This window comes from Camellia sinensis, chromosome 2 (assembly GCF_055761805.1).
Source record: "Camellia sinensis isolate YWXY chromosome 2, ASM5576180v1, whole genome shotgun sequence".
NCBI classification, from domain to species: domain Eukaryota; kingdom Viridiplantae; phylum Streptophyta; class Magnoliopsida; order Ericales; family Theaceae; genus Camellia; species Camellia sinensis.
Window position 1 is genome coordinate 155,969,437 of NC_138962.1, and position 72,089 is coordinate 156,041,525.

Here is a 72,089-nt window from a genome sequence, read left to right on the forward strand (position 1 = left end):
ATGGATTCTTCTACAAATCATTGCAACAGTCGTTCTCCTAGATGCAGAGAGGCTTCAACTTCAGAAACCATTTGGCATGGACTTGTTACACTTTTACCCTTTAAGAGGCTCGCTGGGCCGAAAACCCGGAAGGGCGACCCAGGCAAAAGTTAGAGCAAGAGAAAAATACAAAAAGCAAAAATAATACAAAAAAAAATAAGAAAAGAAAAGAAAAAAAAAATGCGAAAAAGAAAAGAAAAAGAAAAGAAGAAAAGAAAATGAAAAGAAGCTCGCAAGGTCGAAAACTCACATCGGGCACCTTGGCAAAAGTTAGAGCCTAAAAAGTGAAGGTTAAAATACCCGAGTGTACCTTAACCGAAACTACGTAAGGCTTGATTCCCATGTTTAGGATACGTAGGCAACTTCATCCTGAAGTCCAGCCCCCAACGCTTTCATAGCGTCTCGGTCCATGCAATGGTTTCGATTTCATCCCAAAGTTTAGTCGCCAACACCTTCCAAGGTGATTGTGTCCATATATTTGTTATGACCGTCTTCGTCATCTTTGTGTCCAAGAGTTCGACCACCACCAATGAAGACTGTCTGCGGACTGCTGCGGCACCATCCAAACAAGGGGCAACTTTCTGTTGCCACGAGTCGTTGTGAGCCGCCATTCAAACCAGGGGCAACTTTCCGTTGCCATCCACTCCCTTTAAGCCAGGGGCAATTTTCCATTGCCTCCGATCCGAGGTCGCGCATCTCAAAGAATAAGTTCCATGCTCGTTGAGCATTGACCGTTTGTAAAATAATTTTTGAAAATTTTTACTGAAGTTGACTATTTTCTCGAAAACTAATCCATTTTCCAAAACTGGACTATTTTCTTGGACCAAAAAAGGAAAATTTTCAGTGCTTACAGCCTGACTTGCATGGTTTTCAAATCAAAAATCGAACGAGTACGTTAATCCGACTCTCATATTGATCAAAACTGTTTTTAGTGGAAAGCAAAAACAAAAAATGGTCAAAATGATGAACTAGGGGCACAGTTGAGTCAGGTGTTCTGTCTCCCCCCGTCGTCAACATACTTGCCAGAAGGGCACTCTACCCACCAGAAGAAATAGCTGTGAGCTAACGGCATTGGGCATGAACCCACACCTTCCTATTCATTCATTAATCACCCTGGGGAGGGACGAAAAATGAGAGAATAAAGAATAGAGAGGTGTAAGTTGAAAGAAAAGTAAGAAAAAGGATTTTGAGAGGAAAAACCGAGCTTGAGGGTCGAGTGATGGGAGAATCACAAATCAGAAAGGGTGGGAAACAATACCTAGAGAAACTGGCTCCTCGTGATCTGAGGTCCCTCGTCTTCGTTGACGCGTCTGCGTGTTGTGTCTTTTCGATTTGCCGGTCTCGTCTTTTGTTTTAGTCTTTCCCGAGCGTGTCTCGTTGTGTTTAGGTCGTGTACCCTTTTGTTTGAGTCCTCCCTACTGTGTTCAGTTGTAGGCTCGATACCCCGGTTTGAAAAACCCTTATTTAATTTCAAAAATCGTTTATACTCAGAATGCTGTGTCATTCTCTATATTTGAGCGTGCTTCAACTCCAACCGATTCCATCTTTGAGCTCCGTCTTGTCAGATTGGGCCGTTCGCTCAGGATTTGCTGTGTGCGGAATGAACCGAATGCTGTGTTTTGGGCTGTATGCAGATTAATCCCCAGCAGAGTAAGTGTTGTGTGTCCAGAATCAGGCAGTGGGCTGCTTGGTTTATTTTGCTGTTGGCTGTTTAATTATTCGATTATTACCATGCAAATGTTCAACATTCAGACCACAGATCAATTCCATTTACATTGAAGTGTAACATGATGGGATGCGATGCAATACATGAGATATGTAAATGTAACACTTTTTAAGCAAAAAGTTTGTTCATTTCATAATCTTTTTTTAGTACAAAGTTTTGAGGAAAACAAAAATCTGCCTGCGGCAGTACAAAGTATCCTGACTACCAACAAAAGGGAAAAGTACAAAAAAAAAAAGAGAAAAACAACAAAAATCTATATCCATGTCAAGCACTCCGAGGGCTATCGGTCTGTCCTAGTCCTTTTCCTGGACGAAGGTCTAGGAGCATCATCAGCATCGTCGTCAGAGCCCGAGCTAGTGCCGCCTCCGGTCTCCTCCCCCGATGACTCCGCCTCCGACTCTGTCTCCGCCTCCGACTCGTCATCATCATCATCGTCATCATCAGGAACGGGAGCCCGCGAACTACTCCCAACATGAGTGTGCCCCGCCTTGGTGCGAGGGAATACTCTGCCCTCATCTCTCCCTCGGGCGGGGACAGAAGGTCCAGCTGGAGCACCTCCTACCACGGGAATCTGGAAGGGAGGCTAAAAAAGTACATAAAAGGCAAATGCATCAGTATACTGTGGACAGTTTGACAGTGCAGAATGCAGTGTATGAGTACAGTGTGTGAATGCTGTGGACAATCTATCAATGCAGAATGCAGTGTATGAGTACAGTGTGTGAATGCCGTGAGCAGTTTATCAGTGCAGAATGCTGTGTATGAGTACAATGTATGAATGCCGTGAGCAGTTTATCAGTGCAGAGTACAGTGCAGAATGCAGTGTATGCAGTGTATCAGACGCTGTGAGATCAGTGTGTCAGGTGTTGTGTTGTGCAGCAGATTACGTGAATCGGTGTATGAGTGATTTGAGGCCGTGATCAGAAGAACATACCGGAATGCTGTAGAGGGCCAGGAGGTCGAAGGTCCGCTGTAGCATCCCCATCATGGAGGCATTCAGCTCCACGGACTGCCGGGTATACTCGGAGGACGCCTGCAAAAGTACAAGATATATCAGTATTCTATGGAATATCAAACAAACTGAAATGAAATGCCAATGCAAGATGCAAAATGAAGTAATACATACCGGAGGCAAGTCGGGGATGCCAGCTAACTCATGACCAGCAGGGGGAGGAGCAAAAGGGATCTGGTAGGTCGCCCCATCCTGCCCTCTGTATGTCAGTACGGTGGGCAGAGCAGGCCAACCGGTCCCCCGTCCTCCCTGAACTCCGCCCCTGCCACGGACTCGAGCCCTCCTCGAAGCTCCTGCTCCAGCTCCCGCTCCTGCCCTAGCTGCTGGCGCCACGAGTCTGGCTCCCTCAGCTCGACGGCCGCCGCTCAGAGACCGCATAATGTACATCTGCACGTACTCTCTGTAGTCGCCGATGCCTCTAAAACGGGTCGCCTCCCAGCCAATAGTATAATCGGCCATCTGCTCGGTAGTGAGCCTCTCGGTCTCCCTCATGTCCTCAGGAGGGTGAACCGGGATTATCTGCTCTGGTAACCCTAGGGTCTGGCGTAGGAAACGCTCACCCAGGTACCAAGCCCGACAGACCAGACCCTCCAATAAGATCCGGAAACGCGAGGTCTCCTCAGCACCGGCAAATCAGTCCCGAATCGTCGCCGGCAACGGAGCCCAAGGCTGCCACGTGATCTGAAAGTGACATACAGTTTGTTATCTATCGCTATTGAAGTATGCAGTGAAAAGCAAAGCTTAGATAAATTCTGAAATAAAAAAAAACATACCTCGGCAGGGGTGATGGTATCGAAGTAACGGCGAAAGAAGCTAAATGTCTCTCGTGGCCTCCGCGTGCATCTCCCGTCGAAGCGTCACGAGAATGGGACGACGAGGGGGGTCTCCGTGTCTGGCACGGGTGCAAGCCTGGGAAAGTAGGCGTAAACCCACAACTGCAGCGAAAACATCAATATGACTATCAGATAAAGCAAAACACAGAATAAAGCAGAAATGGCCGAGCCGTGTGTTGTGCAGTGTATTGTGTACAGTGTACAGTGTGAGCAGTGTACAGTCAGTGTAAAGCAGAGTGTATATGTGTGCCGCCTGTGCAGTATACAGTTAGTGAAAAACAGACTACAGTATGTGCAATACAGAATACAGTACAAAGTACAAAAGATAGAAAAGCAAAAATGAAAAGCGGGAAAGAAACGTACCTCCCAAGCACGCTAGTAGCCTCCGAGCATCTGTCCGCTGCCACGGGAAACCGAACTCATATACCCGTAGAGTGTGGCCAGGGCGACGTCACCCCAATCATAGTGCAAGATCTGCCTGACATCCACCAAAGCACTAAGCAGGCAGAGGGGCACGGTGTTCGCCCGGTCGGCGAAAATAGTCGTCCCCGGAAGGAACATGAGAAAGCCGCGCGCATACCTCTCCACGGCCTCCTGAGTCATCTGCGCCTCCTCCACCAACGCGGGCTGGACCCTGAACTGCACCTCGAACCAGGAGTAACGAACAAAGCCTGGACGAGCGAGAGGTGGCACCTCACCAAGCAGATAGATCTGAGCGGCAGTCCACTCGTCCATGTCAGTATCAAAGGGGATCGGATCACCCCCTACCCCGATGCCTGTGAGCATCGAGAAATCATACGAAGTCATCGTCATGTCTCCCGTCGCAGACAAATGGAACGAGTCGGTGGTGTCCCACCACCTCTCCACTAGAGCGGCGAGCAAGGGCCTGCAGGTCGTGAGTCTGGATAGTCCCTGTCACACCCCAAATCCGCCCCTAAAAGTTTGGGCATGACCACTTCAGAAACAGACACTTAACCTGTTATATATATAATATATGGGGCCTGAACGGAAGCATTAAATATCAGAATTTGACAATAGAAACAAACTCCATTAAGCTACTACTATCATGCCAGGATCACAAACTTTAAACAGACAAATAAAATCTAAAACATACATCTGAATATCGGATATATACGCACATATACACAAGCCCAGCTCTATAATTGGGCATACACCAAAACATTTCGGAAGAAAGTGTTGTACACATTTCAACCTTAGGCCCACAACTAGAGTGCAAAACCAAAGTTCGTCAAAACTTCATGAAAACAAGAGCAGCTTCTCTTAGGCTTGGACATGGAAAGGTTGACCAAAGAGGACAAGCGTCATGGTTTAGGACTGACCACTTGGTTGGTTACCTACAGAAACAGACATAACATAGGGTGAGCCAAGCTCAGTGAATAGTATGATACATAAATGCACAATTTAAACATAATACATAACAGTGCATAAATAAATGCGAAGATCATGTAGTTAATCTGTTCCTGTTTTCATGTTATATGGCCTTAGGCCCCAGTCGCGAGTCATAATGGTTTTAAGCCCATGAACACATTAACATTAAGCTTTTAAACATAATGGCATATAGCCCTTGAACATATGGCATGGAGCCCTTAAACATGGTGGCATATAGCCCTTGTACATATGGCATGAAGCCCTTGTCAGAATGGCATAAAGCCCTTATCAGAATGGCATTACAGCCCTTGAACATATAAATATATGAACTCAAGAGGTGTCTCACACGAATTCTAGAGGTGACTCACATTGTAGCACTTAGTTCCGTGTAGCACTTTGTTTCATATTAGAATGGCATAAGCCCTTATCAGATTGGCATTACAGCCTTTACCAGAATGGCATTAAGCCCTTAAAACTTATTGGCATTAAAGCCCTTGAACATACATATATGAACCCAAGAGGTGTCTCACACGGACTCTAGAGGTAACTCACATCGTAGCACTTAGTTCCGTGTAGCACTTTGTTTCATTTCATAACAACTTATACAGATGGCCATGAGCCTCATAACTTTCACAGAATGGCTTTCAGCCTCATAATTTTCACATGTATGGACTCAAGAGGTGTCTCACATGGACTCTAGCGGTGGCTCACAATGTAGCACTTAATTCCAAGTAGCACTTTGTTCCATACCAATAATTAGCAGGTCTTACAGACCAAACCATACATAAATGTCATACTATAAACGGAAATAAATTCATACATATGTATTATACTTGAATCATTAACAGAAATCAGAATTCATACTTACTTATACTTAGTCTTTTAATAGCGCTGGCAAATCAATAAAAAGCATTCTTGTTAGTTCTATAAAGAAATTCCTCAACATTGTGAACTTATAATACACTTGAACTTGTACATATGTAAGCATGTAACGTAGCTTGTAACATACTTACGCTTGTATCGTACTTAAACTTGTATCGTACTTAAACTTATAACATGCGTATACTTGTAACATACTTGAATTTATAACATACATGGACTTATAACATACTTGGACTTGTAACATACATGAACTTATCACATACTTAAACTTGAAAACTTGTAACACATTTAAACTTGTACATACTTGTACTTGTAACCTTACTTAAACTTGTGCATATTTGAACTTGTCACACATATATAAACTTGTAACATTCTTGACTTAGAGCGTACGTAAACTTATAACAGACTTAAACTTAGAACATACGTAAACTTGTAACTTAATTATTTGAACCACGGTATTATTATCCCTGGATAAGGGCCTTGTGCTAAGGATGATGTGAATACTTCTACATATATGAATAATCATTAAGTTAATAGAAAACAGAGCTTTTCTTGTTATATCACGTCATTCTCATGCACTTAACAAAATAGAATGATTCATATTCTTATGTGGGTTGCATACTAATGGTAAACCTTTACATTCCTATCATAGATTCGAAACGTTCTTGAGTCCCTTCATAACATAATCTTAATTCACACAACATCATTCTTCAAGGATGAACATAAGTTCCACTTATTCTTTAAGAAATAACATACTATGCTGATAAATAACAAAGACTAATATTCGTCATTAACGGAATATAAGGATTCCAAAATCATACCGACGTACGCAAATCTTTCAGCGTTCATATAAGCTCACATTGCTTTCCAATTGTCATAATGTTTAAATAATACTTACAAAGAACAGAGCATTAGTGACAATAATTGTCAATAGTATATAAAGTGTACATTCTTGTACTACTACTCACAGTGCTATAGCGGAGTCCTTGTCCCTCCTGGAACGTACCCTGTACACATACAGAACTTAGACATTAGTTCTTTTGCTTTCTTAATTCCTTTCCTGCTTTAGTTTACTTCGAATGAATTTACGGGCATCTTAGGGACATCAAACACAAATTCTAAAAATAACAGAAGGTTAAGCACGTAAAACCGAGCAAACAAATTTTTGCAGCATGGGCCGCACGTGCGGCTGTGAGCCCCGCACGTGCGGCAGGCCTTCCGCACGTGCGGCAGTGATCCCCGCACGTGCGGCGATTCCAGCAGAAAATAGTCCGAAAATGCAGAAAAACCCAATTTTTGATACATTTTTCAAGGCTCAAAATAGGTTCTTTTAATTGATGAAACATGGTTCAAAATCATGTAAATAGGAGCTATAACATAGATCAATCTTCATACAATTTGGACTTTTGATCTTAACTCACAAACACAACTTATCTTCATAACATTCCTATCTTTTCGCACATAGCTATATATACACACATGATCATTTAGCTACATAATCAAGCTTCAAAAACATGATTCTAATTAATCATTCACCACATATTTGTTCCATAACATAAACCCTAACTTGTATAACATAAAGAATTTTCTACTTAATTATCAAAGAGAGGAATCAAGAAGAATGAATTACACATACCCTACCTTAAAATCTTTGTAACCCCTTTAATTTCCCAATCTTCTTCCTTGGAAGCTCCTTCTTCTTTCTCCCTAATTCTCCTCTTCTAACCCTCTTAGAAAATAGTTTTGTGTTTTTGGGTCCAAGTCAATGACTAGAGTATACATATATATATTATGGTATAATAATTGAATAGAACAAAAATCAATCGTTTAAGCATCCCAAATTGAAATTTCACAGAAACATTTAATATTACTTAAAAATTATGTTGATCACATATATAACTTCAATTTCAGATAATTAAGTCCCTAAGGCTTCCAATTTCTGCTTTACTTACTTAAATAGGGGATTTACTTACTTAACCGTAATTCCACATGGAATTTCACAATAAGCATATAAATATACAGAATAAGGGAACTGAAAGTATACCAGAATCATAGACGAGGGTCGGGTTATTACAGTCCCCTGCAGAAAGCGCCGAAGCCCGCCTGGTCCACGATGCGACGGACCGCATCGGGAAGCTCGGCATACCAGTTCCGAGCGCCGGTGTTCCCATACCCACGAATGGTATGGGAATCCTCCTGTAAACAAAAAAAAAAAACAACACTTGCAAGGCAACAGTCAAAATGCAGTTCTAAGAAGCTTACAGTGAACTACAGCGTGTGATGCGTCAGCGTGTTCGGGTGGTTCAGAGCAGATGTAGCATGTGTGCAAGTTCGACAGATTTAAACAAATACCGGGTGCCGGTGTGCTTACAGTGAACTACAGCGTGTGATGCGTCAGCGTGTTCAGGTGATTCAGTACAGTACAGCATGTGTGCATATTTTCAGACTCAAGCAAATACCGGGTGCCTGTGTGCTTACAGTGAACTACAACGTGTGATGCGTTAGCGTGTTCGGGTGGTTCAGAGCAGATGTAGCATGTGTGCAAGTTTAACAGATTCAAGCAAATACCGGGTGCCGGTGTGCTTACAGTGAACTACAACGTGTGATACGTCAGCGTGTTCGGGTGGTTCAGTACAGTATAGCATGTGTGCATATTTTCAGACTCAAGCAAATGCTGGGTACCAGTGTGTATGCAGTGAAATACAGTGTGTTTGAGTGATTCAGGGCTAGTGCAGTGTGTGTGCATGTGTCAGTCTCAAGCAGATATCAGTGGCACGTATGTTTACAATCAACTGCAGTATACAGGGTATCTGAGCTAAAGCAGTTAAAAAGCACAACCAGCTACGACAGTTTTGTGTCCTACATTGCAAAAAGTAAAGCAGAGAAAAGAGAGTTACCTCGGAAGCGCCGAAGGACAAGTGGGAGGTAGGCTCATGCAGTAATAGCTCGGGTGGCACGTGCCTCTCGATGCTCCGAAACTGGCGAAGTCCGTCAGGAGGTAGCATATGAATCGCCGGCCGGTAGGTCGCCGGGTCGAACGGGCGGACGCTCAGCGGGAGAAGCTCAACCCCGAGATCCATCTCGTGATTCGGAGGAGTCCCGCCCTGTGGAATATCGTCGGCCATGTCAAAAATGGTGAGAAAATAGCCGAAAAAGGAAAATCGGGCGAAAATGTGGAAAGTCAACCGAAAAGTCAAACCCCGAGAGGGTCGAAAAAGGCCGGAAAAGCTGGAATACGGAAAAGGGACGGGTATCGAGAAAAACTCGAGGGAAACAAGCCCTGAGTGGCGAAAATCGAGAAAGAAACACCGAAACGAAGCTTCGTTCGGTTGAAAATGTCCGAAACGCGAAGGAGATCGCGAATCGAACGAAGAAGAGAGAGCTAGAACGCACGGAAATGAGAGAATCAAGGGGGGAAAACACTCTAGAGAGAGAGAGAGGCGTTTTTCGACCAAGGGGAAGTAAGAAAATAGGGTTAGAAACCCTATTTTAAAAGACCCGTGCCGAAATGACAGAACTGCCCCGATTCAGCAATTCTTTGCCGGTCGGCCACTCTTTGCCGGTCGGCAAACTATTGTGCCGATGGAATTGAATGATGGCCGGTGGACGGCCAGTGATGTATTATGATGGCCGGTGGGCATCCGGTGACCTCCTACAGTGATTTTGGAGCCTTCTACACCCTTGTTTGATTTATTTATGGGGTCCAGGGCCTTTAGTGCTCAAAACAGTGCAAAATAGTGCGCTTCCGACGCTCAGCCGGCCTCCGTTTTGACCTCGGGTTGTGTCTTCTGTGCGTAGCGCTCGAATTCGCGCAAGGTGTATCCTTTTCGTATCCTTTTGGCTTTTACGAAATTCAAAAGTTGCCCCATGCATATCGCATATCAATCGCACTGTCTTGTGCATTTCAAATTATCGCACTGTCTTGTGCATCACATATTATCGCACTGTCTTGCGCATTGCATACCATCGCACTGTTTTGTGCATTTCAAATCAATCGCACTGTTTTGTGCATTTCGAATCAATCGCACTGTTTTGTGCATTTCGAATCAATCGCACTGTTTTGTGCATTTCAAAAATCCATCGCACTGTTTTGTGCATTGCATATCGATCGCGCTGTTTAGCGTATCGCACTGTTTTGTGCATTGCATTCCATCGCGCTATTTTACGCATCTCATTGCATTTTGCGTGATTGTTCAATTTCATTACCTGCGTAGACCGCATGTTTTGCTTGCGTAGACCGCATGATCATTCAATTTCATTACTTGCGTAGACCGCACGTTTTGCTTGCGTAGACCGCATGATCATTCAATTTCATTACTTGCGTAGACCGCATGATCATTCAATTTCATTACTTGCGTAGACCGCATGTTTTGCTTGCGTAGACCGCATGATAATTCAATTTCATCACTTGCGCGGACCGCATGTTTTGCTTGCGTAGACCGCATGATTATTCAATTTCATTACTTGCGTAGACCGCATGTTTTGCCTGCGTAGACCGCATGATTATTCAATTTCATTACTTGCGTAGACCGCATGCTTGTTCAAATTTCATTACTTGCGTAGACCGCATGCTTGTTCAAATTTCATCACCTGCGTAGACCGCATGTTTTACTTGCGTAGACCGCATGTTAATTTCATTACCTGCGTAGACCGCATATTTTGCTTGCGTAGACCGCATAATCGTTCAATTTCATTACTTGCGTAGACCGCAAGATTATTCAATTTCATTACTTGCGTAGACCGCATGACTTGCCTGCGTAGACCACATGCTTGTTCAAATTTCATTACTTGCGTAGACCGCATATTTTGCTTACGTGGCCGCATATCATTACCTGCGTAGACCGCATGTTCTACTTGCGTAAACCACAATCTTATGTTCAATTTCATTACTTGAGTAGACCGTATGCTCATGATCAATTTCGTTGCCTGCGTAGACCGCGTGCTCCACTTACATGTCTGTGTCTTCACAGCATCGTTATGCTTCCCATTTGCCTTGCGTTGTCACGCATTTCGAATACACTATTATGCATGTTGCTAACGATATTGTACCTGTTGAGTCTGTTTTCTTTGCAGGCACGATATTGTATGTACGGTTCATTTGAGGCTGGTGCAACCAGACGAACCGCACAGGTATTGGAATGGTCTGGCGAGACCTTAAACACGCACGGTCTAGGAGACCCTAAATCCTCCGAAGGTGCAAGTCCTTCGGTGTTTGTCGCGCCCGAACGACTTTTGATAGGTTGCATTATACATGTGTTTTAAGCCGCGTGTTGTCACACGTTCCATGCAACATGCATCGTCATGCATTTGCATTTCAAAACAAAAAAAAAAAAAAAAAAAAACAAACAATCGCATTGTCATGCATCATCGTAAATAGTTGCATTGTCATCCATCATTGTAATATTTGTAGATATTGCATTGTAATTCGCACGCATTCATTGCATCACCTTCCATCTATGGCTTGCGCCTTTCCATGTTGAGCTTGGTCTAGTATGCGCCCATACTTTTCACATCAAAACATAGTTCAGTGGACCGTTCTATGTTAGACACGGCTTGTATGTGTACATGCCTTTCCTAGGCAAGATTTAGTTTGGCCCGCGTGCCATATCCATTGCCACCTCCCCAGCATACACATATATATATTACATTGTAGTGTAATTTTTGCATCCAGCATTAGGATCATTGTCCTTTCCTCAGCGGGTCGTTTCCCCACTTGTGTCAACCCCCCCAATACTTGTTCTTGTGTCCGTCTACATTACTCATAGTTCAGTAGACCGTTCTATGGTAGACGGACTTGTTACCTCCATCAATCTATTTGACATAGGTGTGGTTTCGAACCGCTCACGATTGGATCATGATTCAATTGCTTTGCATGTAGTTCGCATTGTTTCAATTGCATTGCATCTTCATTTGCATTGTTTATACATTGTTTTGTATGCATTGTATATCATTTTACATCCACTTTTGCATTGTCATGCATGTTGCTAATAACATCGTACCTGTTGAGTTGTTTTCTTTGCAGGCACGATATTGTATGTACGGTTCATTCGCAGCTGGTGGAACCAGACGAGCCGCACAGGTATTGTATCCTCCGAGTGAGACGTATCGAGAATTGCATAATTCTCTTACATCCTTTCTGCATTGTAGTGTAGTTCGGTGTATGCTAGCTTAAAACTGTCGCATGTTATGCTTCATTACAGCTTTCTTTGCATGATCATAAGTTATGCTCGGCTTCTTGCATTGTCTTGCATTTTGCCCCTGTCTTCGAGCGCATATCTTGGTTGTCGTGCATGTTTGTCTAAGTCTTCGGCTTTGTCAAAAATGGATCGTCTTTGGGCTTTGACATTCACTCCCGTCATTGTTATGACTTTCGAGTTCTGTCAAAGAGGGGCAACTGTAGACACCCCATTTTTGACCGTCCTCAAGACTTGGACGTCACCGTTTGAACACCCGGTGATCATCCATGTTTGTGATCGTTTGGAGTTCCCGGAGGTCTCGGCTACGCGCCTTGCCTCAGGATCTCCGAACTTGACTGTTTTGTGCTTGGTTTGACAGCAAACACTTGTGTTTTGCCTTTGAGAGGCAGGGTAAGGCTTGTAAACCATCCCCACCCATCACCGGCCATGGCTTGAGGCCACCGGCTGTGTTTTGCTTCTACCGGCCAAATATTTGGCCGGCCGGCACTATAGATGGCCGGCCGGCTATCCTTTTTTGGTCAATTATTTTTTTGAGCAACCGACTACTGTTCATCTGCTTTTATAGATATTTTAAGACAGCTGTATGTCATTTTGTTCCCCTCCATACACGTGTATGGAGGGATGTACTCCTTATTAGCTTACCTTGTAAGCTTTACAAGATTGGCTCCTCTATAAGAAGAGCCCTCCTCTCTTGGCTCTAAGTTAGACACTTGAGAGAAAAAAACATTGTGAGAGCTCTGGTTTTAGGTTTAGGGTTTGATATATATTCTATCTCTATACCTCTCTCTCATTTTAGCCTTAGTGTGTGTGTTTTGTCTCACTTTTGCTCACAAGCACCCACCATTGCACCATCCCTTGGAGCTGAGACCTCTTGAGGGTTGTTTTTAAGGTTTTGAAGCTGGTTTCAACCTAAAAGAAGCTGCTGGTCCACCATTGTTGAAGGGGTCTTCAAGGGTAAGAAACTAGTCCCTTTATTCCTCATTCTTGCATACTTATTTTGCCTATCTTAGAACTGTTTTTGTGCTTAGTGTATAACATAAAAAAGTTCTGTTTTTAAGCCCTCTAAATAGTTTATTTAGAGTGTTTTGTGGTTTGGAGGTGTTTGACCCCTCTTAGGCCTTGAGAGGCCCCATTTTGAGCCGTTTTGAGCGAGCTTCGGGACTTTGGTGTTTGGACCTCCTCACCACTGAAATCTTGAGGGATTTCAGTGGTAAGGATGGTGCCTTGAAGTCCCAAGAAGGAGAGGGCCACCCCCTCTCCTTGTTGTCCTTGAAATGGACCATTTTTGGCCTCTTGAGGGAGCACCTAGCTAAGCTTCATGTTGACCATGCCTTAGTTGTTTTTTGTGCTTAATATGTCATAATATGCTTCTGTTTTTACTTGGTTTTGGTACACCATGCATGCTTAGCATACCTACCTTGTAATGCCATGTTTAAGCCTTAACATGCCTTAGGTTGTAAACCCTTATTCTAGCATGTTTTAGGCTTGGTCTTGTGAAGCTTTTGTGCATATTTTGCCATGTTTAGGGTCTGTCCTAGGTTGTTTGGGTCGGATTTGGCATGCTTAGTATAGCCCCTTTGCATTCCGGTTTGTTGACCTTAAGTGTGTGAATGTATAGCATGACATTTTTGCATTGATTTAGTGATTTGGAACTATCCACCATGTCATTTCAGTCCCCTTTGCATGCCTATATGCTTACCTTGGATGTCTCTTTAATGCTTTGAAAGCTTGTGTAGCATGCTCCATGTTTTGGCATTTGTGCATACCTTTGAATTTGAGCCACTTAGATGCCATCTAAGAGTCTCCTTTGCATGGTCTAGGTCTGCCTTGAATCTATTTTAAGTCCTCTTAGCCTTGTGAGGCTTGGTTGGCTTAGCCATGGTTCAAGTCCCTTTGACTTGCTTCAAGTACTTGGGCCATTCATTGCATGCTTGGTCTATTTTGTTTGTTTGGTTTGACACCATCTTAACATGAGTTCCAATGCTTACCTTGCATGCCATATGTCCATGATTGTCTCAGTCAAATGTGCTTGAGAGTTGCCTCATTTGTGCCTAAGTGTTGGCCCTTTAACATGTGTATGTGTGTATGTGTATTTAGTCCTTTATTTTGGTCACTTTTGACCACTGTTTTGGGCCTTATTAGAGCTGCCCAAATCATGTTTAAGTCCATTATTTGTTTGCTTGCGTACTTACCTTGTATGTTTGTTTGCATGCTTGCATGTGCACCTCGCATTCCCATGTTGCATCCTTAGCTTGCATGCCTAGGTTGCATTGCATCTAGCATGCATGTCTTGTTCCTTGATCTAGTGATAGGAATTGGGCTTTGGTTTGTTGCATTGCATTGCATTTGACATCAAATGTGCACACTTGGTCCCTTGAGCCATCACGCATGGAAATGCGCGATTGATGGTCCGAGAACCGAGGAGCATGTTCCTTTGAGTCATTACCATGATAAGGGACATGATTGGTGCATACATTGCTTGAATTGTATTGCCATGCTCTGCCTTGCCCTCTGTTGCTGTCAATTGCAGATTCTGTAGAAACTTTCTGCCGACCGGCAGTGCCAAGTGCCGACCGGCAATCCTCCCTCGGCCGATGGCTTCACCAATGGCCGGTGATCACATGCCACTGCCGGTGGGCATTCTACTCAACCGATGGCATTCCCCAACATCCAGAAAAGCAATCCAGAGGTTTTGGCAGCCTCTAGAGGAGTAAAGAAAGGAAAACAGAGGCAGCCTTGGTATGGTACGGACTTTCCGGGCAAGGCGGGTTCGAGCATGCATCATTCGCGCATCCCGAGGCGAAGGCTGCGGCCACCTCTTTTTTTTTTGTACTCTTTCTGTTAGTTAAAAAATTCTGTAATAATTTATTTGTTTATTATTATTCGGACTGTAATATTCATTCGGACCTTCCGAGTGGGGGCAATGATGTAATAAGTGTGCGTGAGTGTGTGTAAGTCTTCCAACCCCACGTCTTTCTTCCCTTTTATTTACCTGCTTATGATGGTAGACTAGGGCATATTTAAAATTAGCATACCTTATGTTATGCATGCGTGCATTCATGCATTTGTATTGCACGCATCAGGCTCGGTACATCACGCTAACTGCATTTGTACTTCAATTCCAAATTGAATACGTGCATCAATTGATCGCATTTCACATGCCATGCTTAGGTTAGCCGAGCCTACTTTGATTGCATCCTGTATATGTTACATTAGGCAATGTGACATGAACTAGGACCATGCATGTTGGCTAACTAGTTTATTGTTTTGACACGGAGTACGATGTAAGTATTTATGCTTTAGCATCCCGCATGCGTGAGTGTTGCCATGACAGTATGCTTGCCATGCGGCTAAATGCTTATGTGATAAATTGTTTGAATGCCTGTGGGTGAAGGTTGGACTGCTTGAGTTGGAAAAGTTCATTGAAAATCCGTATTTTAGCCTACTTGCGGGTAGCAAATTCCAAAACATTTTTCAAAATAAACGGATGTGCAGTGCTTATTTCCAAATTAGGCAATCTAGTCTATACTTGTATGCTGTGCGCATAACATAGTAATTCTAGGCTAATAAATGGAATAAGAACACATAATGTTTTCGAAACTGGATATCACGGTTAGTAGAGGCCGGTCTTCAGACCGGGCGAGAGGGGGTGCTCATAGCTGACCTTCCCCGATCGTACCCAAGCTCCCGAGCCAAGGCAACTTTGGTGATGACGGACACGTGGCCTTTGGCACCGAGTCAGGGTTTCCTAAATTTTCCCATTAAAAAATATTTAGATGGAGACTCTGTATCTGGCAAAGCAGTCCATGTTTGGCACTTCTTTCAAAAATCTGTTTTTTTCCAAAACGTTTTGCCAGATTTAGACTCTTTGGTTCAGATTAAGAACCGTGACAATTCGAGAGTCCGAACTGTAGTGAGCCCAAATGAACAGAACGGGATTCATCCTCCCGGGGCGTTCGGGGACGTCTACATCAGGGTTTCCTAAATTTCCCACAAAATAAAATATTTAGGTTGCGACTCTATATCTGGCAAAGCAGCCCATGTTTGGCACTTCTTTCTAAAAATCTGTTTTCAAACCGATTTGTCGGATTTGGACTCTTTGATGATTTATCGGTCTGGCATTGCACTACGCGAGATTAGATACAGGAACATGACATTGAGTCCTGAACTGTAGCGAGCCCAAATGAATAGAACGGGGGGAATTTCCCCCGCGATGTTCAGAGACGTCTACACTCTCTCGTTCCTGGGATTAGTTAATTAGTTTAATTATTAATTAGTTAGTCATAGTTGTGTTGTATCTAATTAAAGTATTGTAATTATTTAATTAGATTAGTAATTTAGTTAATTTATTCATGTTGTAATTAATTAGTTAACTAGTTTAATTAGTTGCTTTGTAATTAATTAGTTAATATAGTTAGCTAATTAGCTTCTTATTGTATTTATTTAAATTAGCTTAAAGTAGTTAATTAAATAAGTTCATTATTGTAATTATTTAATTAGTTAGCTTAACATAATTAATTATTTACTTATTGTAATAATTAATTAACTTAGATAGCTAGCTTATTTATTCAAGTTTTGTAATAATAGTTAAATAGTTTAGCCTAGCTAGTTTATTCATTCGAACCCTCCCGCACGAGGAAATCAATGTTGTAATAATGTGTATGTCTTCCAACCCCACGTCTTTTTCCCCTTTATTTACTAGCTTATGATGGCTAGTTTAGGGACATCATGTTTTGTTTAGCATACTTCATGTTTGCATCCATTTGTATTGCATGCACCGAGACTCGATTTATCATTCTAACTGCATTGTCGTTTCGATACTTCTTTGAATACGTGGTTAGACCGCATGTTATTTCATTAATTTATATGTCATATTAGTAGCCGAGCCTATTAATTGCATAACGCATGTTTTGCATTAGTCATATTGCATAGTTAAGAATCATGTGTTTATATGCGATCACTTTTTCAAGTGGTACATATTTCGAAACGATTTTCAAAACAAACATGGATCGAAATGTTCCAATTCTTACAAAGTTAGTCCATACTTGTGTCTGTGCGCATCACATAGTAATACTAGCCTAATAAATCAAAACAAGAGTATATAATGTAAATAAAAATCATATCATGATTAGTAGAGGCCGATCTTTGATCGGGCGAGCGGAGGTGCTCAAATGTATTCATGACCTTCCCCCCTCGTACCTAAATTCCCGACCCGAGACAATCTTGGTGATGACGGACACGTGGTATTTGGCACGAGTCATGAGTTTCCTAAATTTCCCCAAAACAAAAAAATATTTAGGTAGTGACTCTGTATCTGGCAAAGCAGTCTATTTTTGGCAATTTGATTCAAAATAGATTTTCCAAAAGATTTGCCGAATTTGGACTCTTTGGTGTTTATCAATTTCACATTGCACTTGTGAGATTAGATTCAGAACTGCGGAAGTCCGAACTATATAACTTATTTTCAAACTTCCGAAAAGGGACGCAAAAAAGTCAAGCTACACTACGTAAGAAAACACTGACAAGTAGCATAGGAAATTTGTGCATTGCGGTAAAAAATAAGTGAGAATTAGCGTCCTAGACCCAAGAAGCTCACGCCTATGAAGACACTAGATGGCACAAAATTTTGGAGAAATAGGATTAAGTTGGTTAGATGTGTTTGCTGATGTTACTAGAATAAAAAAACAATCATTCATGACTTGAAAAAAGCTATAACTGAAAACAAGAGTTCCTTAGTAGTCTTGGGAAAATAATATCAGCATTCAATGGACAATAATTGTTAGGCTAGTCGAATTGGGTTGTAATTTTAGATTGGAACACTTCAGATATGGAGAGACCAATTGGGCATAGTTAAATTTATTGCCCTGTAAATTGAATGTGTCCTTTATTCATGCAAACATCATATTTGCAAACTTGGTGCTAATCTAAAATATTTGTTTTAAAAATTCATAATTAAGAAGGAAAATATATATATATATATATATAAATGTTGGAAACTATAACAAAATAGTATTCTAATTCAGTTCTAAATGTTTTTTGCTTTTAATGTTTCTCATTAACCCTTTTTCTCCTCACTCCCTAATTAGGTTACCCCTCTCTTTCTCTCTCTCTAGTGGTAAGTAGGTGCACTCAGTTTCATTTTATTATTTTTTACATTAAAAATCTTACCTTTTGCAAGTGTAGTCCATAATTTATCTTTTTCTTTTCTTCTTTTTAATATCAATCCTATGTGATGTTTTCTCCTTTCAATTATTTTCTTCCCTAGTGCTACTAACAATTGTTGTTAAGAGGCATTCGGGTTTAAACGAAAACAAATAGTGAACTATTGAGTAAAAATGAAAACCTTTAAACGCAACATTATCGATCAAATTACTAAGTAAAATGCAATTGTTCTCGAATAAAAATTGTTCCAAGCATTGAAACAATTGTTAACAATGTTTCATCAAATTACTAAGTAAAATGCAACATTATTATAAGAGTAGAGAAACTATTGATTGAAACATTTAAACGAAAACAAAACATTAAACAAAAATAATATAAAAAACAATCAAATTAAATAAGGAAAATACACACAGGATAATGAGAAGCAAAGAATACCTTTATTTTATTTTTTTCCGACTCCACTCATGCCATCAAAACTTCCAAGTAAACAACCTATTTTTTTACAAATGAAAAGAAAAAATATATATAAGAAACTATTTACTCTTGTTTCCAAGCATTGAAACCTATTAGAAAATAAAACAGTTGCACTCCAAAAGTTCTTGTTCATTAATATAAAATATATATATATATATATATACTAAAAAAAATAATGCACGGCCAAAAAAAAAAAACACAAATAGTGAACTTGAATCTAGACAAAGATGAACTGAAGAAAAGAATGTAAACCCCAAAGAAGTATTAGCATGTCTAGCAATGACAATGAAGTAGAAACATTACCTGAAGACTGAGGGGGCATGTCTCTCGGCCTTGTGATCTAGTCTCGGTTTATTATGGGAAATTTTATTTCCACACTTTTTTCTCTGTGTACACAATTGATGGAAAAAAAAAAAAAGTTATGACAATTTTATGATAAAACAAAATGGCCATAATGGACATCAATACACATTACAAATTAAATCTAGATTTTCTCTATACACATCTTTAAAAAAGAATAATTCTCAATGCACCTCTTTTAAAAATAAAAAACAAAAATTAGAACTTAGTTCCTACCTTTTTTCTCACTACCTCTATTGTTTTCCATTACTTGCTACACTCCATTGTTACACTCTATCCATTGCTTGCATAAACTACTTGATATCAAGTACTGAAAAATTGTAAAACATTCGGCACTACAGAACCGATTTAATTTTTAAAAATTCAAAAATTAAGTATCAACAATTTATAAATAATTCGGAAGTATATAATTGAAAATGTGCAATAATTTCGGAATATTTTTTCTGATTGATCTTTCAGTTCATTCGGGTTTCAATGGCTGCCAACAACAAACCCTCTGCCCTAGAAAAAGAACAGGTACTTCATACATATACAGACACTAACACTATATATGCATGCTTATGAGATAGGCAAAACTATTAACTGGAAAAGATTACTTTTTTTGATGATTTTGTGCAGATCACGAAACCCCTCTTTTTTTCTTGAGATCGCGAAATGGAAGAACAATAACATATTATTGCTTTTATCGTTGACAAATATTGTATGGTTACGGTGGGATGGTTCGGGAAAGAGGAAAGAGGAAAGAGAAAGTGGAATTACCTGAAAATGCTTGGGGTTTTCGCAGCAATTGCTTTGGTTCTCTTACTCTTTATTCTCTGTATGCGGCTAGGGTTTCGCAGCAACCACTTCGTTTGCTCTGAATATATAGTTATGAAATTTAAAAGGAAGGTCATTGATGAAATAGTCATGTAATTTAATTTTTATATTATCATTAATGCATTTTGGGTAAATTATAAACATATATTTTTTTATATTTATATACTATATATTAAGTAAAAGGGGTTTTTAACCTCAAATCTTGTGGGAGTTCCAATCTCTCAATCTAAATTTTCTAATTTTTTGATTTTTTTTAAAAAAAATCTTAACATTTATTAACTTCTCCCAACTCTCAAGTCTTACATTTATAATAACACTTTAATGCATTAAGAACAAGCATAAAAAAAATTCTTTGAAATCCAAAATATATAGATTCCTTAAAAAGTCCCAACACATATAATTATTATCCCTCATAATAACACTTTAATGCATTAAGAACAAGTATAAAAAAAAATTCTTGAAAAGTCCAACACATATGATTATTATTGAAATATTAAACTTTAATATAATATAATAAATAAAAAAAGACATTTAATTCTTTGAAAAGTCCAACACATATGATTATTATCAAAATATTAAACTTTAATATAATATAAAAAAAGAAAAAAAGAAGACATTAAAATATATATATATATATATATATATATATTTAAAAATCACAATTCACATATATAGATAATTATAAACACAATCCGTGCATAGCACGGGTGATATGCTAGTTATCATTAATGCAGTTTGGGTAAATTATAAATATATATTTTTTAGATTTATTTAAAATATAAATTGTATAGAATTAATTAAAAAATAAAATTTATAATTATTTTTCTATATAATAATAAAATTACTTAAATTATAATTAAAATATATTTTTAAAATCATTAAAAACTATTAATTAACTTAATAATTTATTAATAAAATAGATAATTTGTTATAAAATTAAAAATCTAAGCAATGAAATGTAATTTTCAGAATTATAAAAGGTGATTTGTGTCTTAATCAAATCTAACATTAGAGGTGCTCTTAGCACAAATTATACATGTCCCTTATATTTGAAAAAAAATAAATATATATATATATATGTATATATAATAAACTCTATAATTTTAATTTATATCTATATTATATATTAAGTAAAAGGTGATTTTTAACCCCAAGTCTTGTGGGAGTTCCAATCTTCCAATCTAAATTTCCTGATTTTTTGATTTAAAAAAAAATCTTAACATTTATTAACTTCTCTCAACCTCATGTCTTACCCTCATAATAACACTTTAATGCATTAAGAACAAGCATAAAAAAAATTCTTTGAAATCCAACACATATGAATTATTTGAAAAGTCTCAACACATATGATTATTATCCCTCATAATAACACTTTAATGAATTAAGAACAAGCATAAAAAAAATTTCTTGAAAAGTCCAACACATATGATTATTATCAAAATATTAAACTTTAATATAATATAATAAAAAAAGAAGATATTTAATTCCTTAAAAAGTCCAACACATATGATTATTATCAAAATATTAAACTTTAATATAATATAAAAAAGAAAAAAAAAGACATTTAAAAATCACAATTCACATATATAGATAACTGTAAATATATTAAGGAAAATGGGGTTTCTAAACCACAAACCTTGTGGAAGCTCCAATCTCTCAATCTTTATTTTCTAAGTTTTTTATTTTTAAAAAAAAAAACTCAGCATTTATTAATTTAGTCAAAATCCCCTGATCAGCATTTATTAACTTTTTCCAATCCTCATACCTGCATTTATTGATTTGGTCAAAATCCCTTATTAGCATTTAAAATCTTCTCATACAAATAATTATAGATACATCCCGTGCATAGTTACTGCAGTAGCCTTTTTAATTTCTTCTGTACACTATAATTAGTGATAAGATTGTTAAATTATTTTTATAAAAAATCTTTAAAAACATAATTTATATATTAAAAAAAATTAAAACAAATATAAATATCTATAATTATCCCGTGCATAGCACGAGTGATAAGCTAATATTATATAAGGAAAATGGAGTTTCTAACCTACAAACTTTGTGAGAGATCCAATATCTCAATATTAATTTTTAAAATTTTTGATTTAAAAAAAAAATCATAGAATTTATTAACTTTTTTCAATTCACATGTCTTTTGAAAGATTCGATCAAAATTCTCTCATCAACATTTATTAACCTTTGTCAATCCACGTGTCTTTTGAGAGATTTGGTCAAAATCCCCTCATTATTATCAAAATATAAATACAACTCGTGCATAGCACAAGTGAAACACTAGTCTATATACTATATATTAAGCAAAATGAGATTTTTAACCCCAAGCCTTGTGGGAGCTCCAATCTCCCAATCTAAATTTTTTGATTTTTTGATTTAAAAAAAAAAACCATAGCATTTATTAACTTCTCCCAGCTCCCAAGTCTTACCCTCATAATAATACTTTAATGCATTAAGAACAAACATAAAAAAAAAAATTCTTTGAAATCCAACACATACGAATTCCTTGAAAAGTCCCAACACATATGATTATTATCCCTCGTAATAACACTTTAATGCATTAAGAGCAAGCATAAAAAAAATTTCTTGAAAAGTCCAACACATATGATTATTATTAAAATATTAAACTTTAATATAATATAATAAAAAAAAAGAAGACATTTAATTCCTTAAAAAGTCCAACACATATGACTATTATCAAAATATTAAACTTTAATATAATATAAAAAAAAGGAAAAAAAAGAAGACATTTAAAAAAAAACATTTAAAAATTGCAATTCACATATATAGATAATTGTAAATATATTAAGGAAAATGGGGTTTCTAAATCCTAAGACTTGTGGGAGCTCCAATATCTCAATCTTAATTTTCTAAATTTTTTATTTAAATCCCTTGATCAGCATTTATTAACTTTTTCCAATCCACATGCCTGAATTTATTGATTTGGTCAAAATCCCTGATTAGCATTTAAAATCTCATCATACAAATAATTATAGATACAGCCCGTGTATAGTTACTGCAGTAGCCTTTTTAATTTCTCTTGTACACTATGGTTAGTGATAAGATTGTTAAATTATTTTTATAAAAAATCTTAAAAAACATAATTTATATATTAAAAAAATTAAAACAAATATAAATATCTATAATTATCTCGTGCATAGCACGGGTGATAGGCTAGTATTATATAAGTAAAATAGAGTTTTTAATGAAAAGTCACCGGTGAAATTCAAAACGCTCATACTATTTTTCTAGAATTCTTATTTTTCAAATAATTAAAAAAAATCTATTGGTTAACTTTTATTGAATCATTTAAAAAAATAGTAATTAATCCATTTAAAAGGAAAGTTAATTAATCTATTTAAAAATTTAAATAGCTTTTATGCCTTGATTTACATATTTCAAAAGGAAAGTTAATTAATTCATTTTAAATTTTAAATTTGAAAGGAAAGTTAATTAATCTATTTAAAATTTTAAATAGCTTTTATGCCTTAATTTACACATTTTAAAAGGAAATTTAATTAATTCATTTAAAAATTTTAATTCAAAAATAAAGTTAGTTAATCTATTTAAAAATTTAATTTGATTTACACATTTCAAAAAGAAAGTTAATTAATTTATTTAAAAATTTAAATTTAGAAATTGAAAAGGAAAGTTAACTAAGATATAAATTTAAATTTGAATTTTTATACTACTAAAATATAGGAATTAATCTACATCTTTCATAGATTTTTTTTTTCTTGATGTTTAATAATTTTATATGCATTGATATTCCAATCTATATATCTATATTACAGCAAACAGGCATTCCATTAAAAAAAAAAAAATCATGAAACCTCCAAAGATTAGTGACGTAGATAGAATCAAACAACATGTGTCGGTCTTAGAGTTTTCAAGTAAAAAATTTATGTTAGAATTTGTTCAAATGTAATTCTCTTAATATTTATAAATATTTTTTTATTGATTGACAAAAAGCACCATAAACATTAAGATTATTGTTTTTTTTTATGATATTGACTTATTAAAATAAGATGTCTTATAGGCTTTGGGGGGGGGGGGGGAATCGACTCGAACTAAAATTTCTAGACTCATTTTTAATATTTAATCTCATATTAGAACCCTCAAATTAACTCATACCAGTTACAAATCGATAAAGGTAATTTTAAATAATCAAAACAATTTTTAATGACTAGGTGAATGTCACATTGGCATAAATATTCAATCAACTAGCTTTCAGGTCACTTCTAATTTTTAGCTCAACACCACAAATCAATTCTAATCCGTTTTCACATAAGAGTTATGACAACAATTTTAAGTACACAAATTTTTAGGCTTTACAAAATAAGAAAAAGTTAGTATGTTAAAAAAATAAAATTTATTACTATCATATGGTAAATTAAAATTATGAAACTTACAAAATGAAATGTATTTATATTTGATTGTAAATAAAATATTTGCAATTTATTATTTAAACTTTACCAATTAAATTATGACATGCAGGTTTTTCTTAAGAACTTAGAAAATACAATTAATGACATTAGAATAAAAATCTTCTCTTAGTGTAACTCTAATAAAAATTAATAAAATTTAATTGATCATAAATCACTTTTACAACATATTTTAAATAAATTTTATATTATTGTTTTAATTTAAAAACTAATTATTTGATTATTTATTTATACTCATGCATTGCACGGGTAATATGCTAATATAATTATATTGAATTACTGAGTCTCATATTGAATAATAATTTATTGATTACATGAATAAAAAAATGATCTTCTCATTTCTTTTACTCACAACTTATATCTTAAATTATTTTATGTTTTTACATTAATTCTGATCTATTTAACCATATTAAAAGAAAAATTAATATAATTACATCAAAACTTTAAAAAAAAAATTCAAATTTTAAGGTTAGTGTAATGGGTTTATTACACTTTATACCTCTAAATTATCGTCAAATTGTCAGTGTATTAAATCCCTACAGTATATATAGATTAAAATCTATTTAGTTCATAAATTATCGATTGAATCTATTAAGTGTCTAAGATATTTAAATCAAACATATTTAATCCCTGAAAAGGTTACAAAAATAAAATATAAGCTTACAAATATTATAAATTGGTAAAAGACCCTAATCTAATTAAAATTTTATTTCAAAAAAACTTAAATTTTAATTCTATCTTTAGTCTTCTTTTCTTCCTCATCATTCTTTAGACTAATCTATTCCCCCTCCCCTCTTATTCTTCTTCTCCCCTCTCATTTTATTCATATTTTAGGTTAAATTTTGAAATATTGTTCATTTGTCTATTTTAAAATAGTAGTATTTGTTGGTATATATATTTTTAAATGTTCAAGATTTTATTATGCATATGTTAAACTCTAAATTATTTAGTTATATTAATTTGTTTATTTTTTTACGTACAAGGTGCGCCTCACTTCAGTGAAGCCTGCGCCTCGCCTTACACCTTGAGCCTAGGCCCTAGGAGACCTTGGCACCTTGGTGTGCCTATTGCCTTTAATAACACTGGTCCTCATCATCATCCATGCCTAAACGTATGAGAGGCGTGAATATTGAAACTGATTTCCTCTTATCCAAGTAGAAGAAGCCAACCAAAGTCCATATTGTTGTTTAAGAAGCAAGTATGAGTCCATGACATTCAAGTTGATGCCGCAAGATTTTCTCTTACCTGATGCCACTAATATGGCTTAAAACCCAGAAAAGTCGTTTCAACAAACTAACAATATCACCTTTTGTTAGTTTTCCAAAAAAGAATGCATGCTAAATCAAAGAGCTAGTTTTCCAAAAGAATCATTATGTGCATTCAGCAATCCGCATGGACAAGAATAAAATACTCAATCAACAAATAATTGAAGTCAGTGCTCAAATTGTATGATTTCTTATTTGCATGTCAATAGAGAATAGGGTCAGAATACATCTTCTAACTTCAATGATATCTACTACAAAATCTGATAACAAGTCATATGATGCAGCCTATATTTGCAAACTTGGTTTATTTCATTTATTTTGAAAATGAGTAATAGTTTGTTAACTTCCATTAGTTGTTTTTGGCATATTTATAAGCTTATGGGTGGGACGTGTCCACAACGAATCAAAGCAATCACGTGCTAGGCACATGTCTCTTAAGCTACATAAGATCATGACATATTAGCTATGAGAAACCAAGGACTAGGATCTATGAATTTTCTTTTTTATACCTATTCCTAACACTTTAGGGACATCGGTTGGATAATTGGGGGAAATTGTAAAGGTGGAGTCTGTAACTCTCTTTCCACCCGTTTGTTTTGGGAGATAGAATGGAGGGGATTGATAGTGAAGGAATTAATAGTGAATGGATTATTAGTGAGGGGATTATTAGTGAGGGGATTGATAGTGAGGGGATTAGTAGTGAGGAATTGTTAAATTATTTTTATATAAAATAATAAAACAAATAAAAAAATATAAAAAATTAAAAATTATATTTTAAAAAAAATTTCCCATATATAAAAAATAAAAAAAATAAAAAAATTTCTAATCCCCTCACTATTTTTCTAATACCATCTCTACCTCCTCCTTACCAATCCCCTCTCCAAGGGTATTAGTAATACCAAGGGACTAATAGTCCCAAAGCCTTCTCCCAAAACAAATAAGGCTATTACTAATACCTTGGTATTAGCAATCCCAATACCCTCTCTTTCACCCAAAACAAACGGGGCCTTTATTACTTCTCTTGCACTTCCTCTCTTCATTCATTCCATCTTTGTCTCTCAACCTCTCTTAATCAAGTTGGTGTTGCCAATGCCAGTGATTAGAAGCTTTTTCGGCATGGCTTGTTGCTCTTTCCTTTGCTTGTCACACTGTCATTGCCAAGGATGAACCTCAGTTCTCACCCTTCCTCCATACCTGTCCATTTCCTCTCGAAGTTTACATTTTATCAACCGATTTGTAACCAATTATATAAGCTGGAGTGGTGTAATTTTAATAGTTTCAAATCCAATCAGGCCTTTATTTGTAGTTGTAGGTTATTAGTTTGTTTAGTCCTGCACATTGAAAAAATTAACCATTTCTTTTCCCATTGGTCATATCTTAAGTTCATAATTACAGCACATTTAGTAAATGTTTTAGTGATGTTTGTAGTTGTAAATATAGCACGCCTTACTTAATGAATTATATTTCAAAATCAATATTCTTTCTTCTTTTTTTTTTCTTTTTCTTTTTTTCCCTCTTCACTCAATTTCAATTGTTTTCCTTGTTGTCTTTTTGGTTTTCATGCACACTTAGTTGGTTGGCAGGTTCTGGTGCCTACCATAAAGTTCTCCACAATTTGTGTCTACAAAGGCTTAAATAACCCCATTGCTGCACTGCTCTTACATTTCACTTCTCAAGTTATTGCAAAAGGAAAATAAAATAAAAATCAATCAATTAAACAGCAGAAGATAAATCCATGTCCTTGTCAGTTCTATGGATTTGAAACATGCATTCAAACAACCATTACAATAAGAAACTAATCAAATCTAGTTTCTAACAATAGCATATGCCATTTAACATGCCAATTGAAATTAACTATTCATCAGCAACTACAATGGAAGGCTGACATAAATTAAAACAAAGTTGTCAACCTGAGTCTTTCCCAAACGAGAGTCAAGGTCCACTTCATAATCCCTGTGTTTCAAAGGTTTCCTTTGTATTGGGGGACCTTTTGCTGCAAAAGATGCAAACCCATCAAATAAAACTCCGATGCAGTCAAGACTTAATAAGTACACACAATGCATATGCATAGAGGATCAACTATAAATCAACCATCATTTCAAATTCAAAAATTAAATATATAAATATTAGTTAAATTCACTTACATTTGGATTAATACCGAGATTTTGTCTCCTACATTACAACAAAAATCAACCCATTAACTAGACAAATGAAAAAAAAAAAATTGCCCCTTTTGTCATTTTGGTCTCTATAATTTCAATTCACTTGATTTTGACCCTTAATTTTAGATTTTGTGTCAATTTAGTCTTATTGACAATGCCAATTAGGGTTTTTAAAGGAAAATGGTCACTAAGTTGGTTGAGATTAACTCACTGAACAAATTTACAATTTTGCCCATAAAAGCATGACACATGCCGCTTATACGCGCATTTTCCATTGAAAAAACAATTGTAATCCATTGGACCAAATGGAGACAAAATCATAAATCAAGGTCAAAATCGAGCCAATTGAGATTATAAGAACAAATCTAAAATGACACAAAGGCTTTTCTATAAGAAATATTGGTGTAATTTGCTCAAAAAAAATTTAATACAGTGATCAAATAAGTTCTAAGAGACAAAGAACCTTTTGTTCGCACTCACGAGCACGTTCCAAATACTCTTCTCTATCGAACTTCCTCCGAAAAGTGTTGTCAACTCCAGCAGCCTGCATACAAACAAACACAGTTGATTTTAAGCATCATTTTTTTTTTTTTTTTGGTAACTTTAAATTTTATATCACAAGAAAACACCATTACGAAACAAACAAGGGGCACATCCCAGCACTTCAAAACAAAACAAAACAAACCCATACACTAAACCATGTCAGAAAACAAGCCCCCCCCCCCCACAAAAAAAAAAAAAAAAAAAAAAAAAAAAGAACTATTGAACCAGAACAAATACAGGGACTAAGCTTTATGATTGTAGCATAGAGCAAGGCAAACCCCACTACATACAAACTTGCCAATTTTGCAAAGAATTCTTAACTCCCCTCATTGAGCTAGCTCTAGCTCTAGCTCTAATATCCTTAACCATTTCAGCCACAATCACATCTTGATGTCTAAATTTCTGAGCAAAAACTCTTCTAGTCCTTTCTACCCAAACTTGGAGCAATTCACTTACAATACTTAGTTGACATTCATAAAAAGTATCTAATGAATTATGAGTTCAATACATCCTGTTTAGCAGAAAGACGGATATCCTTGCTCATTATCAGACAATCACTTATTCGCAAACCTCGTGTGGAGCTGATAATTTTCATTTCCCATCTCATGAAAAACCCTTTTCACTCCGCTTAGCCTTATCCCCCTCTAGGGGTGTTTTAGAGATATGTTCTATAGCAACTGGATGATCTTATTTGGTCTAAATTCCTGGCGACAAACTCCTATGTTCCTTTCATTTCGTATTTTTGAACAAGTTCCTGAGTAACAAGCCTATATGTTGTTATAGAGTACAAGCCAAAGAAACTTGAACATAGTGCGTCTCAGAATGCTGTTATTACAAGACCAACCTAAAGGATCACTGTAAATATGATTCAATCTAAGCAACTTTGCCCAAATACTCTCAGTAAAAGACATAAGAAGAACAGGTGTTCTTGATTTTAAGCATCATTGTTTGAAACAGTATCAATATACATGGATGTGCATGAAAGAAGAGTATGGAGAGAATTGAGCTTACATTTTTGCTGGGATGAGACATTGGAATTGGAATAGAATCTGAAGCTGATTTACAGTTTTTCTTGAGAGAAATTCGATTGTAAAGATGAATTCGAGAAAACCTTATTGAGAAGAAGAGAGTAGACAGAACCGAGGTATATTTTCGGATATTTTTAGTAGAAAATCTAAAAATAAAATGTGTTTTTAAAAGGAAAAAAAATAAAAAATTCCTTTAAAAAAAAAAATCAAAATTGACATTTATAATCAAATAAAATTTTAATTTTTGATTTTATCAATTTAATTTTTTTTTATAACCATTAAACTTAATATAAGTATACATGAAATGTCGAAAATATCTTTTATTTATTTATTTTAATGATTAAAATATATTTTTCCTGTCGGTTTTACTTAAAGAAAATAAACAAATATTTAGATTGAAAAGAATTTTAAACATTTGTATTTAAATTGACAAAATTGAAAACTCATAGTTTATTTTGTTATAATGGCCAAAATCTATGAATTGTATGTAATTTTCCCAAAATAAATATTGTTACTTTTTTTTCTTTTAATATATATATATATATATATATTTACATTTCAAATATATGAAATTTCACATTATTAGAAATTATAATTTTAGAAAAACAATTCAGAAACCATAAAATTGCACACTTTTAAAAATATTTCTTAGAAGTGTGAATTTTTTTTTTCCATTTTTTATTCAATTGAATCTTATTTAATAGATCTTATCGAAAAGTTTTAAAATATATAAATGTTATAAGAAATGAATCTGTACATTAAAAAGTTATAATAAAATTTTATATTTTGGAACATAGAAAATGTTGATAATTTTCTCTAGATTTGTGATTTCACATAAATAGGGTTAAAAATGTCAAATACTATGTTAAAATTTTGAAAAATGACTTAGGGATTGTTTGGGATGATCTAAATAAGTGCACTTTTTCATTTTTTATAAAATATAGGTTGGGTTTGAAGTGATGTGGTAGAGAGGTGATATGATTTAAATAAGATGATGTGACTTAAATAGGATAATGACTTTTTGACTTTTTTGTGTTATGCCAAACTTAGCCTTAGTTTTCAAAACAACTTATATGATGAGACTTTATTATTAGTTAAGAAAAAAAGTCATTAAACCTAATAAAAGACAAGTTCATGCAACCTGATTTTTTTTTTACTAATTTTCCAATTTTTTATGCCATAATCCATCAGCAATTTTTATGTTTTTATTTTTTGTGTTTCATCTTTAAACTATTGATTTTGTCTATTATCTCCCTAAAGTTTTTGATTTCCGTCTATGTGATCTAATTGGAGATGACTGTACAAATCATTATTAGTCAAATTATAATTTGATATGTGAAAGGATATAATTTTGTAGCTTTGACAATTTAAATCATTTTTGTAGACAATTGATCTCGATGTGGCAGCAATCCCACACTGAACTAATAGATTTTCCAATAGTTATGGTAATCTATGCTGTTAGAGTCTCATTTCTTTAACAACGACAGCTATTTGAGCCCAAGCGATGCGCTTCCTATTATTTTTTAAATTGAAAAGAGACCTATACTCACAGTTAAAAAAGTAAGAAGTTTTATTTTAATGTAGACATTAACTTAATATTACATATTTACCCCCTTTCGTGGTGAAGAAAAACAAACCAAAAAACAATAATGAGAGTTGTCCCATTGCACGGGTATAGACATCCACCCACAAAATATAAGTAGACGACATAGAGATGGATTCAGTCATTAGAATCAAAAGGAAGAGTGGGAGGGTAATTGAAGAGAGCGCAAAAAAAAAAACAAAAAAACAAAAGAAAGATAGACTAATCTATAGCCTCTGTCGAAAAATATAGTTTAATGGTGTAAGTTTTTATTTCATTCATTGGATCTTTACAAGTAAATAAGTCATCCTAAGAACTAATATTTGAAAGATTAATGAGAGTATGAGTATAGATATGAATATGAGCTTATCGCAAAGGTAAAATGCAGTACTTTTGTAAGCATTCAAGGGTAAATACTTACCATTTCAATATAGATATTTGTAAATAAGTCGTACTAAGAACTGATATTTGTAAGTACTTATGGTATGATATTTTTTGATTTTATGTTATTTGTGTTTTTTACTATAACGACAAACGAATGGTCTCTAGTTATGAATAAATAATAAAACATGTGATAAAAAATGATGTATCTTTATTATTTCTCATATGTAAACCAAAGTTCTTAATATTGAACTCCTCCACTCAAAACACCCAAAAAAAAAAAAAAAAAAAAAACTAAAAAAAAGAATATCCGAAAGACGGATTATAGTGTTCAACTAAGAGTGCACAAATTAATTAGAAAATTTGAGAATTGAACCAACTCGACGACACATATGGGTTGGATTGGTTGTCGATTTAGTTAATTAAATCAAATCAATCTAAAATCAGAACCCATATATTGTATAAATTTTATTTATGTTGATATATTTTTAGAAATTTCAAAACTTTTAAGATAATAGCCTCAAATTCTATTCTTTTACGGCCAAAATAACAAAATAATTTGAAAGACTATATTGTCCTAAAGCACAAGTAAAAGACAAAATATTTATAGAACACAATATATTTTTCACTAATTTCAATGCACTTTCATTGAATTTAATACACTTTTTAACATTGTTACATATTTTCATAAGGCTTTTTATACCCTTCCAACATTAAACTATGACCATGAGACACTTGTTAGTATCTGCTTTAGTGTATTTGCTCATATCACCTATCTTCAAAGTGTCATCTATATGTTAACTTATTTGTCTACATGTTATCTCCTATTTATCTATATGTCACCGATCTATCCATATAATATGTCTATTTATCTATATCACTGTCACCACCAGTCACTGCCATCAACTTTCCTGGTTTTGACACTGCCAGTGATCTAAATAGTGCGACAAAATTATTTTTTTTTTCCAAAATAATAATTTGTCATTTTTATCAAACAATTTTATTTATCATGCCCTTATCTCAATACCCGATTAATCATTAGACTTAATGCATATCGCCATAAAAATAGATTTATCACCAATAATTTTTTATTTTTAATATTGTAAAACCATTATTTTAACCAAAATAGACTCAATTTACGTTTAATTGGTAGTACATATAATTAGTTTGGTTTGGCTGTGAGCCACAATTAAATTCTTGAAAGGTACTATAACAACATCCATGAGTTTTTCTCTTATTTTAAAATATTTTTTTATCATTAAGAATATTTGTACCGCTGAGATAACTTAGGCCTAATTTTATTTGGTAACTTCATTGAAAAATGTTAGAGACATAAGTAGCGTTTAGTAGAAATTTTTAAATATGATTTGAAAATAGAGTTTTATTTTGAGTTTGTGAATTTTGGACTAACATAAGTAGCGTTTAGTAGAGTTTTCTAAATATGATTTGAAAATAGAGTTTTATTTTGAGTGTGTGAATTTTAGAATCATGATTTGAGTGAGAACAATTTGTTTGGTTATGAGTTTTGAATTGAGTTTTGGAGGGAGTTTTAAGTTTTTGAAATTAGAAAAGTTATTTGATTAAAAAACTTACAGCTCATAATCAAACATACAACTTAAAATTATATTCAAAACTCATATAAAAATTTAAAAAATTTTGAATTTTGTTTTATTTACAATATCAAAATACTAGGTGCGAAAAAAAAAAAAAAAAACGGAACACTGTTCTAGTCAACTGGCCGGACATCCAAGATGATGACTGAGTTAGCCAAATTTTCTCGCCTGAAAAGGAGTTTTCAAAGGTGGGTGTAAAATTATAATTTGAAAGTTCAAAACAAATACCACACTCAAATTAGTAGATGAAAATGTGTTTGGAATACCTAACCAAACACACCCTTAATTTTCTACTAAACACTCATACGGGTGTGAGTTCATATGGGTAAAAGGTTTCACACCTACATGATTTTTTTTTTTTTTTTTTTTGTTTTTTTTGTATCACTAGCATTGGTCACTTTGATTTTAGCCAAAAAAATATTTATAAGTTATTCAATAATTTTTTCTAGTTTTTCACCAGTTTTTTTCATGAAAAAAAAGAAAAAAAGAAAAAGAAGAAGAAGAACAAAATGAAATTACAAAATTCTCCAAAATCTACTGCTATTATAAAATCGTGAAGAGTCTGTCATGTTTTCAACTTTTTTTTTTTTTTAAAAATCCGAATTCTATCCTTTCAAATCTACTATTTTTTCTAAAAGTCATGAAGAATCCTATATAAACCAACCATATCTTTTTATTTTTGGAGTTGAACACTAAAAAACGATATATTTGTTTCCAAGAGTCCTATATATAAACAAACCGTCTCCCTTACCAAATAAAATAAAATAAATAATCGTCTCCATATTTTTTATATTGATGATGATTGAAAAATAAAAAATAATTACTCTTTCTTATTTTCTTTGTATGTTTCTCTACTGATATACATAATATTTACAATTGTCCATCATGGATCAAATCACTATGAATAATTTTGGTAGAATCTTGAAATTGTATGCATTCGTTTAAATCTAAACAAAGAAAAACGCATGCGTTTTTAAAATAGAGATTTGTATTGTATCTCAATTTTTTTTATTTTTACTTTCATACACTTTCTTTTTGTTTAAATTATATTTTACGAACTATAATATTTTACATGGTACTTTAATGACCAAGGTATGATGCCATACTTTTGAACAAGAACCACTTTCGTTGGTTTTACTTTTTAAATATGTTTTTCAATTTTTGATTTTTCACATTTTCTCAATTTTGGTGATTAAAGATACTGAAATTTATTCATTATTTTATATTTAAATTATACCTTTACATGAAAATCTAATATCTAATAATATAAATAAAATTAAAAAGTAAAATATTGGTAAAAAATTTATAAATTCAAACATATACTATTTATTATTATTATATATTTTGTTGTTGTTGTTGTTGTTATTATTATTATTATTATTATTATTATTATTATTATTATTATTATTATTATTATTATTATTATTAATTTTTCTCCAAAAAGAATACACAACAAATTATTTTCTAAGTGTATTTAGATTAAGGGCATATAAATCTAAAAGCAAAAAAAAAAATTAATGAATTAATACGATTTAATTTGGAAATATCTGTCTAAATTGGGAAAATATCTGTTGGGGCTATGACTTCGGAACTAAAATTGACGACCTTAATGGGTTCAGAAACCGAAATTAAGTACATGGATATGCTAATGGAAATTTTTAGCGTTATTTGGAAAGTTTAATTGAAAATTGATTTCGTCTGATTCGCTAAGTTATAATTGGCTCATCATTTATACAATTATATATGTATATATGAGATATGAGCTCATCCTTATCAACTAAGAGCCCAAAATATCTTAAGAAAGAGAAAGGAAGGAAGAGAGAAAGAAGAAGTTCCATACTTGAAACAGATTTTTGGACTGAGTTTCAACCCAGACTGCTTAAGCAGCTAGCCTTGCTCTGCTTCACTTTGCATACTGCTTTGGCTCCGCATGTGCGGTCTGCAAGGCAGCCTTGATTTTGTTTTCTTTCTGTTTCTCCAACTACCGGGCCTTCATTTGCTTGGTTTTCATGTGTACTTCACATGCATGTGCATTTTATGAGCGAAAAGAGAGTTAAAGAACGAGTTGAACTAACTGAATGAACATGTAGCGATGAATTGAGTAGGGTTAAGACTGACTAATTGAATCGCATATGTATTAAGTGGATGTGCTTGAATGTGTTCTTGTAGGTCAGGCGCCGCATTGTGATCACTAGTTTCAAAAAACCAACTGTGAGTAACAACCTTGTAAAGACATGTTCAATTATAAGTATTTTCTGACTTATACTATACTTTGTTTCTGAAATGATGATTTCTGTTTAAATGAATAATTGTCCTATTTTTCTGAACTATATTCGTGACGTCCTTAGTATCTGTTTACCGTTACTGTTATAAAGATCTATGTCAGTTCTAATTCTTGGAATTTCTGTTTACTGTATTGATAGCATGTCCATCAGTTCTGATTGTTCGGTCTTCATGACCGTCTGTACTATTCTGCTATTGGATGTACCACGTATGATCGCTATGATTTCTATATGACATATGGATTTGATAAGTAAATGATTCTAATTGTCTAATTACTGTTGAAATGGACTGATTTTATTTATAGTAAGGACATCATTCATAACCCCTTTACACAATTGTTATTCACTGGGCTCTAACTCATTGTTTTATATATAAATGTAGGTGATCAAGTGCAAGACCGGACTTAGTGGCGTTGACCTGAACTCTGTCTTTGTTAAGCCAACTATCGTGCCTCACTTCGAGGTTCCAACCGGGTCAAGCTTCAAGCCTTTATGGGTGGTTTAGACTTACCCTTTGTGTTGTGACCGTGTGTTATATGTGATTGACCGTTAATTTGATAGTGGGATTAAGTCCTTAAGTTTGGTTAATGTCTTTGTACACAAGCTTGGTGTGAACATTTTTGTAAATAATTTACTATTTGGACTTATGCGTATATATAAAGTTTTGTTCTGTCCATTTAAGTCTTTACAGCTCATTGGACGTTATATTTTATATATATTAGCTTCTGCTAGCCCCGATTATTTTGATTTGTACAAGAAGGCCTTAGGTAATCACGGATTACGGGTTGGTCACTTCACCGACCCTTACAGGGTGCCGTTCGGGTCGTGACAACAGATGCCAGAATTCGACTCCACGCCTAAGCTCTGGATATGGTTCGTCCAGCACTTAAAGGGTTATCCTAAGATCACTACACCAAACCCCTGGGAGTTGGCCCTGGGGAGTGTAGAACCTGAGACCTCAGGGCTTATGCCCCAAAACCTTACCAAAGTGCCACAACCCTTTGGGTTAATGCATACACTGCCTTAAATGGTGTGGTCATTTTTTATTTCCCAAGAATCCCAACTTATTTGTCTCTTCTAAGGTCTCTTTGTTTTTCTTCTCTAATTGAGAGAAACCTTAAATCCTAACAACTGAAACCCTAAACCCCCTCTTAATCTCTTTCCTTCAATTCAAGTCTTTAATCTTCTCTTTTGTCCTCTCTTTCATTAGCTAAGAGCATAAAACCAAAAGTTGGAGACAATAATGGCAGTGATGGACGATGGTGGTAGCGATGGGTGATGGGCAATTGCAATGGGTGTTGGAGATGATGATGGCAATAGCATGGTGAATCTCCCCTCTCTGCCCTATTTTCACCATTTTCTTTCTTTTAAAGTCTCTCTTTCACAAATTTGTCTATGAATAAGTTGTAAGATTTTGTGATGTGAACTTTGAATCTTATTTTTTTGTTAATTTTTCTTTCGTTGGCTTCCTTCTCTAATAGATATTCGAAATCGTCCGAACTGACCGCCAAACCGAGAGATTTGATTCAGTTGATTTCGAATCATAGTTTGATCAATAATGGTTGGAAGATTTTGTAACCCAATTGTGTCAGTTCAGCTGACGGGTGAAGGGTAAACCTGAGCCGATCCGACCTATGAACATCTCTACTTACTTCTATCAAGAGCAAAAGAGTTGGGTATTATCAGAGGTGGTCAGTTGGCTCTAGTAGTCCCAACATTGGCCACCTTCAGTTTGCTGATGACACAATCATATTTTGTGAAGCTAAGTGGTCTGAAATTGTATTTGTTAAAAGAATACTTTGGTGTTTTGAGGTTGTTTCTAGATTAAATATTAACTTTCACAAGAGTGTAGTGTATGGAGTGGATGTAGCTGATGATTTGGTAGATGACTTTGCCTCAAAACTAAACTGTTTATGTCAGAAGCTACCCTTGAAGTACCTTGGCATGCCACTAGGTGCTAATCCAAGTAAGAAACTGACTTAGGGACCAATTATGGATAATTTCAAAAGAAAGCTAGCTAGATTGAAAAAAAGGGTGTTATCGTTTGCTGGAAGGGTAACACTAATTAATTCTATGCTATCTTGCATGCCAGTCTACTATATGTCTCTATTCAAACTACCTGAATGTGTTGCAAAGGAACTAGACAAGATACAAGCAGCTTTCCTTTGGGGGGGATTTTGAGTTGAAAAGAAAGATACACTTGGTAAACTGGAAAAAGGTAGCAAAGAACAAGAAACAATGGTTCGTTTAAATCCCTATGTTTGCCACTTGATATCTTGGATGACTGGCTAGATCTGGGCTTTATTAGGCTGGGAACACACAACTCTTGGATTTTGATCACCACGTACCATTTGATCATCCCTTTATTGCTCAATAAGGGACTGAGATGTATATCAGTGATCATGTTGATATACAAATGCTCTGATACCAAATAATGCAATCTAAATGCAAATCAAGAAACAAATTGAGAGAGAGAATACAAATGCCCCAATTAAGGCTAAAACCCTTGAGGGCTAAAGAGACGAACCAAATTCTACTCCAATCACAATGTATATTCTTTAATCGAAAAACCAAGTACAGTAGTATTACATCACCTATTTATACAGATTATCACTCAGCTACAACTAATAGGATATTTAACACACAACCTATTTATTCTACTACATCACCTGTGAGAATATATTGTATATATAGCATGTTGTGTATATATGGCATGATTGTGTAAATATGAATTAGTTAGTATTTCCTTTTTCAGTCATAGATTTGGGGCTATATAAACTGATGAACTCTTTGTAAATTGGCATAATTGAATATACAGTTAATTCATAAATCTTACATGGTATTAGAGTCATCTCAAAGCCGAACCCTAGAAATTGTCTTTGTGTCGTCTTCCTCATCAGTATCCCTCTGAGTCACACGTCATCCTTCGTCTGGTCATCTGGTTTGTATCTCTGGTTCGTAACCTAGAGAAACCCTCATCGAAGACCCTCGTCACAGCTCATTTGAGTCAAGAGGACTTTAGTCGTCTGTCTCTGCCTCTCTCGTGCCTCGCGCGAAGGTCTACTCCCTCTTTCTCTCATCTTGTCGACGATAGCTGATCTCATTTTCTTTACTGAGGTTCTGTCTCGTTGTCTCCTCTGTTTGGTCATCTTGGGTAATCCATCTGGTTGACCCATCTGGTTGACCCATCTGTTCGATATGGTCACTGTGCTTCGATAGCTGATCTCTTCTCTCTGGTTCTTCTTTAGTCTCTCTTAGTTCGTGACTTTAATCTCTGCTTCACAGACTTCACTCTATTTTGGTTATATTTTGGGTTTATTACACTTAAACCCCTCAATTGTCTATTTATCACCCTTTGACCCTTGATTTGACTATTTTGCTCTATTTTGGATTTCTTACACTTGAACCCCTAATCTTTTTTATTATTACGATGTCTCTGGCATTTGATGAGTGTGCCTTCTGCCATCAGTGAGGCCATTGGAAGTATCACTATCCCAAGAAGGGATGTTTGTCTGCTTCACCTATGTCTGCCTCGTCTTCTTAGCAGTTTCCAATCAAGGTATGCGCTCCTCCTCTGAGTACCGTTTGGCCTCCCACTGATTCTATTGAACCTACTCTGGCTCCTAATCTTGACTTGGCTTCCTTGACTACTCAGATTAGTCAGCTTCAGCATACACTGATTAGTCAACATCAACATATATTGTCTACCTTTCAGCCATCTCCGTCTGTCTCCAGTGTTTTCTCTCTTCATTCAGTTTTGCTTAGGTCATCTTCTGGTATTTCTTTGTCTGTTTGGATTTTTGACTCTGGTGCCTCTCATCATATGACTATCCATCTCTTCTTACTTCAAGATTGTACTCCTCCTCCCTTTCCTATTATTGTCAATGCTGCTAATGGGTTTGGTATGTCTGTTATATCTATCGAGTCTGTCCTACCATCTACTATGTCTGCTGTCTCTATTCCATTTGTCTTTTATGCTCCTCAGTTATCTGTCAATTTATTATCTATTAGTCATCTTGATACCTCTGGTTTTGATGTTATTTTTTCTGTTTCTATCTGTTCAGTGCAGGATCGGATATCTAAGCAGCAGGTTGGGACCAACCATAGAGTTGGAGACCTCTATGTGGTCGAGAACTTGCATCTGCTTATAACAATATCTCAGACTACCTTTTTCTCCTTTCAGTTAGATTCTTTGTCTAGTTCTTTCTACTTGTGGCATTCTAGATTAGGGCATTTGTCTACTGATTGCTTACAGTCTTTAGCTCAGTTGGGTACATTAGATAAAATTTCTCCTAGTGTACTTACTGAATATCAGGGGTGTAAACTTGCCAAAATGATAGCCTTACCTTTTCATAAAAGTATTTCTATATCTGATGCACCATTTTCTTTAGTTCATACTGATGTTTGGGGCCCTTCTTCTGTTCTCACCAAAGGGGGTTCTGCATACTATGTGTCTTTTGTTGATGACTGTATCTGTTACACTTAGGTTTATCTTATGACTTATAAGTCTGACTTCTATCAGATACACCGTACTTTCCAGTCTATGGTCACTACATAGTTTGGGTCTACTATTAAATTGTCGTGTTCTGACTTGGGTGGAGAATACTTTAAAACTGAATTCTATGAATACTTAGCCAAATTGGGTACCATTCATCAAACTTCTTGTACTGATACACCTGCCCAAAATGGTCGAACTGAGCGTAAACATCGTCATCTTCTTGAGACAGCTAGGTCTCTCATTTTCTATGCCTCAATTTCGGCTCTATTTTGGGGTGAGGCAGTTCTTACTGCTGTTTTTCTTCTTAACTGTATGCCTACCCCCCTTCTTTCTGGTCGATCTCTTTATAAGGCTCTATTTTCTCGAATTCCTAATTACTCTCGCTTTCGTGTGTTTGGGTCTGCTTGTTTTGTCCTTTTACCCCGTAAAGATAGGACCAAACTTAGTACCCAGTTTGTTCTGTGTGTCTTTTTGGGTTATAGTCTCACTCATAAAGGTTATCGCTGTTATGACCCTATTTCCTGTCGCCTTTATGTCTCCCACCGTGTTGTCTTTCTCGAATGTCTATCTTACTTTCAGCTTCCTCCTTTCACCCCCCTAGTTTCCAAAGAGGATTTGGTTCATCTTGATTCATTTCCTTCTGAGGTCCCGTCTAATGAGTATATCTCCACTGTTCCGCCTAAGCTTGTTCTATCTTCTCCTCCTACTTCACCTCTGGTTGCTTCTCCTCCTTCGGCTTCTTCTCCTTCTCCGTTGTTAGTTTATTCTCGTTGCAAGGCTTCTCCTCCACCAGTTGTCTCTACCTCTGCTGTTGATCCTCCTGCTTCTAATGACTTTAATCCAGATACACATCGATATCCTACTCGTGAGCGTCGTCCTCCAAATAGGTTGGGTTGGTCTAATACATGCTTTTTTGTTTCCTATCGTACTTTTTTGTCTGTTATTCATTCTTTTTCAGAACTTTAGTCTTACATAGAGGCCTGTCAGGATCCTAATTGGGTTTAAGTAATGGAGGATGAGTTGTTTGCCTTGTAGAAGACTAACACTTGGGAGTTGGTTCCTTTGCCTCGTAGCAAGATTCTGGTTGGTTGCAAATGGGTCTATAAAGTCAAGACTCATTCTGATGGTTCTCTCAAGTGATATAAAGCTCGCTTGGTTGCTAAGGGTTTCTCGTAGAAATATGGTATTGATTATGAGGAGACATTTGCCCCTATTGCCAAGATGACTACTGTTCGTACCTTAATTTATGTTGCTGCTGTTCGACATTGGCCTCTCTATCAGATGGACGTTAAGAATGCTTTTCTTAATGGTCATCTTACTGAAGAGGTCTACATGCGTCCTTTCCTTGGACTTTTCTACTCTTCTAGGCAAGTTTGTCATCTTCGGCATGCTCTGTATGGTTTGAAGCAATCTCCTCATGATTAGTATGATCGCTTTCAGGCTGTTGTTACTAAGCTTGGGTTTCATCCTTCTGCTTCTGACTCTGCTTTGTTTCTGAGACATACCTCGACTGGTTTTGTTGCTCTCTTACTCTATGTAGATGATATGATCACCACTGGCTCTGACTCTTCTGCTATCTCTAAGGTCAAGCAACATCTCTTCCACACCTTCAAAATAAAGGATCTGGGTCCATTGTGGTATTTTCTTGGTATTGAGGTTGCCTTTTCTCCAAAGGCTTTTCTGTCTCAGGCCAAGTATGCTAATGAGGTTATTCATTGTGCCGGTCTTACTGATATTAAGGTTTCTAATACCCTTATTAAGCTTAATGTGAAGCTCAACTCTACTGATGGTGTCCCTCTGGATGATCCCACTTTCTATCGCGAGCTTGTGGGTTGTTTAGTGTATTTGACTGTCACTTGCCCTAATCTTGCTTATGCTATTCATGTGGTTAGTAAGTTTGTTTCTGCTCATCGCTCTATCCATTGGGCTACTTTGGTTTGCATTCTTCGCTATCTCCGGGGTACCATCTTTCTGGGCTTACTGTTGTCCTCTACTTCCTCTTTAGACTTGGTGGCCTATGCTGATTCCGATTGGGCTGGTGATGTTAATGATCGCAAGTCTACCTCTAGTTTCTGTATGTTTCTTGGCGATTCTTTGACCTCTTGGAAAAGCAAGAAACAAACTATTGTTGCTCCCTCTACTGCCGAAGTTGAGTACCGTGCTATGGCTCATCCTACTGCTGAGCTTGTTTGGCTTCGTTGTCTTCTCTTGGATTTGGGAGTACCTTAGTCTTCTCCGACCTCTCTCTATTGTGATAACCGTAGTGCTATTTAGATTGCCCACAATACTGTCTTTCATGAAAGGACGAAACACATTGAGATTGATTGTCATTTTGTCCGACAGCATATGCAGTCTAGCTTTATCTCGCTTCCTTTCATCTCCTCGGCTTTGCAACTAGCGGACTTCTTTACCAAGACTCACACTACATCTCGGTTTCAATTTCTTCTTAGTAATCTCTCAATGTTTTCTGCTAAAACACCTTGAGTTTGAGCGAGGGTGTGAGAATATATTGTATATATGGCATGATTGTGTAAATAGGAATTAGCTAGTATTTCCTTTTGCAGTCATAGATATAGGGCTATATAAACTGATGAACTCTTTGTAAATTGACACAATTGAATATATAGTTAATTCATAAATCTTACATCACCTTCCTTAGGCTTACAAAATGATTATTCTCTTATAATAGTGAATGGTGATTCTATTTACAATACATTTTTCATTATTTTTTTAAATTAACCAAACATAGGAATGAAAATTTTGATGGAATGTTTCATTCCACTCAATTTCAGTGAACTAAATAGTACCTTAATATTTAGTCTGTATGCAGGGTGATTGATTAAATTCTCACCAGGGCAACACCCTATTTACAAAGAAACTAATATTGTTCAATATAGTTTTGTCCCTTGAAATTTAAAATTAAAATTAGGAGAATTTGAGTTGCTTACATAGGTTAATTACCGCAAGGAAGCACAATAAGCTATGTCCAATATTGATCGTGTACTCCCAAGACCAACCACTAGCAATCACTTCCAACCACAAAGGCAAAAGAGATAGAAAACAAATTCTAGGGATAAGAAAATTAAAAAAAAAATCTCCTAAGTTATTGGAAACCAAGGAAATAGAAAATTGAAAATAACATTTAAAATTAAGAATTTACTGTGTGCTTATAGCGTCCCCCCTTTTCATGGCAACCAGAGATCAGAGAGTGATTCCATCTATTTTCTTTTTCTTTCTCTCTAAATTTGCAAAATACAAAGGGCTATAGTACTTAAAATTCAAGTTAGACAGGAAAACTTCCTTCAAATTTCCAAATTCCATCTGTAAAGAGTTAAGTGTGTGTGTGTGTGTGTGTGTGTGTGTGTGTATGAAGCTATATAGCAGCAATGTAACAAGAAAAAAGAACTTGGTATTAGTCTGTTTAAATTCGAACCTAGGTAAACACCTAATTTACCAAAAAACTATTAAAATTCAACATAGTTTTGTCCATTGAAAATGAACATAAAAAGATTTTGAGTTCCTTTAGCTGTGTTTGGACCAAGAATTTAAGTGGAGATTTGTAGACAAAAAAGGAAAAAGTGAAGAAAAAAAAACTTATATTTATTCACTTAATTTATTATTCCCCCCCCCCCTCCCCCTCTTTTCATCCATAAATCCTTCCATAAAACACGACTTCAATGATCACATAGGTTAATTACAGGAAAGCACACAAGCTATCTCCAAAGTTGATCATCATTTACTCTCAAGACCAGTCACTAGTAATCACTTTCAACCACAAAGGCAAAAGAGATAGAAAACAAATTATGGGGATTGCATCAAATGAAATACACAAAAAAAAATTAAATTTAATAAATAAATAAATAAATTTACTATGGTTGCTCTTGTCTTGTTCATAAGTTGTAAATTGGATTTAACTTTAATAAATAGTTTTGATGTGTGACATGAGGACTTAATACAAGAGGGCTAACTTTGATAAACAAGTATTGACTTTCATTCAACTCTGATTCATGGTTTAATTTAGCAAATGTCATGTTGAATATAGAAGTTAGAGTATATAATTTTTTATTTTATTTTTAGTATTATGTATATAATTTATGATTGTGTCAATCACTGATTGTTATTGTTTCCTTATTTATAGCGTTTCCTAAATTATATTATGAATCTATTATATATATATGGCATCTACCTCATTCATGGGCAATGTTATTAAAGGCGATAAGCGCACCAAGGCTCCACGGTCTCCTAGGGCCTAGGCTCAAGGCGCAAGGCAAGGCACAAGCTTCACCGAAGTGAGGCGCACCATGTACGTAAAAAAATATATAATTTAATAAAACTAAATAATTTAGGGTTCAACATAAGTAAAATGAAATCTTAAACATTTAAAAATACATATACTAACAAATACTACTATTTTAGCATAGACAAATGAACAATATTTTAAATTTTAACATAAAACATGAATAACATGAGAGGGGAGAAGAAGAATAAGAAGGGGTGGGGGGAAATAGATCAGTCTAAAGAATGATGAGAAAGAAAAGAAGATTGGAGAATAAGCATAAGAAGATGGAAGAAGAAGAAGGCAACATCATCACAACCATGTGAAGAAGAAGATAGCAACGTAGAGAAGACAATAACGTAGACAAGAAGAAGAGAAGAGAACATAATGAGAGAGAAACGTAAGAAGAGAAGAAAAAAAAATGACAACAACGTGAAGAAGAATTTTTGGATTTGTTGGATTAGATAATAAAGGCATGCAGTATAGTAAAGTGTTCTTCGAAGATTAGGAATTAGGGCTAATTTTCTTTTATCATTGATTTATGATTGAATGTCCAATGTATTGGCATTTATAATAAGAGTAGGGATCTTTTGTAGCTACATCATCTTAAATCAATGGTAAGAATTTAAACAAAACCAATTGAAGCAACAATAAAAAAAGCCCTCAAGACTTGGGCCTTACTGTTCCTTGGACCAGTCGTGTGCCTTATCGAAGTTGCCTAGCCTGGAACACTACAAGGCGCAAACCTTGGGCCTTGTAGGGACTTGGGCCTAGGATTGCCTTATTGAAGCCACCTGGCCTGAAGCACTACAAGATACAAACCTTGGGCCTGGATGGGACTTGGGCCTAGGCGCATGCCTAGGCATGTCTTTAATAACACTGTTCATGGGTAAGCCAAATAATTATTTTCATTTTGTTTAGTATTAGAGCTAGGTTAAGTACCTAGTAATCTTGCTTCATCGGTAAGCGACAACCTTACCTTGGCCACCCGTCGGACCTCAATCTATTCCACTGCCATATTTTCTTTCAGTATCACTTCATGGTGATCTCTTCCTCTATCCACTAGTTTATTCCTATCTCAAATATCTCTATCATATTTTTTTTTTACTCGCAATCCATTTTTTTGTGTGTGTGATTCTGTTCCACTTTGTCTTTGTCTTTCTCTTTATTTCAACCTCAAATAAGTTTCTATCTTCAAACTTATTTGAGTTTGAGGGGGGTATTATACCTATATCATGGTGAGTATGGTGATATACCATGTGAACCACCTAAGCTGCCCGTCTGGCGCACAACCCATGTCACCCATTCTATCGCACAACCCAAGTCGCCCCCTTGATGCACCACCAAAGCGGTCCCTTGGTGCACTTTCTAATAAGCTGTCCCTTGGCGCACTTAGTCATCTATTGCCATCATTGTTCAGCACCACGTCATAAGTTATGTGTGTGTCACGCTTGCTGATTTAGCATCCAGTTCTCTGCATATGTCCGACATGACCCCTTTAAACTTTCTCGATATTGATTCTGGTTAGTCTCTACAACGGTCCAGCATGACCCCTCGTAAATTGTCCCGACATTGATTCCGGTCAATTCTTACAACGGTCTAGCATGTCCTTAAACTGTCCCAACATTAGTTCCGATCAGTGTCTACAACGGTCCAGCACGACCATAAACTGTCTCCCGATATTAGCTCCACCAGGGTCTTGTTAGCTGCCGACCAGGGTCTTTTCTGGTAAGCAGCTCTCAAGGTTTTAAAAAGCGGCCGCAACCGTTACGTAACACCATTATGTAACGGTTGTGATGGTTACCGCCACCCGTTACGGCCGTTTTTGCAGTGTGATTGAGATTTATAGGTGTGTCAACCGTAGCGGCTACCATAGCAGTCGTAATGGTGCCGTAACAACTGTAACGGCCTATTACGCACCGTTATGTAACTGTTCCAAACTGCTTCTTTCGAAAAAACACACAAAAAAAAGCTGAAAATAAGGGAAGATGGATAGAAGAAGAGGGAAGATAAAGAGAGAAGATGGAGGAGCAAGAGATAGAGAGAGAAAAGAGGGAAGATGAAAAACATGTTATTGATTTGTTGAAGCTGTAAGACCTATGTTATTCTATTAAGTTGCTATCGCTCAACCATTTTGTTTGTGTGTGTCCATCTATATATTGTTTGAAAATAATAATAATAATAATAATAATAATAAGTGTGGTCATTATCTATTTGGCTTGGTTAAAATATGTATATATATATATATATATTTGTTTAGGCTCTTATTTATTCTCTTACTTTTGTCATTGTTTATCTTATATATAATAGTTAGTGATTGATTTTTTGTATAATATAAAGTCATTAATTATTAAAATAAAATGTAAAAAACTCAGTTTATAGTGATTTAAAAATATGAAATATATTGGATCATACTTAAAAATTTATAAAAATTGATCAATATTTATTTTAAACCCAATAAATATGATCATGGAAAAAAAAATATGCGTATCAGTAAGTTTTTTTCAAATTGTGCGAAAAATAAAAAAATTCATGGTTCTGATTACCATAATCGTTACGCTACGGCCTTTACACCCCGCAACCGCAACCGCAACCGCAACCGCAACCACTTTTTAGAACTTTGGCAACTCTTCTAGGATAGTTCAGTCCCTGTTTTTTCCTTTCTAGGGTATAGTGCTGATGTATTAAGCACTTTTTTGGTCTTTTTTATTTAGTGGACTACTAGATTTGTTCGGTAGCATTTATTTGGACTAGCCGTTGAGTTTTTTCCGGCTTCTTCCAGTCATCCATTGGCAAGCTGCGATTCTTGAATATCTTCATACCAACTTGAGGGGGAGTGTTGAATATAGAAAGTAGAGTACATAGAATCTTTTTATTTTTTGTATTATATATATAATCTGTGATTGTGTCAATCATTAATTAGTATTGTTTTCTTATTTATATCGTTTCCTAAATTGTATCATGAATCTATTATATATACATGACCTCTACCTCATTCACAGGTAAGCCAAATAATTCTTTTCATTCTTTTTGGTATTCACATGTAGAATTAATTTGGCCTAATAGCAGTTAAAGATGGGAATGGCTTAATTGCTGATACTAAATATTAAAACCATTACCAAGTTCTTGTTCTTTGTATCCATTACCAAAGAGGAATGAGAAACAAAATAGAGCATTAGTGTTAGGTAATGTTTACAGTTTTTGTTTCTTGTTTACAAAAAATAAGGAATCACCTTTATGTTTACATATTTGACACACAAGCTTTCAAGATATAAAAAAACAAAAACAAGAAAACGTGTTTGATGAGTTACAAGGTGGTGGCCAACGGGGGATGGTGGCAAGACGGGGCAGAAGTGGGAAGGGAATAAAAACTTGTTTTCATAACTAGTAAAAATATATATATACTTTTAAAATTTTGTAAATTTTGAAAGTTTAAACAGCTGTCAAACGAGTATTTGTTGGTTTTCAAATTTTTGAAAAACAACAAAATCAGTGAAACATAAACATTACAGAACCCTCATTTTTTGGATTTCTGATTTTTAATGTGTAGAGAGAGAGGTTATTATGATAATATACTTTGTAAATCATAATTTGCAGAAACACCAATCACCTGAAAATTGAAATAGCAACATATCTTAAACACTTCATTTCTTCCTCTAAGAAGTGCTCCTCAGGTTTTAGCTACAAATGAGAAAGCTCAATAGTTGAGAACTCATCCCAAAAAATAAAAATAATAATAATAAAAAAGGAAGAGAAGATTATATGAAATTTTTGGCATAATTACTTATGAAAGAGAACTGGAAGAGAAGTAGAGAACTACAAACCTGGGTAGGCAGAAGTTAGTTGGGACTCTACCACTCCCTATTTTTATGGTTTCATTTTCATCCTTTAGCAAATTATGTAAATCATTGGGATGTGAGCTATCTTAGGGCGTTCTGTGCCACCTTTCCTTTGGCATCTTTGTGATAAGAATTCACAATGAATAATGTCCACTTGTTTTAACATTGAGAGACAATGCAGAGAGTTAGGAAGAGACTCCAATTTATGGCAATGACAGATATAAAGCTTTGTAAGTGATACGAGGTTCCCTATCCACCCTGGTAAAGTCACCAAACCATCACAGAATGAAATAGAGAGAACTTGTAATGTAGTCAGGTATTGAAGCCCATGAGGAAGACAAGTCAACTTTGGAAGCATTGAAATATACAAAGACTGAAGATTCACAAGACCTAGCAAGCCATCGTCCTCGTTTGACCAATCAAATGCTCCATATTGCAATACTTCTAGCTTCTGGAGGGTAGAAAGGTGTTGGAACCCTCAAGACAGAGAAGTTAGGTAGCTACAAGAATTGATCTGAAGAGACTGAAGAGAAACTAAGCACCTTAATCCTTCTTCTGGTAATTGTACTAGCTTATGACAGTCAATAATATGCAAATCCCTTAGTAAAGTGAGGTTTCTCAAGCCCAGTTCTAATGAAGATACTAGATCTTCATAGAACCAGATATGCAGGGTCTGAAGTGTGCAGAGGGAATAGGATGGACCTGAAGTGGTTGTTTCTGTTATTTGTCTGTCAAGTTCTGTTTGCACTGTCATAGACTGTAAGAGCTTCTCACTTACATGTCTCGTGGTCAATTATTCCAGAGATAAAAGTAATGGCATTGATACCAGGCTAGAGCAATGGTCGATTTCCAAGCTAGTTAGGCAAGGAAAAGACAATGAAGATGATTGTTGTGGAGCTGGTGCTATTTCCCCATGATCATTAGCCATAACTACTTTTCTCAACCATTCCTTCAGAAGAGGCAAACCATCAAGTAAAAGTTTTTTGAGAGTTGGAAAGAAAGACCCTCTTGTTGCAGCATTCATAAGTTTACTCCTTGAAGAAGATGGAGTATCAACAGCAGTGTCACTAGCAGTGTTAGCAACATAAGAAGACCCAATGTAGTTGTTGTCGATGTACTCAAGTGCACTTAGAGATTGGAGTTTGAAAAACTTCCGAAAGGGAGATCACCAAACCATGGAAGATGTTGGTATCTTCTACAATTTTGTATGGTGATGCGAACTAAGTTTGGAAGCCATGAAACCATTTTAATCATCATCCAACTTGGAAACGTGATGCCTCCATATCCTTCTACATTCAACTCTTTCAGATTTGGGTGTGGCTAGAGGTCTTCCAACACTCTACTATTCGCATCAACATAATCAACACCATCTTTATCTCCTGTCCATTCTAGTGTCAGTTTTTGAATAAACTTTTTTTCCTTTAAGTTTGCTCCCTTCAGTTCCTTCAATCTAGATGTTCCATTTCTCGCATTTTCAAGATGCTTAATTTGGAGACCCCCTCTAAGGCGGTTTAAGTTATTTAACTCACCAATTCCACCAATAGCTTTAGAGATGGAGCTATCCTTACCCACAATGAAAATTGGTAAGGTTTGAAGACATGTCAATTCTCCTAGTCCAAATGGCATGTAACTTAGGTCGTTACACCCCTCAATTTCAAGATGTCTAAGGCTCACCAACTTTCTTATATCAACTGGCAATCTTCTAAAATCAAGACAGTATGAGAGTTTAAGTGTCTGCAAGTTCTGTAGCTTGCAGATAGATTTGGGAAGTGCAGCCATATTGATATTCCATGAGAGATCTAGATATCTTAGATGCTTAAGTTTGCCAATAGATTTGGGAAGATTCTCAATTCCTAAACCTTGCAAATCCAATGTACGCAAGCATATAAAACTTGAAATTAGTGTATCATGAGCTTTTCTCTGTTCTGGACCACACAAAATTAATGTGCGAATCTTCCTTCCATTGATCATGAATGTTGAAACTTCTCGTGACAAACATGAAATGGAATCAAACGCCATGCAATATGTTCTTTCAGACATATTTTCTACATTAGTATTCACAATAAAGCAATCTATCCCTGCCACTAATCGTGCAAGATCATGGATAAGATCATGCATTTTGAAACTTTTATACCCATTTTCATCTTCACCTACATCTTGAAAGAAGAACCCGAACAACAATTCCTTGAAATATTCATCAGCAATATCCTCTACATCATGGTCTTTGCCTGATGAGTGAATGAACCCTTGAGCCATCCACAATTTAATGAATGTCTTATTCTCTATGTGGCAGCTTTTGGGCAAAAAGGGAGCAATAGGCAAAACATGGCTTTAAATGGGAAGGCAGGTAGTCATAACTAACCTTCAACATTGGTAAAATGTGGTTTTCATCTTGAGCTATTTCCCAAAGCTTTTCTTTCACAATCAACCACTCAATTTCTGTGGCTTTAAATGGGAAGGCAGGTAGTCATAACTAACCTTCAACATTGGTAAAATGTGGTTTTCATCTTGAGCTATTTCCCAAAGCTTTTCTTTCAAAATCAACCACTCAATTTCTGTGTCTTTTAGGTACAAGAGGCTTCCGATTGTCCTTATGGCTAGAGGCACTCCTCCATAGTTTTTCAAGATTTCCTTCCCAATTGTTACTAGGCTTGGGTTTTCCTCCAATTGTCTTCTTTCAAAGGCCAACTGCTTAAACAATGACCAAGAATTATCTTCTGGCAAACCTGTCAAGTGGTATGAAAAAGTGGCTCCCATAATCAATGCAACCTTTTCACTTCGCGTAGTCACTATAATTTTGCTTCTCTTTTCACCACCCATTAACAAGTCTTTCAACTCAATCCACTCCTCGCGATTTTCACTCCACACATCGTCTAAGACAAGTATGAATCTCTTCTCATCCAAACAGCTTTGAAGATTTTGTTGCAATTAATCCATCTCTAAGTTTGCATATTCACCGTTGGCGGATTTTATTATTTGCTTTATGATGAGTTTCAAATTGAAGACATTGGAAACACATATCCACACTCTTAACTCAAAACTTGTTAAAACCTTCTCATCATGTAACACCAATTGAGCAAGTGTCGTCTTACCTAGTCCCCCCATCCCAACAATGGAGACAATGGATATATCCTCCTGAGCTCCTCCATCCATCACCATTTCTAAGATCGCTTTCTTGTCATCATCTCTGCCGATAATCCTAGATGTTCAAACAAATAAGTGAGTCTGCTCTCTCCTTCTATACTCTGATGGCCTTCTGTCAACACAGTCTTTGAAATGGAACTTGTTCTTATCAGATGCAATCTCATCTAATTCATGTCTAAGTGCTTTGATTTTGTGACTCATCTTAAAACTAGAGGTTGTAAGTTTTCTGTATCTCTGTATATTCAATTGTATATTTGATTACAATCAGACCTTAGATTACATAGCCCTAACTCCTAAACCCAAAAGGACTCTAATACAATCACTTATCTAATAGGACTAGGACTCTAACATGTACAACCACAATCATGCCTAATTTGTAAGATTCACAATGTATTCTCACACCCTCACTCAAACTCAAGGTGTTTTAGCAGAAAACACTGAGAGTTTTCTAAGAAGAAACTGAAACCGAGCAGTAGTGTGGGACTTGGTGAATAAGTCCGCAAGTTGAAAAGCCGAAGAGATGAAAGGAAGCGAGATAGAGGCCGACTGCAGATGCTGGCGAACGAAGTGACAATCAATCTCAATGTGTTTCGTCTGCTCATGGAAGACAATGTTGTGGGCAATCTGAACAATACTGCGGTTGTCACAATAGAGAGAGGTCAGAGAAGACTGAGAGACACCCAAATCAGACAGGAGACAACGAAGCCAAACAACTTCAGCAGTGGTATGAGCCATAGCACGATACTCAGCTTCAGCAGTAGAACGAGCAACGACTGATTATTTCTTGCTTTTCCAAGAGATCAAGGAATCACCAAGAAACATATAGAAACTAGATGTAGAATTGCGATCAGTAACATCACTAGCCCAATCAGAGTCAACATAGGCCACCAAGTCCAAAGAGAAAGTAGAGGACAACAGTAAGCCCTAAAAGATGGTACCCCTGAGATAGCAAAGAATGCGAACCAAAGTAGCCCAATGGGTAGAGCGAGGAGCAAAAACGAACTGACAAACCACATGAATAGCATAAGCAAGATCAGGGCGAGTGACAGTCATATAAACTAAACAACCCACAAGCTCGCGATATAAAGTGGAATCATCTAGAGGGACACCATCAATAGAGTTAAGCTTCATATTAATCTCAATAGGTGTATCAGAAACCTTAGTATCAGTAAGGCCAGCACGATGAATGACTTTATTAGCATACTTAGTCTGAGATAGAAAATAGCCCTTTGGAGAAGAAGCAACCTCAATACCAAGAAAATATCGTAATGGACCCAGATCTTTCATTTCGAAGGTGCAGAAGAGATGCTGCTTGACCTCAGAGATAGTAGAAGAGTCAGAGCCAGTGATGATCATATCATCTACATAGAGTAAGAGAGCAACAAAACCAGCCGATGTATGTCTCAGAAATAAAGCAGAGTCAGAAGCAGAAGAATGAAACCCAAGCTCGGTAACAGCAGTCTGAAAGCGATCATACCAAGCACGAAGAGACTGCTTCAGACCATACAGAACACACCGAAGACAACAAACCTGGCCAGAGGAATGGTGAAGGCTAGGGGGAGGGCGCATGTAAATCTCTTCAGTGAGATGACCATTAAGAAAATCATTCTTAACATTCATCTGATAAAGAGGCCAAGACCGAATAGCAGCGACAGAGATCAAAGTATGGACAATAGTCATCTTGGCAACATGAGCAAATGTCTCCTCATAATCAATACCATACTCTTGAGAGAAACCATTGGCAACCAGACGAGCTTTGTAGCGCTCAAGAGACCCATTAGAATGAGTCTTGACTTTGTAGACCCATTTGCAACCAACCAAGTTCTTACCAGCAGGCAAAGGAACCAACTCCCAAGTACTAGTTTTCTGTAGAGCAGACAACTCATTCTCCATAACTTGAACCCAATGAGGATCTTAACATGCCTCCTTGTAAGGCTGGGGTTTTGAAAAAGAGTGAATAACAGACAAAAAAGTACGATAGGAAGTAGAAATACGCGTATTAGTCCAACCCAACCCGTTTGGAGGATGACGCGCTCGAGTAGGATATCGGTGTTTAGCAGGATCGGTGTCGTCAGAAGCAGGAGGAGGAGTAGCAGTAGGGGTAGAGACAATTGGTAGAGGAGGAGCCTTGCGATGAGAATAAACTAATAACGGAGGAGGAGAAGAAGCCGAAGGAGGAGAAGCAACTAGAGGTGAAGGAAGAGGAAAGGATGGAACAAGCTTAGGAGGAACAGTGGAGATGTATTCATCAGACGAGACCTCAGAAGGGTCAATGTGAACCAAGTCCTCTTTGGAAACTGGAGCAGTGAGAGGGGGAAGCTGAAAGTAAGACAGACGTTCGAGAAAGGCAACATGACGGGAGACATAAAGGCGACGAGAGACAGGATCGTAACAGCAGTAGCCTTTCTGAGTAAGACTGTAACCCAAAAAGACACACAAGACAGACAGGGCACTGAGTTTGGTTCTATCTTTACAAGGAAGGAGAACAAAACAAGCAGACCCAAAGATACGCAGGAGGGAATAATTGGGAGGTTGGGAATACAGAGCCTCATAAGGGGATCGACTGGAGAGTAACAGAGTCGGCATGCGATTAAGGAGGAAAGCAGCAGTAAGAACTGCCTCACCCCAGAATAGTGTCAGAACAGAGGTAGAGAGAAGAAGAGATCGAGCTGTCTCAAGTAGATAACGGTGTTTATGCTCAGCATGACTATTTTGGGCAGGTGTATCAGTACAAGAGGTTTGGTGAATGGTGCCCAATTTGGCCAAATACTCACAGAATTCAGTTTTAAAGTATTCCCCACCCAAGTCAGACCTGAGTATGTTAATTATGGCCCCAAACTGTGTAGTGATCATAGACTGAAAATGTACGATATATCTAGCAGAAGTCAGATTTATGAGCCATAAGATAAACCCAGGTATAGTGAGTACAATCATCAACAAAGGGCACATAATAAGCAGAACCCCCTTTAGTGAGAACATGAGAAGGTCCCCAGACATCAGTATGTACAAGAGAAAAAGGGGAAGCAGAAATAAAAGTACTATGATTAAAGGGTAAAGCTGTCATTTTAGCAAGTTTACACCCTCGACACTCATTAATTTGACTAGGAGAAACTTTACCTAACAACCCTGACTGAGCTAAAGACCGCAAGCGGTTAAGAGACAAATGACCTAAGTGAGAATGCCATAAATAAAACTGACTCGACTGGGAATCTAACTGAAAAGGTGAAAGTGCAACGGGGGAGGTGGACTGAGGAAGATACAGGCTTTCCACTACATAGAGATCTCCAACTCTACGGCCGGTCCCAATCTACTTCTTGGATACCCGATCCTGCACACAACAGACAGAAGAAGAAAAAATAATATCAAAACTAGAAACATCAAGCTGATTGATAGAAAGCAAGCTAACAGACAGTTGAGGAACATAAAGAACAGAGGGAATAGTAATAACAGACATAGCAGAGGGTAAAAAAGACCCAATAGATAGGACAGACATACCAGGCCCATTAGCAGTATTTATAGTAATATGAAAGGGATGGAGGATACAGTTTTGGAGTAAGGAGATGAGTCATATGATGAGAGGCACCAGAATCAAAAAGCCAGACAAAGGAAAGACTACCTGAAGAGGACCTAAGAAAACTTGAATGAGGAGAAGTGAGAGGAGAGGCAGATGAAGATGACTAAGAGGTGGACCAGAGATGTTAAAGCTGAGCAATTTGAGCACTCAAGGAAGCTAATTCAGGATCAGAAACCAGGGTAGAGGTAGTATAAGCAGCAAGAGGGCGAAAAGTATTCGGAGTAGGACCTCGGGACTGTGGCTGAGACGACTGAGAAGACTGAGCAGACTGACGGCCCTTCTTGGGATAGTTGTACTTCCAATGGCCCTTTTGATGGTGGAAAGCACACTCATTAGAGGCTAGTGGCCCCTTCTTGGGCTTTGCATTGGTCTGAGGCTGATAAGGTGGGGGGTTCGATAGCAGAGGAGATGGAGTAGGAGCCAACAAGACAGATGGAGACAGAGTCTGGCTGGCTGTCTTAAGATGGGTTTCCTCGGAGAGGAGCTCACGAACAATAGTATCCACAGAGGGGAGAAGAGATCGATGAAGAATGCCACCATGGATAGCCTCATACTGAGGAAAGAGAGCCGTTAAGAACTGCACTAAACGACCTTCCTCTCGAAACTCAACATAAGCGTCTAGTGCCTTGAGGCTAGATGGTTCCATGAGAGCCAACTGATCCCAAAGGCCTGTCATCTTAATGTAGAAATCTTGAATGGACAGATCCCACTGACGAGCTCCTTGAATAGCTGTTTCCAACTCATACGGTTTGGCAAAGTTCGACTGTTGATAAACACTTTGCAAGTAATCCCACACCTCTTTGGCAGTGCTATATTTAGAGAATATCATCCCGATACAGTCATCCACGAAGTTATGGAACCAGGTCAAAACTTGAGCATTATCACAATCCCAAGTGTCACACGAAAGCATATATTCTTCTTGTTTGGGATCCGATGGACAAGGAATAGAACAAGAAACATATCCCCATTTTTTTCGACCGAGAAGAAAATTTCTCATAACACTGGACCAATAAGCATAGTTGTCACTTGTAAGTTTGCATTTAATAGCTTGGATTTTATCTTCTGACATTGTAATAAAGCAAGGTTTTATAAAACAAATTAACCAGAGTGGTGAAACATAGACTAAATTAGCGACTGTAAGGAGAGGGGTCAAACAGAGAAATTAACTAGAGTGGTCCAAGAGACGTATCTGGACCAGCGACTGTAAGGAGGTGAACCAGATGAACCACGATCGCGATCAACCACGATCAACCAAAGAGGAAGATGATCCGAACACAATCTCGGACGACCATCATACCAAAGGAGGTGATCAACCAGGATCGCAATCAACCAGGATCGCGATGGCGAGACAACGAATCTAAAGAAGAGATGGAGAGACCTTGGACGAACCAGATGGGTTGACTCGAGAGAGAGATCAGAACCGCAATCAACCACGATTGACTTGAACAGAGATCGGACGAACTAGATGGACCGAACCCAATCTCGAATAGGATGGGTCATGCGTATTCACAAGGTTGAACCAGAGAGTTCAACGAAACAGAAAAGCTTTAACAATGGCTGCTAGGGTTTCGAAACCAAGCTCTGATACCATGTAAGTTTTCTATATCTCTGTATATTCAATTGTATATATGATTACAACCAAACCGTAGATTATATAGCCTTAACTCCTAAACCAAAAAAGACTCTAATACAATCACTCATCTAATAGGACTAGGACTCTAACATGTACAACCACAATCATGTCTAATTTGTAAGATTCACAATGTATTCTCACCTTGTTTTTAGGAGTAGTTAAGAAGTCACTTACCTCTTTGACCATGCTCTTGTCTTTCTTTCTTAGTTTCCTCCTCAAGGCTTTAGTAGCAAAATCATCTATCACATCTTCAACATCACAAAATGCATGTTTACCCTTTCGAATCCAGTCTTTAACTTCATTGTTTTTCTCTTGCTGCTCCTCTGCATCCAATAGCACATACTTGATTGTAGATAGTGTAGCTTGAAGCTTTTTGAGATCCTTCTTCACATTCCAAGCAGAAGCAATCTCTTGCAAAGGTCCAGCAGTGCGATAGAGAATTGTTTTTGCCATTCCTTCTCTCCTTGGTTGTTTCAATAATGCAGAGTTCCTCTTGCTTGTTAAAAGACCTACTTGTATGTGAGAAAACAAGAAAAACAAAAAAAAGGTTCTATGGCTAGTGAAGAGAGTGGACTGGAAAGGCCTATCCTCACAAAAGTTAAGACCTCTCTTTCATGTTTCATGTGCCTGTAAAGTAAGCAAATAGTATGTCTATTTTAATACAAATTTCTTTCTTTAATTGGAGGCAAATTTGATTTGTGGGGTTTAGCCCACTAGGATGTGTTTATCTGTTTTACTAACCTTTTTTTTACCCAATACCTGGTGAAGATGTGGACATATTTGTGGGTATTTTTTAACCTACCCTCATTTCAAATTTGTTAGGTTTTCGATATAACACACCCTGCCAGAAGAATGAAAAATTAATTTCATCTTCTATTTGAAAAAAACTTACGTATGAGTAGTTTAATATGGACCGTAGTCACGCTCATCTGAATAATAACTATTAACAAACATATTCAAATTCTGAGTGGGACATTCAATCATTTAAGCAACAATGTAAATGCCTCAACCGATTGGGGACTAGGATAGGTGCACTCAGGGGGGAGCCAGGTTTCAATCACTGGGGGCCAAAATGGTGACAGCGAGATAAGTCCCACCGGGCATACGAGTTTAGTTAGACCTATTTTATATGTATGGGTGCTTTGGGAAGATAGTTAAAATTTGCTTTTTAATTTTTTTTAACTTTTTTGTGAGGGAGGGAAGTGGGTTAAAAGCTGGAAAAGCTTTTAACCCACTTCCCAAAATAGGCCGTAATAAATTTTGAATCAAATAAAGGTAAATTAATAAAAAATTTAATTTAATAGGGTTGTATATATCGCTTAAATGTTCTATCAAAAAATTTTACTTTCATGTAACTTCTCATGTGGCATGATGGGTTCTATCATATGCCTCACATATACACAGACAGTTATTGTGTAAATACACGTAGAAAAAAAAAATAATAATAAATAAATATGGTGATAAATAACATATGGTTTGAAATTTAAAGAAGTAATAACAATGTAAATCATTTATGAACCATAAAAATTTATCTTGAATTTTATCCCAGAATTGTATATACGATGTAGATTTAAAGTTAGTGAGATGTGAGTCACACTTACAATGAATATAAATCATTAATTTTTTTTTTCTAAAATTTTTTTTGAGTATTTTTTTTTTTTTTGAGTTCGTAACATTGCTAAACTAATTAAAATGCAAGAAATGAATTGTATTAGAAAAAAGGTTTAAAGTTGCTCCAAAAATACATGAAGAACAGGTTGTTTAATAAACTTCTTTGAGAGTACAAAATACTTACGAAATACAAAATAAAAAGTAAGATAAAATGGAAGGTTGAGATCTTTTGGGCTCCATTTAGATACAAGGAATGGATGGCCAAAATAAATTTAGACGGGCCATTTACTGTAGTGCCCTGAAAATATATAGAAGATGCCTAGTATATACAACGTATTCTCAAAAGTTTGCAGGGGCCAGGACCCCCAACTCCCCCTCCCTCTACCCTTGGGTGCACTAAAAGAGGTACCCCACAGGAACAAAGTCTATCACTAAATAAATGTATGGTAACAAGGGCTTTTTCAATGATTTATTTATTTATTTTTGCACTTCCGCTCTATTTTGACTCTTTAAATTATCATGGAATAATTCAATTCTCCAAGTGGAAAACCTTATTTTATCAATCTTATTTTCCGTCATCAGTCCCTTCTTTTTGCTTATCCCCTCAAGTTCACAACAGTAACTCAGCTAAAAGTAATTTATCCTCATAAAGTGGGTTTAAAAGTTTGTCCGGTAACATGGCATTGGATTAATTCAAATTCATTAGCATTGTATTACCGAACAGACCTAACACAAATTTAAAAATCATTGTTTGGAAGAAAATGGCTCTATAAATGTATAACAACAAAACATTAGAGAAATCTATTATTTCAGGCAACATAATGTAGACGTCCCCGAACGCCCCAGAAGGACGAGTCTCGTTCTGTTCGTTTTGGGTTCACTACAGTTTGGACTCTCCAATTGTCACGGTTCTTAATCTGAACCAAAGAGTCCAAATCCGGCAAATCATTTTGAGAAACAGATTTTTGAAAAGAAGTGTCAAACATGGATTGCTTTGCCAGATACAGAGTCGCCACCTAAATATTTTATTTTGGGAAATTTAGGAAACCCTGACTCGGTGCCAAAGGCCACGTGTCTGTCATTACCAAAGTTACCTCGGCTCGGGAGCTTGGGTACGATTGGGGAAGGTCAACTACGAGCACCCCCTCTCGCCCGATCCGAAGATCGGCCTCTATTAACCGTGATATCCGTTTTTGAAAACGTTATGTGTTCTTATTTCGGTTATTAGCCTAGGATTACTATGTTATGCACACAACAAGCAAGTATATACTCGTAAGTAGGCTAAAATGCAGGTTTTGCCACCCTTAAGTGGGCTTTAGAAAAGATGGTTTTGCCATTATCTAGTGGGCTTAAAACTCACAGTTTTAATGCATTATTCCAATTTAGGTATTTCAACCTCCACCCACAGGCACTCAAGCAATTTATATCACATAAGCAGCTAGCCTCATGATAATCATGCTATTATGGCAACACTCACACGCATGCGGTATGCTAAAGCATAAATGCTTACCTAGTACTCCGAGCCAAAACAAAAGCTAATTAGTAATCAATGGATGATCCTAGCTCATGTTAAGATGGCTAATGCAACACATACAAGATGCAACTACAATAGGCTCGGCTATTCTAAGATGGCATGTGATGATGCTACAACTAACATGTATTCAACTTTGGAATTGAAATACAAATGCAGTTAGTATGATGCGTCGAGCTCGGTGCATGTAAGACAAATGTATGGATGCACGCATGCTATCATACTGCATGCTAATTGAAACATGCCCTAGGCTAACCATCGAAAGCTAGTAAATAAAAGGGAAGAAAGACGTGGGGTTGGGAGACATAGATACACTCACGCACACTTATTACACAATTGCCCTCACTCAGAGGGACCGAAAAAATAATACAAGTTAATTAACCTACAAGCTAATTAAATATTACAAATCAATTAATTAATTAACAAATTGACTAATCTAATGAAAGCAGTAAACAGCCTCGGGAAGAGGCCCAATGCAATGCGCACTCGGCTCCGCTCGGAAAGTCACTGCCATGCACAAGTTGCCTCTACTTTGACTGTTCTACTTCTCTGAAAATTGCACAACTCCTAAGGTTGCTTCTCTGAGTGTTGTAGAACACCACCGGCTGAGAGGGATCATCACCAGCCATTTTGAAGTGGTCATTGACCGTCTATTGAGCTCTCGGCCAAATATATTTGGTCGGTCGGCAGTATATATGGCCGGCCGGCCAAAACTTCCTACAGAAACCTGTTTGACAGCAGCAGAGGGCAGGCAAGGCATGGTAATGCGTTTCAAGCAATGTATGCACCAACCACACTCCTTATCATATTTATGACTCAAAGGAGGATGGGCCTCGATTCTTAGGCCACCAATCACGCATTTCCATGCATGATGGCCCAAGAGACCAAGTATGCATTTTGATTTCAAATACAATGCACACACACAAACAAAGGCCCAATCCCTATCACTAGATCAAGGGACAAGGTATGCAAACTAGTATGCTATATGGTATGGAGGGGAGCATGCAAACATGCAATGTACACTAGGTACACAACCTAAGCAAACAAGGCAAACAAGCATGTTACAACTATGCAAGCTAATGAAGCATGCGAGATGTGATATAATCATGCAAGTGAGCAAGACATGTAAACGTGCTAGCAACTTGACTAAGGGAATGCATGCCAAATGCAAGTGATTTCAAGCATGCAACACATGCAACCAAGACATGCAAACGTGGATTAATGCAACAACATTTGAATAGCATGCAAAAGATGGACTTAAACTGAATTAGGCAACTCTCAACTAGGCCCAAAACAATGGCTAACATGCTCAAGAATGAAAGGACGAATGACACGCAAGCATGCATGCACACAAGGACCAACACCTAGGCATATAGGAACAACTCTCAAGCACACTAAAGAGGATGCAAACATGGGCTAATGGCATGCATCATAAGCTTTGAAAATCATGTTAAGAATGGTGCTAAACCAAGTAAACAAGGTAAGCATGGCATGAGACAATGGTCCAAGATTCAAGGCAAGCCCAAGGGGGATTGAACTACACTTAATGCAACCACACATGGCATGAATTAAGTGACCAAAACCAGAGTTTTAGCATGCTAAAACAAAGCCAAAAGACCACTTAGATGGCATCTAAATGACTTACACATGGAAGCATACACAAAGACCAAACATGGAGCATAGGACACAACCTCTTGAAGCATCAAAGGGGCCATGAAATGCAAGCATACAAGCATGCTAAGAGGACTGAAATGATGCTATAAGTGGTGCCAAACCACTGAAATAAATCAAACACTGCATGCTCAACACTTCACATACATAAAGCCTACAAGTTAACAATGCAAAGGAGCTATGCAATACATGTTATGGTTGATCAAAACAACCAAAAACAGACCTTAAACATGGCAAAACAAGTACGAAAGCTTCACAAAGCTAAGCCAAAAGCATGCTTGAACAAGGGTTAAAACCTAGATGCATGTTAAGGCTACAATATGGCATTACAAGGCATGTATGCTAAGCAAGCATGGTGTACCAAGACCAACTAAAAATAGAGGCATATTATGTCATAATAAGCATGAAAATCAGATAAGGCATGGCCAACATGAACCTAAACAATATGCTCTCTAAAGAGGCAAAAATGGCCCTTTTCAAGGACAACAAGGAGAGGGGGTGGCCCTCTCCTTCCTAAGACCTCAAGGCACCATCCTCACCTCTGAAATCCCCCAAGATTTCAGTGGTGAGGAGGCCCAAGCACAATGGTCCCGGAGCTCAACCGAAATGGCAAAAAACAAGGGCCAAACAAGCCTTAAGAGGGGTCAAACAACCCCAAAGCTTAAAACACCCTTAACAAACTATTTAGAGCACTAAAAATTAGAACTTTTCTATGTTATACACAAAGATCAAAAACAGATGCAAGGTAGGCAAAAATGCAATGCAAAAATGGGGAATAAAGGGACAAGTTTCTTACCCTTGTAGACCCTCTTCACCAATGGTGAACTAGCTGGTTCTTCAAGCTCAAACTAGCTCCACAACTCCAAAAACAACCCTCAAGGGCCTCAGCTCCAAGAGAAGGTGTGATGGTGGGTGTTTGTGTGCAAAACTAAGACAAAACACACACAAAACACAAGAGAGAGAGAGAGATATAGAGATGGAGAATATATGAACCCTAACCCTAAAACTCAAAACCCTCTGAAAATGTTGTCTAAATTGTCTAACCTTTGAACAAGAGAGAAGAGGCTCTCTTTTAAAGACAATTGGTCTTGTAAAGCTTCCAAAGGAAGCTAACAAGAGGGCAATCCCTCCATACACGTGTATGGAGGGGGTGACAGTGTATGCCAGCTGCACAAAAATATCTGCAAAAGCAGATGCACAGTAGACGACCGGTCAAAAATGCAATTGACCAAAAAAAGATAGCCGGCTGGCCATCTATAGTGCCAGCCGGCCAAGAATTTGGCCGGTGGCAACAAAACACAGCCGGTGGCCTCAAGCCATGGCCGGTGGAGTGTGTGGATGGCCCACAAGCCATTCCTTGCCCCTCCAAGACAAAGCACAAGTGTTTGGTGCAAAACCAGACACAAAACAGTCGAGTCGAGAGATCTTGAGGCAAGGCGCGTAGCCGAGACCTCCGGGAACTCAAGACGAACACAAACATGGATGATCACCGAGTGTTCAAGCGGTGACGTCCAAGTCTTGAGGGCGGTCAAGAATGGAGTGTCTACACATAACACCAGAGGAATGTAAATTGTTTACCATTGTGTGATAGAACAAGCACTTCGTTGTGGGCTTCACTCACTGTCTTCCCTGTGTCTTTCTCTTTCCCCTTGTTGCTTTCTTTATTCTCTTATTTTCCCTCAAAAAACTATTGGTGTAAAGAGATGAAAGGGTTTTGAAGAATTTTACTTTAGGATTAGTTTTGGTAATATAATAGGTGTAATGAGAATCACATTTTTTTTTTAGTGCTGTAAGTAGAATCACTCTTTTTTTTTTTTAATGAATAATGTTGAAACTTTCTTAGTTATAAAGTTCTGTAAGGTTTGATTTTCAAAATCTAGTTTTTAGAATCTATTTTTAGAATTTTTTTCTAAAAACTAAAAATTAAATTAGTGAAAAAAAAATTAAAAGCATATAATTTTTTGGATTTTAGCCTTTTTTGGCTAAAATTCACAAAAAAAGATAAAATATACTAAAATAGCTAATAAGACAAAATGTTACATCAAATCCATAATCATTTCATTTTTTCTTTCACAAATATCACATCCAACTACAAAAAAATCCAACTATCTTTCCAAACACAAAAATTTTAACCTACTAAAATAGCTAAAAACTAAAATAACCTACTAAAATAGCAACTTCCCAAACACCCACATAATTTTATCTTTTGGGAGGTAGAAATAATTTTTTAAAATAATTTTTTTTTTATATTTATTTTCGTTAAATTAGTTTTTATTTTTTCAAAAGCCAGACATGGCGATAATTTTGATATCATTATTAAACTAATCTATTAAATCAAAATATCCAAAACTAAAAATATTTCATATATTAAACATATCAATTATACATTAAAAGCCTAATAACCATCCATTACATGATAATCATCCAAAAATATATGTTAACAACAAATACAATCATCTATTACATGATAACCATCCAAAAATATCAACAAAAATAACCACCCATTACATGATCATCATCCACACCCATACTAAAAATTAATTTAGTAAAAAATAAAAATGTAAAAGATTTATCATTTTTATATAATTTTATCTTTGGTGGTTAGAAATAATTTTTTAAATTCAAAAATACTTTTTTTTTTTTTTATTTTTGTCAAACTAGTTTCTATTTTATCAAAGTGACGACTTTGCCTTTGAAATGAAGCAACGGTGTCTTTAACTGTCCTTATTTGGAATGAGATTTAAAATTTAAGGTCAAATGTATCACAATTGAAAGGTTAAATACTAAAGTGACACAAGTTTCAAACTACAAAAACCGTTAGTGTAATTCACCTCTTAATTAATGTATTATTTTGTTCTATTATTATTTGTAGCGAAGTGTTATTATTTAAATTATTTAATTTTACTTCTTCAGTATGTCTAATACTCATATAATTTTATTGACAAGGCCAAGAAGCCATACTCTGATACTAATTTAAATACAGAGTGAAATGAAACACTTTTAAAAAAATATATATAAATTCAATTTTTTTTGGAATAAAAGCTTAATTAGGTGGGTCTTTTACTAATTTATAATATTTATGCACATATATTTTATTTTTGTAATCTTTTCAAAGATTAACTATGTTTGAATTAAATATTTTAGAAACTTAATAGATTCAATTGATAGTTTAGGGACTAAATAAATTTTGATTTATATACTTTAAGGATTTAGTAGACTCAATTGATAGTTTAGAGAAGTAGACAATTCAAAGATAGTTTAAGAGTAAAAGTGTAACAAACCCTTAAATTAATGATAAACTTTATAAATAAAAAGTAAATTTATAAATGTTCTCATAAATTTGTAAATAGTTTTTAGAGATACCTCTGATATGTAAATTCCCCTAAAATTAAAGTAGTTATTTGTAGATCCCAAAAAAATGGCTGAAGAATTGAGCCTAAAGCAAAAGGTATTAAATACTTGGGTAAGGCTTCTTTCAGGTCCTCATGTGGATTGGGGAGGACTGTTTGGGCTCATGAGACCTATTATAGACCCTGTTTCAATGATTTAAACTATTCATTTTATTGGACCCTACGTGTATATTATCCATAAAAAAAAAAGCCGATTAGATATTCGAAACCCCTTCATTTTATTAAATTTATAGCCAAAAAAATAAAGAGAAAATTAATGAAACATTTCTCTCAAACTTTGGATAGTAGAAGAGATCAAATATATATTTTTTTATTAGCTAAAGTCTCTCGATAACATGCGACAGTTTTAAGCTAGCATACACCAAACTACACTACAATGCAGAAAGGATGTAAGAGAATTATACAATTCTCGATACGTCTCACTCGGAAGATACAATACCTGTCCGGTTCGTCTGGTTGCACCAGCCTCAAATGAACCGTACATACAATATCGTGCCTGCAAAGAAAGCAACTTAACAGGTACGATATCGTTAGCAACATGCATAACACGCAAAATGAATGCAAAATGATATGCAATATATACAAAACTATGTATAAACAATGCAAATGAAAATGCAATGCAATTGAATCATGATCAAATCCTGAGCGGTTCAAAACCACACAAATGTCAAATAGATTGATGGAGGTAACAAGTCCGTCTACCATAGAAAAGGTCACACAAAACTATGAGTGATGTAGACGGACACAAGAACAAGTAATCGGGTGGAATGACACAAGTGGGGAATGATCCGCTAACGAAAGAACATGATCCTAGTGCAGGATGCAAAAATTACACTACAATGTAATATGTATGATGGATATGGCGCGCGGGGCAAACCAAATCTTGCCTAGGAAAGGCATGGACACAAACAAACCACATCTAACATAGAACGGTCATACAGAACTATGAGTGTATAGACGTGAAAAGTATGGGCACATACCAGTCCAAGCTCAACAAGGAAAGGCGCAAACCCTAGATGGAGGTGATGCAATGAATGCATGCAAGCTACAATGCAATATATACAATATGCAGTGGATGGATATAGTGGATTAAGGTCTACGGCCAAACCGTATCTTGCCTAGGAAAGGCATGGACACAAACGAACCACGTCTAACATAGAACGGTCATACAGAACTATGAGTGTATAGACGTGAAAAGTATGGGCACATACCAGACCAAGCTCAACAAGGAAAGGTGCAAACCCTAGATGAAGGTGATGCAATGAATGCATGCAAGCTACAATGCAATACCTACGATATGCAATGGAATGGATATAGTGGATTAAGGCCTACGGCCAAACCGTATCTTGCCTAGGAAAGGCATGGACACAAACAAACCGCGTCTAACATAGAACGGTCATACAGAACTATGAGTGTATAGACGTGAAAAGTATGGGCACATATCAGACCAAGCTCAACAACGAAAGGTGCAAACCCTAGATGGAAGTGATGCAATGAATGCATGCAAGCTACAATGCAACATCTACAATATGCAATGGAATGGATATAAATGCGATATTTATAGTGATGCATGACATATGCACTATTGGTAATGAAATGCATGACATATGCAATGTATACAAGGGATGCATGACATATGCACTATCTACAATGAATGCATGACATATGCATGTTGTTGTTTTTTTTTGTTTTTCTTTTGAAAATGCATGATAATACATGATTGTGTGTGTTTTTTTTTTTTGTAATGCAAATGATGCATGTTGACGCATGCTGATGCAAATGCGTGACAATGCACGTCTTTTGATATGCATGACAATGCATATGATCTTGAATGTACGACCACGCACGTCGCTTGAAATGCTTATGAATTTGAATGCGCGACGATGCGCATCGCTTGAAATGCATGATAATACATGTGAACTTGCCAAAAGTCGTTCGGGCATGACAAACACCGAAGGACTTGCACCTTCAGAGGATTTAAGGTCTCCTAGACCGAGCGTATTTAAGGTTTCGCCAAACCATGACGAATGCATGATAATGCATGCATAATGATGTATAACTCAACATGTGTTTGCAAAACAACGTATATGGGGCAACTTTCGAATCTTAAAAGAGACAAAAGGATACAAAAAGGATACACCTTGCACATATTCGAGTGCCATGCACAGAGGACACGGTCCGAGGTCAAAACGGAGGCCGGTTGAGCTTCGGAAAGGCACTGTCTTGCACTATCTTGAGAAATAAATGGCCCAAACTATACATCTGACCCAAAAAAGGTTTTTGGAGGCTCACCGGCCATCAGGGGAGGTCACCGGCCATCCACCGGCTATCAAAACATATCACCGGCCAAATATTTGACCGACCGGCCAACAATTTGGCCGACCGGCCAAATGTTGCTGAGTCGGGACAGTTCGGTCTTTTTGCCTCGGGTCTTTTAAAATAGGGCTTCAAACCTTATTTTTCTCATTTCCTCTTAGTCGAAATTTCTCCCTCTCTCTCTAGAGTATTTCCCAAGCCTCCATTCTCCATTTTCCTCGATTTTTGCGCTCGTTTCGTCGTTTGATTCGCAAATATCTTTGCGTTTCAAACATTTTGAACCGAACATTTCTTCGTTCTAGTGTCTCCTTTGCTATTTCCACCTCTTGGGGTTTGTTTTCCCCGAGTTTCTCTCGATTTTCGTGCCTCTTCCATTTCCCGGCTTTTTCGGCCATTTTTCGCCCTCTCGGGGTTGACTTTTTGTTGACCCTTCTCATTCTAGGCCGATTTTCTCTCTTTCGGCCATTTTCACACCACTTTTGACGTGGAGGATGATATTCCACGGGGCGGGACTCCCCCAGAGCATGAGATGGATCCAGAGGCCGAGCTCCTTCCCTTGAGCGTCCGCCCGTTCGACCCGGCGACCTACCGGCTGGCGATTCACGTGCTTCCTCCCGACGGACTTCGCCAGTTCCGGGATTTTGCGAGAGGTGTGCCACCAGAGCTTCTTTTGCGTGAGCCCGAGACGCACTTTTCATACGGCGCTTCCGAGGTATATTCTCCCCCGTTTCATTTTCCGCAATGTAGAACACTTAACTGCCATAGTTGATTCTGCTCTTTAATTGCTTAGCCCGGATAAACCGATACACAATATGTTGTAGTTGACTGTGAATACACTTGCACTCGATATCCGTTTGAATCTGAACACGTGCACACACACTACATTTGCCCTAAACCACTCAAACACACTGGTACATCACATGTTGTAGTTCACTGCGAGCATACCGGCACTCGGTACCTATTTGAATCTGAACACGTGCACACACGCTATATCTGTACTGAACCACTCAAACACACTGGCATATCACATGTTGTAGTTTACTGCGAGCATACCGGCACTTGGTACCTATTTGAATCTGAACACGTGCACATACGCTACATTGCCACCAATTTTGAATACTCTTCAAAACTGTACATTTTATATTCTTCGCAACTATTTGCTTTTGAACAGGGAGATTCCTATACTGTCCGCGGGTATGGGAATGTTGTCGCCAGGGATTAGTACATGGAGTTACCGGACGCAGTCCGTCGCGTTGTTGACCAGGCCGGATTTGGCACATTCTGCAGGGGACTCTCGCGCCTTACTGCGAGCAGGCCTCTCCTTGCTGCTTTAGTGGAGAGGTGGTGGGACACCACCAACTCTTTCCACTTTTCTGCTACGGGAGACGTGACGATGACTCCCTATGATTTCTCGATGCTCACCAGCATCAGGGTAGGGGGTGATCCGATCCCCTTCGACACCAACATGGACGAGTGGGAGGCTGCTCAGATCTACCTGCTCGGTGAGGTGCCGCCTCTCACACGTCCCGGCTTCGTTCGATATTCATGGTTCGAGGTCCAGTTTAGAGTCCAGCCAGCCTTAGTCGAGGAGGCTCCGATGACTCAGGATGCGGTGGAGCAATACGCGCGCGGCTTTCTCATGTTCCTGCTGGGGACGACTATTTTCGCCGATCGGGCGAACATTGTGCCCCTTTGCCTGCTTAGCGCTCTCATGGACGTCACCCGGATCTTGCGCTATGACTGGGGTGGCGCTGCCTTGGCCACTCGGTACGGGTACATGAGCTCAGCCTCCCGTTGTAGCGGACAGTTGCTCGGGGGCTACTAGCGAGCTTGGGAGGTATGTTTTCTCCTCTGCTTTTCATTTCTGCTTTACATTTTCTATACTCTGTACACTGTACAGACTGTGGTCTGCTTCACACTGATTGTATACTGCATACACAGCACACATATACTCTGCTTTACGCTGACTGTACACTGCACACACTGTACACTCTGCTCAATACACTGCACAATACACAGTCCTGCAATTTCTGCTTTATTCTGTATTCTACTTTATCTGATAATCTTATTGGTATTTGCTCTGCAGTTGTGGGTCTACGCCTACTTTTCGAGACTCGCCCCAGTGCCAGACGTGGAGACCCCTCTCGTCATTCCGTTCTCGCGCCGCTTTGACGTGAGATGCGTGCGGAGGCCCCAGGAGACGTTCATCTTTTTCCGCCGCTACTTTGACACTATTACTCCCGCAGAGGTATGTTCAACTTTTAGATTTTTATTTAAGCTTCGCTTTACACTGTATTTTCAATATCAGTAGATAACAAACTGCATGTCATTTACAGATCACTTGGCAGCCTTGGGCTCCATTGCCTGCGACGATTCGAGATCGATTTGCTGGTGCAAAGGAGACTGCACGTTTTAGGATTTTGCTGGAGGGCCCGGTCTGTCGGGCTTGGTACCTGGGTGAGCATTTCCTACGCCAGACCCTGGGCTTGCCAAAGCAGATAGTTTCGGGTCTGCCTCCTACCCACATGAGGGATACCGAGAGATGCACTACCGAGGAGATGGCCGATTATACGATCGGCTAGGACGCGGAGGGCTTTAGGGGCGAAGGCGACTACTCAGAGTATGTTCGGACGTACATTATGCGGCCTCTGAGCGGTGGCCGTCGAGCTAAGAGGGAGAGGCCTGCGGCGTCGGTAGTTGGAGCGGGAACAGGGGCAGGGACGTCGAGGGCAGCTCGTATCCGTGGCAGGAGTGGAGCTCGGAGGGGTCGGGGGGTTAGCTGGCCAGCGCTACCCACTTCACTGACATACAGAGGGCAGGGTGGGGCGACCTACCAGATCCCCTTTACTCCTCCTCTGGCTGACCACGAGTTGGTCGGTTTCCATGACTTACCTCCGGTATGTACTACTTCATTTTATGCATCTTGTATCGGCATTTCATTTCAGTTTATTTGATATTCCGCAGAATACTGATGCATCTGATACTTTTCCAGGCTTCTTCCGAGTATACCCGGCAGTCCTTGGAGCTGAATGCCTCCATGATGGGGATGTTGCAGCGGACTTTCGACCTCTTGGCCCTCTACAGTATTCCGGTATGTTCTTCTGATCACGGTCTCAAACCATACACATAAGCTGCCTCACATAATCTGGTGCACAACACAACACTTGATAAGCTATTCACGGCATTCATACACTGTACTCATACACTGCATTCTGCATTGATAAACTACTCATGGCATTCGCACACTATACTCATACACTGCATTCTGCACTGATAAACGGCTCACGGCATTCGCACACTATACTCATACACTGCATTCTGCACTGATAAACTGCTCACGGCATTCACACACTGTACTCATACACTGCATTCTACACTGATAAACTGCTCACGGCATTCATACACTGTACTCATGCACTGCATTCTGCATTGATAAACTGCTCACGACATTCGCACACTCTACTCATACACTGCATTCTGCACTGATAAACTGCTCACGGCATTCGCACACTATACTCATGCACTGCATTCTGCACTGATAAACTGCTCACGGCATTCGCACACTGTACTCATACACTGTATTCTGTATTGATAAACTGCTCACGGCATTCGCACACTGCACTCATACACTGCATTCTGCACTGATAAACTGTTCACGGTATACTGATGCGTTTGCCTCTTATACTTTTCAGCCTCCTTTCCAGATTCCCACCGTGGGAGGTGTTCCAGCCAGGCCTTTTGTTCCTGTCGGAGGAGATGGAGAGGGCAGAGTATTCCCCCGCACCAAGGCGGGGTGCACTCACGTCAGGAGTAGCTCGTGGGCTCCAGTCCCTGATGACGATGACGAGGAGTCGGAGGCGGAGGCGAAGGCAGAGTCGTCGGAGGAGGAGACCGACGACGGCTCGAACTCGAGCTCAGATGACAGCGTTGATGATGCTCCTGGACCTTCGTCCAGGAAGAGGACTAGGATGGACTCCCAGGCCTGAGATCCTTTGTCATTGATCCAGATTTTTTCTATTTTTCTTTTTCTTTTTCTTTTGTACCTTTTGCTGGTAGCTAGAGTACCTTGTATTGTCGCAGGCAGATTTTTATTTCCAAAACCATGTACTTGAAAAAGATGATGAAATGGAACAAACTTTTTGTCTGAAAAAGTGTTGTATTTGTACATTTCATATATTGCATCGCATTGCATCATGTTGCACCTCAATGCAAATGAAATTGATCTGTTGTCTGAAAATTGAACACTTGCATTGTAATAATCAGATAATGAACCAGCCAACAACCAAACAACCCATACCAACCACTGCTCATTCCGAACACTCGGCTCATACTCTACTGGGGATTAATCTGCATACAGCTCATAGCACAGCGCTTGGTTCATTTTGCACACAGCGGATCCTGAACAAACAGCCCAAATCTAACAAGACGGACCATGAAGGTTGAATCTACTGAAGTTGAAGCACACTCAGATGCGATCTGAAACCCAGAAGCTTCAAAGAGGCCTAGGTTTTCCTGTTCACACTTATCGGGGGTGGACCCTGCAGTTGTATGAAAGAACCAAATCATGTTTTTGCACAAATGTGGAGAACGACACAGCATTCTGAGCACAAAACGATTAATTTTTGAAATTGAAGAAGGGTTTTTTTCTTTTAAAAAAAAAAAAAATCGGGGTAGTGAGCCTACAATTGGGCATAGTGAGAACGACTCAACAGCGGAGACAAAAAAAAGGTGAACAACCTAAACATAACGAGACACACTCAGAAAAGACTCAAAACAAAGGTTGAAGTAAACAAAACAAAAGACACGACATACAGACGTGTTAACGGAGACGGGGGACCTCAGATCACGAGGAGCCAGTTTCTCTGGGTATTGTTTCCCACCCTTTCTTATTTGTGGTTCTCACATCATTCGGCCCTCAGGCTCAGTTTTTCTCTCAAGACCCTTCGGCTCACTTTTTCTCTCAACTTACACCTCTCTATTCTTTATTCTCTCATTTTTTATCCCTCCCCGGGGTGTTTAATGGATGAATAGGAAGTTGTGGGTTCATGCCCAACATGGTTAGCTCACGGCTGTTTCTTCCGGTGGCGCTTGGTCGATGCCCCAGGTAAGGGAACGGAGTACCTTGATCCCTTCAGATTCGTGCTTCGCACTTGGTTCGATACCTCGTTGCTCGGAGGTTGAGAGAGCTTTCAGCCCTTTAATGACAGCTTCAGCTGTGCCCTTTCTTGGCCAGTATGTTGGCGATGGGGGAAAGACAGAACACCTGACTCAACTGTACCCCTAGTTCATCATTTTGACCATTTTTTGTTTTGGTTCTCTACTGAAACAATTTTGACCAAGACGAGAGTCAGATTAACATACTTGTTCAATTTTTGATTTGAAAACCATGCAA

At 37.3% G+C, this 72,089-nt stretch overlaps 1 protein-coding gene, 1 long non-coding RNA gene and 1 pseudogene across 20 annotated transcripts; all 3 read right to left on the reverse strand.

Moving 5' to 3' along the window:
• Nucleotides 1–1,870: 1,870 nt before the first annotated feature.
• LOC114317866 (uncharacterized) lies at nucleotides 1,871–19,966 on the reverse strand. Of its 19 annotated transcripts, none has more exons than XM_082915928.1 (12): nucleotides 19,831–19,966; nucleotides 19,015–19,097; nucleotides 18,673–18,729; nucleotides 7,923–8,074; nucleotides 6,847–6,885; nucleotides 5,865–5,887; nucleotides 4,722–4,962; nucleotides 3,971–4,541; nucleotides 3,548–3,709; nucleotides 2,889–3,455; nucleotides 2,697–2,795; nucleotides 1,871–2,348 (listed from the first exon to the last, which is right to left on the reverse strand). In XM_082915928.1, exons 10-12 carry the CDS (start codon nucleotides 3,264–3,266, stop codon nucleotides 2,046–2,048), a joined length of 780 nt encoding a protein of 259 aa, XP_082772054.1. In that variant the 5' UTR covers nucleotides 3,267–3,455; nucleotides 3,548–3,709; nucleotides 3,971–4,541; nucleotides 4,722–4,962; nucleotides 5,865–5,887; nucleotides 6,847–6,885; nucleotides 7,923–8,074; nucleotides 18,673–18,729; nucleotides 19,015–19,097; nucleotides 19,831–19,966; the 3' UTR covers nucleotides 1,871–2,045. The 19 variants fall into 19 exon arrangements, with proteins under 19 accessions (XP_082772054.1, XP_082772047.1, XP_082772044.1 ...); XM_082915921.1 differs by having other exon boundaries at nucleotides 3,971–4,608; XM_082915918.1 differs by adding an exon at nucleotides 8,776–8,982 and having other exon boundaries at nucleotides 5,865–6,885.
• Nucleotides 19,967–26,616: 6,650 nt separating this feature from the next.
• On the reverse strand, nucleotides 26,617–29,457 carry LOC114317867 (uncharacterized). Its single transcript, XR_014360486.1, has 4 exons — nucleotides 29,320–29,457; nucleotides 28,229–28,309; nucleotides 27,748–27,775; nucleotides 26,617–27,596 (listed from the first exon to the last, which is right to left on the reverse strand). It is a non-coding gene; the product is annotated as an uncharacterized LOC114317867 (long non-coding RNA).
• Nucleotides 29,458–47,190: 17,733 nt separating this feature from the next.
• On the reverse strand, nucleotides 47,191–56,611 carry LOC145819183 (uncharacterized; annotated as a pseudogene).
• Between the last annotated feature and the right edge of the window lie 15,478 nt (nucleotides 56,612–72,089).

Excerpts from the sequence above, each read along its gene's own strand:
- LOC114317866 (XM_082915931.1), bottom strand. The coding sequence starts at position 3,266 with ATGAGGGAGACCGAGAGGCTCACTACCGAGCAGATGGCCGATTATACT. Across the intron at positions 2,796-2,888 it reads GCATCCCCGACTTGCCTCCG|GCGTCCTCCGAGTATACCCG; the intron begins GTATGTATTACT and ends GTACTTTTGCAG. Across the intron at positions 2,349-2,696 it reads TGGCCCTCTACAGCATTCCG|CCTCCCTTCCAGATTCCCGT; the intron begins GTATGTTCTTCT and ends GTACTTTTTTAG.